Source organism: Schistocerca cancellata, chromosome 7 (genome assembly GCF_023864275.1).
Source record: "Schistocerca cancellata isolate TAMUIC-IGC-003103 chromosome 7, iqSchCanc2.1, whole genome shotgun sequence".
In the NCBI taxonomy this organism is placed as follows: domain Eukaryota; kingdom Metazoa; phylum Arthropoda; class Insecta; order Orthoptera; family Acrididae; genus Schistocerca; species Schistocerca cancellata.
Genome location: NC_064632.1, coordinates 525,143,659 through 525,215,747, shown reverse-complemented (window position 1 = coordinate 525,215,747; position 72,089 = coordinate 525,143,659). Strand labels below are relative to the sequence as shown.

Below are 72,089 nucleotides of genomic sequence, written 5' to 3'. Positions count from 1 at the left end.
TCTCTTTTGATCTATCTCCCACGCTCTCAATCTCATCCTCTCCGTTTGTCTGCCCTTCTCGTCCTCTAACTATGTCCTCGTACTCCTTACCCCTCACTGTTTCTCCATCTCCTCTTCCTTCACCCTTCTCTCCCCGTGAGCACTTCCCAAAATAGTAGGTGATTCCTAGGCCCACAATATTTTCTTTTCCAGATAATACATAAGTAACATGTGCTCCAATTTTGGTTGACATTGGATTTAGGAGCAGTTTTTACTTGCAGCTCGTGTCACATACATTTCAAATATACACTATTGGCCGTTAAAATTGCTACACCACGAAGATGACGTGCTACAGACGCGAAATTTAATCGACAGGAAGAATATGCAGTGATATGCAAATGATTAGCGTTTCAGAGCATTCACACAAGGTCGGCGCCGGTGGCGACACCTACAACGTGCTGACATGAGGGAAGTTTCCAACCGATTTCTCATACACAAACAGCAGTTGACCGGCGTTGCCTGGTGAAACGTTGTTGTGATGCTTCGTGTAAGGAGGAGAAATGCGTACCATCACGTTTCCGACTTTGATAAAGGTCGGATTGTAGCCTATCGCGATTGCGGTTTCTCGTATCGCGACATTGCTACTCGCGTTGGTCGAGATCAAATGACTGTTAAAAGAATATGGAAGCGGTGGGTTCAGGAGGGTAATCGGAACGCCGTGCTGGATCCCAACGGCCTCGTATCACTAGCAGTCGAGATGACAGGCATCTTATCCACATGGCTGTAACGGATCGGTCCGCCACGTCTCGATCCCTGAGTCAACAGATGGGGAAGTTTGCAAGACAACAACCATCTGCACGAACAGTTCGACGACGTTTGCAGCAGCATGGACTATCAGCTCGGAGACCATGGCTGCGGTTAGCCTTGGCGCTGCATCACAGACAGAAGCGCCGGCGATGGTGTACTCAACGACGAACCTGGGTGCACGAATGGCAAAACGTCATTTTTTGGGATGAATCCAGGTTCTGTTAACAGCATCATGATGGTCGCATCCGTGTTGGCTACATGGCGGTGAACGCACATTGGAAGCGTGTATTCGTCATCGCCATACTGGGGTATCACCTGGCGTGTTTCTATGGGGTGCCATTGCTTACACGTCTCAGTCACCTCTTGTTCGCATTGACGGCGCTTTGAACAGTGGACGTTACATCAGTGGACGTTACATTTCAGATGTGTTACCACCCGTGGCTCTACCAATCATTCGATCCCTGCGAAGCCCTACATTTCAGCAGGATAATGCACGACCACATGTTGCAGGTCCTGTACGTGCCTTTCTGGATACAGAAAATGTTCGACTGCTGCCCTGACCAGCACGTTCTCCAGATCTCTCACCAACTGAAAACGTCTGGTCGATGGTGGCCGAGCAACTGGCTCGTCACAATACGCCAGTCACTACACTTAATGAACTGTGGTATCGTGTTGAAGCTGCACGGGCTGCTGTACCTGTACACGCCATCCAAGCTCTGTTTGACTCAATTCCCAGGCGTATCAAGGCCGTCATTACGGCCAGAGCTGCTGATTTCTCAGGATCTATGCACCCAAATTGCGTGCAAATGTAATCACATGTCAGTTCTAGTATAATATATTTGTCCAATGAATACTCGTTTATCATCTGCATTTCTTCTTGGTGTAGCAATTTTAATGGTCAGTAGTATATTTAACATATTTCATACAAATTGGTACCCGTATTTGACTTGTACCCCTAGTGAATTTCACCCCGCAGTTTCCTTTTCACGATGTTCAATGTTTTGACGTCTTATCTTCTGAACAATGAGTCGTACTATGATGTAATGTTCCAGATTCATTCAACGGTATTTGTGCGTACTGCCCGCAAAGTGTGTTGAGAGTAGAGTTGGTTCTAGAGTAGCAATAAATTAAAACGTCATGCATACTGAGGCTGCTTTTCACGCACGTCAGTGTAAATGACGTCATATTTCCAGAAGTATGTGCCGTACATTGGTATATTTTGCAAGTGAAGTTGGTGGTATATGTGAATACTGTATGCGGTATGTGTCACGAATAGAGTTTCTGTCAAAAAAACCATAAATTGAAATGTAATTCCTGATGCAGCTGTTTCACTGCACTACATCAAAATGTAGTAAGGGATAAACATTGAAATTACATATAGAGTTTGTTCCAAGTGATTAAGTGCTCTCACTGTTAAATGTTGAATGAATAAATTCCAGATGTTTGTCAGTCGTGGGCTACGCTACTTTTTCACCTGCACCCCAACCTCTTTGATTGGTGGGCGGTTCTTACACACCACAGCGCTTCTTTCCAGACAGTGCAAAGTTTGATTCAAATCGATCCAGTGGTTTAATAGCGGATGTGGAATACAGGCAACGATACAATTATCCGTTTTTATAAAATATATGGATTAATTCGGCACACAAGGACAGGTTATTTCTTTCTGTACCAAGGAAATGTACGGTATGTGGTCATGGGTGCGCTGCTCGTCTAATTACATTGACAACTTAAAATTACGTGTGATTAAATTACTTAGCTTCACAGCAACTAGTGAATGACTACTGGACAGAAATTTTCATTAAATTACTGTCATATGGACAGCACACACACACACACACACACACACACACACAGACACACACACACACACACACACACACACACACACACATATGCATGCCCATAAGTGTGTGTACGTGTTTGTATGTGTGTCGGTTTCCTTGCACCGAAAAGTGTCTACTCTAAAATGCAAATGTCTAAACTTGACAACCAGCTCGGAACACTCAGAGTCACCTGGTGCCGAGTCATCAGATCGCCATGGAATACCGCAAGTGCTCACTCATTAACTACGATTTCATAATTTCCTCCTTTGCTCCGCACTCGGCACCAACAGTTTAGAGGAAACCCCACTTCGTCAAAGCGTAACCACATCTCCATTAAACCGTCTTTTTGCCACTCATCTTCGATCAAATTTGGCACGGTAGTTTAAATCATCAACTTTTCTCGTTGGGTCTTGAAGTAGCTGAGCGTTGTTGAGTGTACGTACATTCGTTCTTGCGCTGGCGCCACCCGGATGTCACGTCGAAGGAACTGATACCTTCTGAATCAGCCTAGTGTGGTTCACGCCATTTCATAGGGGTTGTTGGTGGATCTTGCAGCGCATCGTACGAGGGCTATCCACAAAGTACATGACGTTTCGGAATTAAAAATAAATAAAGTATTGGAATTTTTTTATTATATACAGATGAAAGCCACACTTAAATACTACTTTTCTACATAGTTGCAATTTCAATTAAGGCACTTATCGTAGCGATGGACGAGCTTGGAAATTCCTTCGTCGTAAAATTCGGCCGCCTGCGCCTTCAACCACGTGGTTACCTCTTCTTGAAGCTGTGCGTCGTCATCAAAACGCTGCATAGCCAACCACTTCATCATTGCTGGGAATAAGTGGAAGTCGCCCGGTGCCAGGTCGGGACTGTACGGCGGATGAGGAAACAACTCCCGCTTAAAAGATTCGAGAACTTCACGAGTGGCATTTGCCGTGTGGGCCCGGGCGTTGTCGTGAATCAACAAGATCTTTGAGTCCAACTTTCCGCTGCGCTTGTTTTGTATTGCACTTCTGAGGTTGTGCAGAGTTTGGCAATACCTTTGAGAGTTTATTGTAGTGCCTCTTCCCAGGAAATCCAAAAAAATCACACCTTTTCTGTCCCAAAAGACACTCGCCATCACCTTCCTTGACGACATTGTCTGCATGCATTTCTTGGGTTTTTGGGGGGAATTTGTGTGCCCCCACTGCATTGACTGCAATTTTGTCTCGCAGTTCACATGCTTAACCCATGTTTCGTCACCAGTCACGATGCGATCGAGTAATGAGCCGCCATCTTTCTCGTAAGCATCCAAAAACGTTAACGCTGCAGCCATTCGCTAATTTTTGTGAATCTCTGTCAAGATTTTTGGTATCCATCTTGCACAAAACTTGTGGTAGCCAAGCTTTTCGGTAATGATTTCGTGCAACAAACTTCGTGAAATTTGTGGAAAACTCATAGAGAGTTCCGTTATTGTGAAATTACGGTTTTCACGGACCGCGGCATCGACTTTTTCGACAAGTTCGGCAGTCACTATCCTGGGTCTTCCACTTCGCTCTTCGTCGTGAACGTTAGTTCGGCCATTTTTAAATTTTATGACGCATTGACGCACTCCACCTTCAGTGATTATGTTGTCCCCATACACTTCACAAAGCTGCCGATAGATTTCTATCGGTGTACAGTTTTTGCAGTCAGAAACCCTATTACAGCACGCACTTCACACTTCGCGGCATTTTCAATTAACGCGACATTTCAGACTGTCACAGTAACTCAACGGAGTACAGCACGAACCTCTCACTAGCACAGCAGGATGCCGACTGAGCGGCGGAATGCCATGACACCAAGATGGCCGCGCTAGCCCCGCCCCTAACGGACGCAAACGAAAACGTAATGTACTTTGTGGATAGCCCTCGTACATGTGAGAGCAAGTTTGCCTTAGCTGCTTTCCTCCTTAGATATTTCGGAGCATAGGACAGCTAATACGGAATGGAAGCAATAGGATTATGGAAACATGTGATAACTGATGAGTGAAGGAAACGGGAATAAAACCACTGGGAAAGCTATTCACACTGGTTAGGAGGCAGTTTTAGTTTCTCTTTATTTGACCCGTAACAGTTTACAAACAATGGGTAGACCGCCATTTGTATTTAGAAGGGAATACAGTGACATTATTTTTAGAGTTAGAGTAATTCAATTATCTGGCACAATTTCATATATTCCTAACTAACTAACCAGTTTAGGCCGACATCGGCCTCCAGTGATACTAAAATATAGGCAGAGCTTCCGTTCCACGACTGCGGAAACCATGCTGTCAGTGGTGGGACGTAACCATGAACTGTATTTTATGACCTGAGGATTGCAAATTTCAGCCGAAACAGGTTATTTTGTTAGATATAAATGTGATTGAGCAGATGAATTTATTATTCTAATTCTAAAAACAAGTCTAACGTGTATGGTAGACTGCATCCTGGTTCATATGAGCCGTCAATAAAGTGACTGAATTCATCACGTGTGAAAGAAACGTCGGAAGCAGACTGAAGTTTACGCGGAAAGTTTTAATAGTAATGTGTTCTCAACTTGCAAGAGCATCATGCGACCCCTTAGATTAAAACAGCATGTGGACTTGCCTAGATGTTCGTCCGGCCACCTCCTAAATTTCACCGCAAGAGTTAGAAAGCAGAAACTGTATATTTCAATCACTTTTCGGCCAAGGCCTGATTTGCCACCACACCAAAAACCCTGAAAATGTTTTATATAGCCCAGCCACAGGTCAGCTCAGAGAGAAATGTGTGAGTTCTGCCATTGATCGACACGTGCACACATCTCTGGTCATTTCATTGCTTATACGAACTCACGGTAAGAAAGGAGTCCCAATGAAAGCCAACTTTTCAGCAGTATTCAGTTCCTGCTAGATGGGCTTCTACACACTTCCAGCTCAACGTTTCTTCCGTCATTTACAGCATTACTTACTACCTGCCGTCTTTCTGCTAACTTCCACAAAGACATGATTGATCGCCTGTCCGCCATATGATGGCTGTCTAAACGGGAAGACACGAAGCACAAAGTGAATTTCCGGTATGCCAGCTATACCTCTCATAGTCATTTCCATATTCAGATGTCGTACATGAAGCTCACTCGAACATATTAAATTTCACACTCTTCTTTCATTGGAGACGAGCTGAGGACCATGTTTAGAACATTAAATTTGCGTTACGCTTTCTTTCTTGTCTCCTGCTCAGCATTTTCTTAAATGTCTTTTTCGAACAGTTTTGTCTTAGAAATCTTGCCAACTTTCAGTTTCGCGTGAGTATGGTGTGTATAGACGTTTGGATGGATTGCGTGGAAGAGGTGTATGGTGTACAAGCTGATAACATCGGATTGAATTTGGAAGATGAAGGGGAAGAAGATGAAGAAATACGAAGTCCTAACATATTGAAATGTGTATTGGAGGAAGTGAATCAGGAGCTCCGGGGGAAGAAACCATTGGGTTGTAGCAAAATACCATCTGAGACACTGAAAATCTTAGGTGTGAATTCGATAGCCAGATTGACTGTGGTAGTAAACAGAATTTATGACATCGGAATCTAGTATCAAGATTTACTTTAGACTAATCTACTACATTTACCTAAAAAGTACTATAAAAAAGAATACAAAGAATATAAGACAATTAGTTTTATCTGTCCAGTAACAAAGGCTATAACGAGAGTCATCCTACAGAGAATCGAAAGGAAAATTCAGGAAAATAATGGGGACAACCAGGTGAGGTTCAAAAAGGGTAAAAGAACAAGAGGTGCTATAGGTTGCATGAGGATGATAAGAGAAAGATTGACAGAAATGAACGAAGTGATGTATATTTGCTTTGTCGACTGGAAGGAGACTTTCGGTATTGTCAGCTGGAGTACACTGCTGATATTTTAAAAAGAAGTGGAAGGTGGAAGGATGGAAGGTTAATTCGGAGACGTGTACAGAGCGAAAAGTGATAGTGTAGGCAATCTGGTGTCGGAATCGATGTGCACTGAAAGAGTTGTAAGGCAAAGATGCTGTCACCGAAGCAATTCCACATTTGTGGAGAAAAACTGTTAGGTAGGGCCATAGAGGATACAAGAGGCGTTGTAAATAGAAGAGAAAGGAAAATGACTATAAAATAAGCGGATGGGGCAGCAGTGCTGGCGGAGTGGAAAGAGTAGCTACAGAAAATGTTGAAGAGTATTGCAGGAAGGAGCAAGGAGTATAGGATGAGGATAAATACTGGAAAGAGGAAGTGCTGTGAACCGGCATGAAGGAAGCTCCAGTAAACGTATTCCCAGAGAGAAAAAAGAGAGAACAAGTAAGAGTCTTTCTACACGTGAAAGTTTTTTTATCATGGAACTGAAGTTATACGGACGAAATGAGGAGGAAAATATCTATAGGAAAGAGAGCGTTTGTAAAAGTGAAGCAGGTAGTAACATCTAGAGGAATTCCAACACAGCTGAGGAAAGGATTTGCTCAATTTTGTGTCTGGATTGTAGTGTATACAGCAGTGAATCATGGATGCTTAAAAAGAAAGAAAAAATATTGGAAAGTTTCGAAATGTAGCTATGGAGAAGAATTCTGAAACCGACTTTAGAATGAGGAAGTTTTGAAGAAAATAGGTGATGAAAGAAAATGTATCGAATTAATCTGAAAAGAACGCATAGGAGTTGCCTGCAACAAAGAACTACATAGGGAAAAGTGGAAGGAATTAGAGGAAGAGGTAGGAAGAGGAACAGCAATGACAGATGACATTTGAAGATGACGGACGTAGAAACAGATGATGCGCAGAGCAGTACAGATTTGAAATCTGAAACATCACAGGTACTCTAAAGAAATCGAATAAGAAGCAGCACAGTAGCTTCCTGCACAAGAAGCTGATCCAGACTCTAATCGAATTCCCGCGGCAAAGTAACGACCTTGGGCTGGTACACAGATCAGCCTGACGGTGTGTTTTAGGTGGTTTCCACGCTGGTTTAGGCGAATGATATGCTGGTCCCCAAATTCCGAAACACATGACGTAACACATAAGCTGTTCAAATACGATAACATACAGAACAAAGTTTACGCGATTCACAGACGAATGTCGCACATTGCTTTCCTCCCTTATGTTACCGTGACAACTGTGGCATCAGGAAGAGCATTCGTCCAAAGAGTTAAATAATTTAAAAAAATTACTAAGTCGTCGAATAGGGGACTCCGTAATAGATGGCAATAAATGTTGGGGAAATAAAAGAAAGAAAGAAGCTAGCCGGCCGCGGTAGTCTAGCGGTTCTAGGCGCTCAGTCCGGAACCGTGCGACTGCTACGGTCGCAGGTTCGAATCCTGCCTCGGGCATGGATGTGTATGATGTCCTTAGGTTAGTTAGGTTTAAGTAGTTCTAAGTTCTAGGGGACTGATGACCACAGATGTTAAGTCCCATAGTGCTCAGAGCCATTTTTTGAAAGAAAGAAGCTGTTCAATTGTTCTTATAAACTTTCTTTCTGTACGCACCCACAGAACGTTAGTCTTCTTTTCCTAATTTAGTCCGTAATTATTTCGACATAATTGTATACTTTTGTATTACATGTTACTTTAAAAGTTTTTATTTTTTGTAACACTCTTTCTTACCATTTCCCTTATTTCTTTATTTTCCTTTATTGATTTTACCTCTGTGTTTCTGTTGCATATCGGCATTATGGCCAACCCAATATTTTGTAATGGGGAGTTTTTGAACATTTCCTTTCTAGACAATTTTTTGTTATGTACGAGCTTTGTTAAGTAGATTGCTAAGTCCATCTTCGTTAATCGTACTCTGGTAGCTTTCTTTCTCTTCCATTGGTCCAAATACCTTCTCCTATATATCAAAATTTCGTTGTTCTTCATGTACCCATACTTGGTGCTTAATTTTGATGATGCAATAGTGAATTTTATCATTTTATTTCTCAAAGACATTTGTAGACATTCATGCTGCTGATTTAATTACTCTTACTTATTTTAATGTCACCTCTACGTTCGTGGAGGTATGTATGATCTATGCAACTAAATGAAGGCAGTTTGTTTATTGCCATACGCGTTTCGCTCCTGTTGTTTGGGAAGCATCATCAGTGGCAGGAAATACATGTTTTTATACATACAATAAACGTGTTATGTGATGGATATAATATGCTGCTATATTACATTTTGTCGTGTTTTTCTCTTGCTTTTTAGGTTAGAAATATCTTTGTAGCAAAAGTTCCGTAATGTGAATGTATCGTTCGATGTTACTTACGATTTCCAGCTCTGTTAACACATGTGTGTGGTCCTGGAGATGTATTTATTAGTTTTCGTACTCCAGATGCCGATTTCTGGCGTTCCTTCACCCACATTTGTCACATCGCATATTTCACTTTCAATTTCCATTTGGTGATCAACATCTGTGCGGTTTTTGGTGTGTAGTGTAGCCAACTGTTATGTGTGTTGGTCTGTCTTTTGTTTGTGTTGTGTTTCATGTTTTCATTTGTTCTTTGTGTGTGTGTGTGTGTGTGTGTGTGTGTGTGTAAATGTAATTTTTTAAAAATAAATATGGGGTTACGTGTGTGTGTGTGTGTGTATTTTTCTGTGTGTACTGTAATTTTTTATAATAAATATGTGTGTGTGTGTGTGTGTGTGTGTGGTTTGCTGTGTGTAAATGTATTATTATTATTTTTAATAAATATGAGTTCATGTTTCTGTATGTGTGTGTGTGTGGGGGGGGAGTGAGGGGAAGGATATTCATTAATTATTTATCTTAGTTACATTTCGGTTTGTTATTGTGTTGGTGGCTAGTATGATCACGGAGTTATGGTTTATATGGATTTAGTCGTTGAATACCTTCTCTTCCATTACAATGTCTCATTGTATGTGATAGTTTTCTTGCAATGTCAGGGGCTTTCTGTTGTGATTATTCACTCTGTTAACTGTCATGTCACAGTCCATGTTGTGTAAATGTATTATTATTATTATTATTCTTAATAAATATGAGTTCATGTTTCTGTGTGTGTGTGTGTACGTGGGGGAGGGGGGGGGGTGGAGAGAGAGAGAGAGAGAGAGAGAGAGAGAGGTGAGGGAAGGATATTGATTATTATGTACCGTGGTTACATCTCTGTTTGTAATTGTTTTGGTGGCTAGCATGCTCAGAGAGTTATGGTTTATATGGACTTGGTCGCTAAGTACCTTCTCTTCCATTGGAATGGCTCATTGTATGCGATAGTTTTCTTGCAATGCCAGGAGCTTTCTGTTGTGGTTATTCACTCTGATAACTGTCATGTCACATTCCATGTTGGATGGTTGATGTCCATGTTTTATATGGTGTTTAGTGAAGGTAGAATGGCTATTTTCATGTTTCCAGCTACTTATGTGTTCTTTATATCTATCTTTGAAGTTCCTGCTTGTCATCCCCAGATATACTGATTTACATTCTTGGCACTGTAGCTATAGCTGGTATACAGCTGATCCTTGGTATTTATCTGGTTTTCTGTTGTTTGTAAATGTTACTGGAGTGTGTTTCTTGTTCTGTAAGCTCTTTGTAATCCCTATTTCCTTAGTATATTTGCCATCTTGTGTGTTGCTTTTCTGATTGTATGTAAGAGTGTACCATGGTTTTTGTTATTCATGTCATGGGTGTTATTGTTTTATGTTTCCGTGTGTGATATAGTGTACGTGGGTTTCTGTGCTCTCAGCATGTCTTGATTTCTTTTTAGCTGTGTTTTAATTTTTTGATTGCGTTATTGTATTATATGGGTGCTGTAATCATTGTTTATGGCTATGAGTTGTACTGTTTGTAATTTTGTTCATAGTTTTCTTTGCTGAGTGGGATGTTATTGGGTCTGTATGACATGTGTCGTAGGGCAGGTAATTTTTGATTTAGCGGGTTGTTGGATGAAGCAGGTATAATAATATCTGTGGCTGTTGGCTTTCTGAAGATGTCAAATGTGTGTTTATTATTCTCTCTCTTTATTGCTATATCCAAATACATCTAAAACAATAGTCTTTTGCTGCTACTCCTTGGTTGGCGATTGTGGATACGGATGGTATTTTTTGGCTGGTTGAACTTTGAAACTGATTCTTCAAAACTGTTGTATAAGCACATAATATTAATTTTAGTTTTTACTGCTTTATGCCATTTGTCTGCTGCTTGAGTTTATTCGGAACGCCACTTACCTCTCTCTTTGCGAACCTCTTCAGAGCAGAGGGGTACTTCCACCAAACGTCTTCAATTATCTGTCGTACATATTCCTTGCTCTGTCTTCCCCTACAGTTTTCAACCTCTATAGATCCATCTAGTGTCAAGAAAACTATTTCCTGATCTCTCAACACACGTTCTATCATTGCGTCTCTTCTTATGGCCTCTGCTTTCCACATATTCCTGTCCGGACGCCTTCTGCAGACAAACTCTTCACCCCAGAATGAAATTTTCACTTTGCAGCGGAGTGTGCGCTGATATGAAACTTGCTGGCAGATTAAAACAATGTGCCAGACCGAGATTCGAACTCGGGACCTTTGCCTTTCGCGGGAAGTGCTCTACCATCTTTTTTTTAATTATCAGTTTGACTTGGTATTTTCATGAAAATGAGACAAGCATAGTCTAATCATCATTTAATATCAACTGCAAAAAGAAAATCAACAAATTAGTTCAAGCACAAACAATTATTAAGTTCTAAAGGGGAAGACTAACCCATTATCCCACCCTTCTTGTCATTTTTTATACACATGTGGAAGAGAAAAGGTGGAAAACAAAGCTACAAGGGAGGGGACTCAAGCTCAGGGGAGAAACAGGGATCACATGTGAGCTTAACCAACACCCAGACGGTTAAGCACGAGAAAAAGCATATTCGCAAAAAGCAGTCGGAATCGTGGCAAATGCTGTTGTCAGATAATGGTGAAAAACGAGGGGATCTGGATCATTCCCACCTTCAACGACATAGTGAACATAGTAACCCAAGAGCCAGACAATCGTGCTTGTTTTCGTCTGAGGAAAAGGAAAAAAAGGATATGTCCGGATGTAGGAGAATGTCGTCTGGGAAAGCAGTTTCAGGCCCTCGAGTAAGGGAAAGCTGATTGACGGCGGACGCAGAGCCAGTGACCCCGTCCGCAAGCAACAATCCTGTGAAGTAAGGTGTCAGTCTGATGACATTCCTCGCACTGATCAGTCGGACGAAAGCCAATACCAAAAAGACGATCACCAGTAGGTGTCAGACTGCGAATGGCCTCATACCACGTTGAAGCCATCTCCATCGGAAATACAGGAAGACTAAGATGAGACCAGACCGTTTCCCAACACGTTGATGGGGAAGCAAGTTCAACAAAAGAAAGGGGAAATGGTGCACCCCAACGAGGAGACATAATGCTCGTATTAATATGCGTCATAGAAAGTATGTCAGCACCTAGAATACAGATAATTAGAAAATATTCACGGATGTCCGCAGTTTAGTATTAATCCGTCCAACATCAACAGGAGGGGTCAGACATACCGGCCGGAGGCGGGAAAGTAAACGAGCGGTAACCGAATGGAGAGCCCGCGTACGGGTTAAAACATTGCGGCAGGCAAATAAGATGGATGTCTTCATTTTGACATCGGAAAGAGCGAATCCTCCAAGCTTTCGAGGCCTGGCCACTACTTCGTACCGGACACGAAAGATATGGCGGCGCCACAGGAATCGACCAGACACCGATTTCAGTCTGCGGGCCATCATCGCGGGAAGCGGGAAGACCTGCGCAACCTAATATACTTTACTGAAGACACAGGTTTCTAAAACCCGTACCTTGTGAAGGAGGCTAAGCGAACGGCGTTCACGTTCAAGGATCGCCCCATGGACACGACTCGCAACCTCACGCCAATTTAGTGTCGCCATTTTGATCGGATTGCGATCCACTAAGATCCCTAAAGTCTTGGCGATTGACGACTGTTGCCTACGGCATGACGACATTATCGAAGCCTCTCAACGGTAGGAACGTACATTTACAATCATTAATGCGAGCACCATCAAGACGACAAAATGAAGCCAAGGTATCCTTAAGCCTCGGTACGTCCTCGAGATTTCGTACTAAAAGTTCCTCCAATATGGTCCAGCAACGTAATTGCATGTTGAGGCGGCGAAGTAAGGGCTCTAAGAACAAGACAAAAAGGGACATGAATAAGGGGCTTTCCTGGGGTAAAGTCCGTATGATCAATATCCGTGGGCGGGGGGGTAGGTTGACCGTTCACGATCACCGAGACACTGATACCGGTAAAAAGGCGAGTTAAGACCTGCCGTGGATCATTATTAAAGCCGACAGCGGTGAGCACTCTCTTTAGAAAATCATGGCTGACACGATTAAGCGCTTTTTGGAAATCAAGAAAAAGCAAAGCTCCTTGGATATTAGCGGCAGCAGCCACCGAAATTACATCGCGACATTCGATAACAGAAGTCAGTATCGTGCGTCAAGGCACACAGCTTTGGCGGGTGGCAATAATGGTATCGAGCAGCTTAGAGAGACGGATATTAATTGCTCGAGCGACGATTTTAAAATCGAAGTTAAGGAGAGTTATAGGACGGAGGGAATCGAAACCTGTGGTTTTCGGAGGAGGACCAGTTTACCTTCCTGAAAAGGAGCAGGAAGTGAGATTCCTGGTATCACTTCATTTACCATTGACGTTAAGATGTCACCAGTGAGTGGCCAAAATTAAACATGAAACTCCTTAGGAATACCGCCTAATCCAGGCGAATTGCGGGACTGAGATCCTGTAACAACATCATATATATCGTCCTTGTGAAAGAGACGCAGGAAGGCGTCATTTAATTGAGGAGTGACGACGCGATACATCAAGGATGTAAAGTCGTCGAGAGAGTTTTCAGCCGGGACATGGGTCTCGTACAGGTCAGTAAAATAGGTGTAAATAAAGTCGGAAATGTCACGGTGAGAGGTGAACATGCGGACGTCAGCGGTCGTGAGTGAGGCAAGGCACACACGTTTCTGGCGCGCCAGTAAACGCATCCGATGGTATAGTGGCGTCAATTCGTCTTGTAAAAGGGAGCGTGGTTGAGACGTCATCCGCAGTCCCACCATTTGAATGCGTTTGAGCTGCAGCGATTTGGCTTTGATGCACTGTATATCAGTAACCCGTAGGGGAGCATGCGTAGCACTATCGTACAGTTGACGTAAGACTGAGTAGTAAAATTCTTGCGTTCGTCGATCGTCTGCCACCTTCGCAGCTCCAAAACTCATGAGAGCCCTACGGATTTGTGGTTTAACAGGCGGTGTCCACCATGCCCCAATAGACGAGTATCGGTCCATAGTACAAAAACAACGAACCCATACGTCTTCCAGGACGACACCAAGAGAGGTATCGTGCAAATAGGCTATATTAAACAGCCAGGGAGGACGAAACAATTTAACCGGTTGCCGCTCGTAATTAAACGTGATGGCTACGGCTCAGTGATCAGTAAAACAGGCCGGTATCACAGTAACATCCATAAGTCGCCCACACAAGGAGTCTAAAAGATAAAAGCGATCGAGGCGACTGCTAGACGTGGGAGTAAACCCATCTGAGCTACCCAAGCATGACACGCGACCCGTCCTCACAGCTTTAATTCCGCCAGTAACTCGTCTCCTACCTTTCAGACTTCGGTCATACTTTGGTAGCTCAGATGGTAGAGCACTTGCCCGCGAAATGCAACGGTCCCGAGTTAGAGTCTCTGTCCGGCGCACAGGTTTAATCCGCCAGGAAGTTTCAACTCTTTATTACTTATCTCATCAGTCCAAGAAATTCTCAGCACCATTCTGTAACAGCACATGACAAAGGCTTCGATAATCATCTTATGCGGTTCCCCCACAATCCTTGATTACTTCCATGCAATGTTGTATGCCAGATACATACTCGAAGAAATTTCTTCATTAGTTGTTAAGGCCAATGAGCGATACTACTGGGCGTCTTTTGACCAGGAAGGCCTTCATTCTTCTAATTCATGACCCAATTTTTATTTTGAACTTATCGGTGTTCTCCTTTCTCCTACTCCTAATTGCTTTCTAATCTTTCTGGTTTACTCTGTAACTACTGTCTGTGCTCTTTAGACTATTGATTCCATTCAACATTTCTTGCAATTCTACCTAACTTTAAACGAGGGTAGCAATGTCATCAATAAATCCTCTCATTGATATCTTCCACTTTGAATTCAAATCCAACTCATGCATGTCTCTTGTACACCCCTGATTGTTTCTAAGACGTACAGGTTGAACCATAGGGTCCTGTCTAATTAGAGCTCTCCGATCTTGGTTTTCATTTCCTTCGTTCCATCTTGCTTCTTGTACATATTTTATATTATCTGTATTTTCTTACAGGCTACACACTTACTGTGAATTTTGAACCATTTTACATTGCCGAACACTTAGTTTGTTGTCTTTTGTCTTAATTTTCCATAAATCTTGATTCAGTTATCAATCACTATGTCAGGACCGCTTGCTCGTGTCCATCTACATCAAAGACAAATCCAGAAGCAGATCCAGATCATTCTCTCTCATTCTTCTGTGTCTTATTCTTATCACCAATGTGGATGCATCAGCTGTTAAGCTGATTGTGCGACAGTCCTGCATCATACTAGAGTAGCATTTGTTTCATATACGTATGTACTTCAGTCATGCATAATGAGTGGAACATTGTGGACCTCTTGGCTGTTTGCTTCTGTTGTGCCATAACAAGAGCCAGATTTGTTGGGTCGTTCAACTTTAAACCGGTCCGAACTTCAGCTCCAGAGCTTCGAAGATTGTATTTGATTCCAGTGACGGATAACCAATCTCGTGATCAAAGCACCTCATATCTTTTCGCCCATTTAACGGCATTCATTATTTTTATTCTTTGTGGTCAGTCTTTGCGACATATGATCATCACCTACACTACCTGTGGATAAATACAGATGTTTGAAAGCAAGTGTCATATATTCCAAACTGACGCAGTATTGTCCAAATCAGCAAGGAAATTTCCCATAGTCACACATGGAGCTGGACTCTATAAGTAGGGCGGCATGTGATTTTCTCGTATCATGACATCCTTCTATGTTAAGCACACTCTCTTTCAAATACACCTGCCTCTGTCCGGATTGCGTTAGATGCGTTGGTCACACGCTCCTGTTACGTTCGCACTTTGTCGATGGACTGGGCATACAACGATGACCTTAAATGCCTCCACAGCCAGAAATCCGGCACATTCGTCTCCGGTGAATGATGGGGACATGATACCGCACCTACTCGGCGAGGATATCGCCTAAGAAACGATGCGGTATGGTGCCCCGCTGTACACAGTTCTGCAATAGGACTGGTAATCGGTAATACAAAGCACTTGTTAACCTGTTTGGATAAGTGTCTCGCTCAATGAGTCTGTCACCTGCAACTACTGCGCATTAACTGATGCTGAAGCAATCACGACCCCACAAAGCTACGTTTGCAGCAGGAATGGCATCAGCCCACACGACCGTACCGCCGTAGTTTACTGTGCCATCACATGAGAATGCCGTCTTACTTGTAAATATAACGGAGACTGCGAACTGGGGATATTCAACCATCTATATCTCAGTATGTTCTTGTTTCGGAACACGTCATTATTTTCTTCTTCCAGTTTTGAATAATACTACATCCTGCAAGAATATTTGAAACTTTTTAAAATAGCATGCATACATAGTGAGAAAAATCCCGATGGTATATGATTACAGGTTGACTCAGCTTCCGAACTATCAGTTAAGTCGGTCAAGATCTCTGTCTGCAGAAGACTTTTACAGATTTTCTTTCTGCTGAAACGTCCATATGAGTGAGTATAAAACTTGTTCCACAGATCTACAACAGACGGACGTTGTCAGTAGCGCCGTATTATCATGTTAGTCTGCCTGGCGACTGCTCCTGAAAACTGGATTGACCTACGCTTCTTGTCTCATCGCTTGGTACCGTCAGTTGCTCCAGCTACCTTATTGCTCCAGCGACCTATAATAAAGTGGTAATCGAAGGGGTGCAACTTCTTTGAGTGACCTCTGTGGAATGTCCCAGCTTCTCATCCGTCCTTGATGCGTTTCCTCTGGCAAGGGATTTCAGTTGATTTCCTATATCCTGAATACTTGTCTCAAAACTAACACTTCCACGTTCATGCAATGACTGAAAGCAGCATCCGAATTACGATCTGTAGTGATTTTCGGAAAATCGAATTCAGCGATATGGTCCTCCTTTATCGTCTTGCATTTCTGTGCCAGTATGGCCAACGAAGTGACTGATAGATAATTCCCACTATTTAAGCTGATTTGCAATCAACTTACGCATCTTCAGTGGAGTACAACTTGCAGTGGTCACAGTATGAGCTCGTTGAGTTCCACCAAACAGCCAATGCGAGCAACGTATACTGTTTGTGCTAGTTCGTGTGAAACTGTTTCCACAAGTCCACAGTGCACATACGGTAATCGATAATGCACGTTGCTAAATTTGAACTCCATCTCATGTGTTCAAATGGCTCTGAGCACTATGGGACTTAACATCTGAGGTCATCAGTCCCCTAGAACTTAGAACTAGTTAAGCCTAACTAACCTAAGGACAACACACACATCCATGCCCGAGGCAGGATTCGAACCTGCGACCGTAGCGGTCGCGCGGTTCCATCTCATGTGTGTACACGTTTCTGCAAACAGCATTAAACATACATCCCAAGCAAATAAGTCAGTTAAATGTCTCATCCGGAACCCTCCCACCTAACGCCATCGTAGATAATTTCTTCGCTTTACGTTCTATCCAAATAGATCGCTTTTTTTTAAGGGTCAGAACTCACAGAATTATGTCCAGTAATTATGGAATCGTTTTCAACGTAAATTTAAAACTGCAATAGCAAAACGAGCACCCAAATTAAATAAACAGTTTTCTCTGGATGTACGAACCAACTTGCCTTATTACCGTCAGTGATTGGGTTCATTCCACAAGAAGGTTGAAGGGAATGCAAATACGTTGTCAGATGCATGTGAGAAGAATGCTAAGAATAAGTAAATAAAAAAAACACAGTTGTTGTATCATCATCACTATTCCTTGACAGTATCAGTAGTTTGTTTTCCACTACTTACGACCATACGTAGTGGGAGATTGAAGTGAAATAGTCCGTATTAAGAACGTTCGTACTGGCTGTGATTCTCGGCTTAGCATTATCATTAAAGTGAAGTATTTCCGAACGTGTTATAGTGGTTTACAGGTTCAGAAAAATATGTCACATATGTTTTTTTAGGCGTTGGAAGTCAAGACCTTGCAACATGTGTGGCCGAACTACATCGTCGTCGGCTCTATGTGATTATCCTCCCCCCTTTCATAGCATTTTATCACTGACACCCAAACCTCCAGGTGTGAAACAGTTAGATCAATACCAAACGTTGTGTGTCGATACAGTATCAACCAGCTATTCTCGGTGGTATTAATGAGAGAAAAGGAAAATAAATAAACTATGTTCGTTGCCCCCCCCCCCCCCTTACGCTTTCCTTGGTTCCTGGAGTGTAGTAACGGGATATGGTGGCCAGCAAAATTAACATTACTACAAACTCCGAAACGTCCTTTTACATGTCAGGAATATGTTATCCCTTATAACAATTTCACGCGTAAACTGTTTTAAAAAGTATTGCCATCAGTGGGCTTCGAACTCGGGACGTTTAATACGAGCAGCTAACGCCTTAGGCACTCACCTACCACAGCTCTCTGCGCCGTTTTATCACAGATACGCTTCTCCTATACTCGATTGTGCTTGTGTTACTATTAATTACGTTCATGAATGTTCTATTGGACGACCGCACCCAGCACGAACTAAATCGGAGATTTGGTTGGTACTCTATTGACAACACAACGTTTGGTACCGATCTGTGTGTCTGATATCTGGAGGTTTGGGTGTAAGTATGAGCAATAACGACACAATTTCGATTTTCTAACTTTTATTTGCGTGTTGCCGAGTTTACAATCTTCAGTGTTCTAATTTGGATGCAGTGATATATCAATAACACCAAAGGCGTAACTCAAATATAATTATGTAAACGTGCTTAAGTGTGATGTGCATATAAATTACAAGATCTATGACTACACAAAACGAGCTGAAAGACCACAGAATTTCCTCATTCTGCGACGGGAGCAAACTGAGAACTGGTGTAACACGGATGAGGACTTACAGTTAACGCAACTAGAACTTATTTTTCGAGTCTCAAATGTTTGATAACGATAGATTCATAATTGAATTATTCAGTGAAAGAAACTGATTAGGGTTACTGCTGCTAGGGTATGTCTAGTACCTCAGGGAGACAACATGAACTCAGGAAAGTTGGATGGATATCAATGATAACCTTGGCAGTTTTACCTTATGAGGCATTACCTTTATTCTTTACTTTTCAACTCAAAATAAAACAGGAAATGTTTTTAGTAGGCTGAAGGAAGGAATTAAGATGAGGCAAACTTGATTACTCTATATCCAAGCTATCGATTAAGGATCCAAAAAGTTGCTAGCTGACTAAAGGAATTTCTAGAACCGCGCTCAAACTTTATCCTACTTTGTGATGTACTAGATATGTAGAAACGAAAATTTGCTTTTGACGTCTCGTCGACGTTCGGATCGGACAAAGGTGTACCAATAAACGGATCATAACGTTTTCAGGTGAACCATTCCGGCAACTGCTTGAAGTGGACTGAGAAAATGAATAAAAATCAGGTGAAAACGTTGAATGAGGATCTCAGCAGCTCGTGATATATGAAACTCCAACGCGTTAACCACTTCACCAACACGGCCTTCTCTTCTTTCTCAGCCATAACTCAAAGAATACTTTGTATATCATTAAGACATCAGATGTGGGCTGCTAGTCATTAGATACATTTGATGCACCGGTTTCCTTTCCCTCTTGGGGTCGTTAATCTAACGACATTCTTATTAGTCCTCTCAAGTCGAGTGGGGAGCAGAGGAAGTAAAGAATTGAGATATATGAAGAAGGCGTAGGTAGGACAGCCAACACACACACACACACACACACACACACACAGAGAGAGAGAGAGAGAGAGAGAGAGAGAGAGAGAGAGAGAGAGCCTTTACTTTGTTGCATTTTTATTAATTTTATTATTACTACATTATTTCGCTTGGGTTTACTGAGCCAAACTGCAAACTGCGTGGTACAAATGTCGACTCATATATGCAGAGAAAACATAGTATAAATAATGTATACAATGGTTTAAATTAATTTGCTGTTTCACTTATATTCAATACTTAGAGCTAAGGAATCTTCACATATCAAATGTTGTCAGAAAACACCAAGTAGTATTCAAGAGAGAATGAAATGCATACACACAGAGATTAACAAGAGTATTCCCTTATAAATAACAAACCATATTCCGTACAATCACATTATTATTTCGTGTAAAGCATATAAGGGCTTTCTTGAATGACACCTCATGTTGGCTGCCGCATTATAAAATCAACTTCTTCAGTAATTCGGCGATCCAGCTGTTCGCCATCCTTATCAGAACCCTTGTTGCTGAGTCCTGTTGAAAACTGATGTCAAGGTTGCAGGTCTTCGTAATATACAGGCCTCTGAGGAGACTTTCGAATCTGATTACTCTGGGAAAGCCTAAAATTTCAAACAGGGGCTTTATTTATTCTCCTCGGTTCTGAGCTTGGGTTTTGAGAACGAAAATTTTGTATTGGTTGTCAATTAAATGTTCTGGGGCCGAATAAGACTGAAATAACAAATTTTTAAAAAAAATATTATGAATCATAAAAGTATTAGGGCAAGTGTACTCATATATGCTACATCATTCATAAAACTCGTTTTACATCCTAATAATGACATATTTTCACGGATTTTCTTTAGATATTTTATTTGTAATCTGACAACTGAAATATATAAACAGTTTTACGTAAGTACCGCAAAATGTTAGGTAATTATTATGTCATAAAATACTATCAGAAAATTGTTCACTCCAGCATCTTCAGAATGTACGTTGCACGTTGTTATGTCACGCCAAGTATATTATATTGATTGCTGCATTAAACTTCAAACAAACACAGATACATGACAATGTTTTGCAACACGGTCATAAAAGCTCTGTAAGCAAGACTCGAAATGTTTTAACAGTCGCTCACTTTCTCGACCATAGAAACCCGCTCCTGGTCACGCAGTCATTGTAGAACAGCTGTGTAAATGTCTTCATCGTCGGAAAATTTGTGACTGGTGTGAATCAGTTCCTCGATACCTTCACATTGTCGTCTATCGTAGACGTACAAGTCGATGGCCTCCATTGGCGATCAGCATGACCCTCATCTGTCCGGCTTTGGTCAAACTGTTGGCAGAATTTCACTATTGCTGAACGCGATATTGAATGTAGTCCATAGAGCGTCAGAATTCACGGCTAACCTGTGTGTCAGACGTTATGCCCACAATGATCGTACTGTCCCGCGTAATTCAAACTTGGAGTACGTGTCCAGCTGTCGCGTGATTTCACTCTCACTTGTTATCTGTATCACTGGAGAACTGTGTCTGCAAGATACCCGGAGCATGTACTGTCTTCTGACAACGCGTCACACTTGTTGCACAAGCATGGGCCGACATGTGTCAGTTACTTTTGCAAGTCCCTATGTATATGGTCCTTTATACTGTTTCTTCTATTTGCTGTATCTCTCTCTCTCTCTCTCTCTCTCTCTCTCTCTCTCTCTCTCTCTCTCTTCATCCGAACAGGCTATGAAGGCCGAATGCTACCGACCGGCCGCCGTGTCATTCTAAGACCACAGGCGTCACTGGATGTGGATATGGAGGGGCATGGGGTCAGCACACCGCTCTCCCGGCCGTGTGTCACTCTACAAGACCGGAGCCGCTATTTCTCAAACAAGTAGCTCTTCAGTTTGCCTCACAAGGGCTGAGTGCACCCCGCTTGCCAACAGCGCACGGCAGACCGCATGGTCGCCCATCCAAGTGCTAGCCAAGCCCGACAGCGCTTGACTTCGGTGATCTGACGGGAACCGGTGTCTTCACTGCGGCGAGGTCGTTGACTCTATTTGTTATGGAACTCAAAAAATAGTTTCTTCTTTCTCTTTCTCTGAAACTAAAAAGTATTTTGCATTTAGTGCACTACACAAATGTGATATGAAGAACATCATTACACAAGAGGTTAAAGCTCTCCAGCATGCAGATGATTTTGCCTTTTTCTACACTTAAAGGCCAAATCTCTATGCCTGACCTCGGACAGGTATCCTTAAAACCAGGCAACGCAATCAGAATCAACTATTACAAGTTTTATTCAACATCTCAGGTAGATGTACTATATGAAACATCCTTAATGTTCCGTTGGCATAGGCTTTGGTGTTCTGTTGCGTTACCTCATTGGAAATGCGTAATCTTTGTCATCATAATCCACCTTCTCTTCTTCGCTGTCTTCTACGTCTAGTATTCTCTGCTGTGAATGTGCAGAATGGAGACATAGCGCTACACCTATAAACAGCATCGCTGTGTTGTTTTGAGGAAGTAAATGATCTCTTTCTCTATAGCGAAGGGTATATTAACATTTTGAAGCATTTTCTATAGTCAATCCAGTCCAAAAGTACAGAAATTACCTCTATTTCTTAACACCATGCTAACGCTGCGACAAACACGTTTCTTCAGTCAACCTACTGGGAGCTTGCAGAAACGAAAGTACGTGATGAACAGAAAGAAAGCGGTGTGAAGTAAGGCCACAATCGAGGACAGCGAATTTACTTACTTTTCTGAGCTAGAAGAATATAAAATTATGATGTAGCGTAAACGCATCAGAAGGAGTGAGGAAGATATTTGAGGATCCCTATGATATAACAAAACATGAGCACTTGTTGGAATGGGATTCATCAGTTTCACAAGGTTTTGCATTAAAGAGTTTTGATGTAGTTCCAAGTACTTGTAGGTAAACAGATGGTTACTTGCGTCTCCTTCTTTCTTGTGTGTTCTGTCACTCGCAGAAACGGATATCCCTGACATCTACCAAATGTAAGTGGTTAGGATGAACTTATGGTTCATACGAATAAGTACCAAGATAGTTTTCAGCTTCCTGCTAGGCTGAAAGTCTCGAAGACAGAAGAACCTTCTAATTACTGGCTGGATCGCAGTGTCGCCCACAGCTGGAAATCTGAGGACGGTAGAACGACGTTCATCGCACATCCAGAACCATTGGAATTCTTCGCCAGCTTTGCAACTAAGTCTCCTAAGCCAGCCATACATGACCTGGGGCCCACTGGAATGAAATTTTCATGCCTTTTGTTTATTTCTCAATGCTTATCGTAAAATTTCAAATACCTGAATATTCATCTTACTGTTACACTCTAGTCTGAATAGAATGGAACACGCTTTCTGATTCCTAGACTTCAGCAGGTTCTGGAGCCCCGCATAAATACCTAATGCCAGAGCCTCTCGAATCGCTGCCGCTTCTGCAGTAAAATATGAACAAGGTGGCGGCAGACGAAGTTCTTAGGAATACTTCAGCTGCGGGGGAAGTAATACGCAACTTTCTGCTGCAGTTTCTTGAAATTAAAAGCAATCAATATAAAAGTGAACAAAGTGCGTCAGTAAAGTTTCAAGTAGGCAACGAAACTGGAACTCATTGTGCCAAAGCAATTTTTCATCGTACTGTAAATAGTGACTACCGAGATTTTACACCTGATACCGGAATGGATTTCTAAGTTGGTCTATGGATGTATCTGTTTGAACCTGACTGTAGATACTGTGCACTGAGCCTAATGCTTTCACTAGCAGAGGGCAGACACTCCTCATTTCCAACGCAGACCTTGTGTGTGGAAGACACCCTCATTTGTCGCAGGAGCGTGATTAGTCTGTATTGGGCTGCTGCCCTACTTGGCCACAAAAATATTTCTCGAAGTACTGACGTCGACATGCAGTAGAGCTTCAACAACTTCTCCCAGTAAGACATTCTTGTAAGTTGATCGCATTTCTCCAAGGCCCACAAGCCTGCACCCGAATTCTACTAACAAGGGGAGGCCGCCAATTGTGAAATTCAGATTCGATTCATACTGCGCATAATAAAAGCTCATGGCCCGAGGTGTAATGTGGCAAGGCACTTCTCAGCCTTTGTCGAGAAAATCGACAGTTAAAAGAACCTGTTGCGGTGAAATACTCACTACGATTAATAATTGTCTACAGCGTCGTGGCGCAGCGGTAAGCGCTCGGGTTCGTAAACCGAAGGTCGACGGATGTCGACGGATCGAATCTCGCGCCATGAAACATTTTTTTTTTAGTATTTGTTTTTTGTAATTCAAATGTATACACACACATACATACACACACACACACACACACACACACACACACATATATATATATATATATATATATATATATATATATATATATATATATATATATATATACTCCTGGAAATTGAAATAAGAACACCGTGAATTCATTGTCCCAGGAAGGGGAAACTTTATTGACACATTCCTGGGGTCAGATACATCACATGATCACACTGACAGAACCACAGGCACATAGAGACAGGCAACAGAGCATGCACAATGTCGGCACTAGTACAGTGTATATCCACCTTTCGCAGCAATGCAGGCTGCTATTCTCCCATGGAGACGATCGTAGAGATGCTGGATGTAGTCCTGTGGAACGGCTTGCCATGCCATTTCCACCTGGCGCCTCAGTTGGACCAGCGTTCGTGCTGGACGTGCAGACCGCGTGAGACGACGCTTCATCCAGTCCCAAACATGCTCAATGGGGGACAGATCCGGAGATCTTGCTGGCCAGGGTAGTTGACTTACACCTTCTAGAGCACGTTTGGTGGCACTGGATACATGCGGACGTGCATTGTCCTGTTGGAACAGCAAGTTCCCTTGCCGGTCTAGGAATGGTAGAACGATGGGTTCGATGACGGTTTGGATGTACCGTGCACTATTCAGTGTCCCCTCGACGATCACCGGTGGTGTACGGCCAGTGTAGGAGATCGCTCCCCACACCATGATGCCGGGTGTTGGCCCTGTGTGCCTCGGTCGTATGCAGTCCTGATTGTGGCGCTCACCTGCACGGCACCAAACACGCATACGACCATCATTGGCACCAAGGCAGAAGCGACTCTCATCGCTGAAGACGACACGTCTCCATTCGTCCCTCCATTCACGCCTGTCGCGACACCACCGGAGGCGGGCTGCACGATGTTGGGGCGTGAGCGGAAGACGGCCTAACGGTGTGCGGGACCGTAGCCCAGCTTCATGGAGACGGTTGCGAATGGTCATCGCCGATACCCCAGGAGCAACAGTGTCCCTAATTTGCTGGGAAGTGGCGGTGCGGTCCCCTACGGCACTGCGTAGGATCCTACGGTCTTGGCGTGCATCCGTGCGTCGCTGCGGTCCGGTCCCAGGTCGACGGGCACGTGCACCTTCCGCCGACCACTGGCGACAACATCGATGTACTGTGGAGACCTCACGCCCCACGTGTTGAGCGATTCGGCGGTACGTCCACCTGGCCTCCCGCATGCCCACTATAGGCCCTCGCTCAAAGTCCGTCAACTGCACATACGGTTCACGTCCACGCTGTCGCGGCATGCTACCAGTGTTAAAGACTGCGATGGAGCTCCGTATGCCACGGCAAACTGGCTGACACTGACGGCGGCGGTGCACAAATGCTGCGCAGCTAGCGCCATTCGACGGCCAACACCGCGGTTCCTGGTGTGTCCGCTGTGCCGTGCGTGTGATCATTGCTTGTACAGCCCTCTCGCAGTGCCCGGAGCAAGTATGGTGGGTCTGACACACCGGTGTCAATGTGTTCTTTTTTCCATTTCCAGGAGTATATATATATATATATATATATATATATATATATATATATATATATATATAATATTACAAATAATATTCAAGTGGATACAATTTATTGAAAAGTTCGGTATACACTCGCACATAATTAACAATTAGTGACCAGAAGTAGCTGGAGTATCGCACGAACCACAGTGACAGTTATCATAGAAACATGGAAAGCAGAAAACAGCACGACATCAAGCACATCTGATAAATGATGCGTTCTTACAAGAACTATTATTTTTTAAATTATCTGTTGGGAAACACACCTGATTGACATTCTGAAAAATTGTTCTATCGTTCGTCTGGTTTGATACATACCACACGTATCGTATCATATCGGCAAATATCGGAGAAGACAATTGGTGGTGGACGATGGATTGGATTTTTATACAATCGTCTCTGGAGTTGATGTCACGGTTTCGCTCGATTAAAAAAGCACAATTTTGAAGGCGCTTGATCAAATTTTTTATTTGCCGGTAAAAATACACGTCACACGGTTGGACGAGAGGAGTGCACCTTGGAGGAATGACTGTGTGTGTGTGTGTGTGTGTGTGTGTGTGTGTGTGTGTGTGTGTGTGTGTAAATTTGAATTACAAAAAACAAATAATAAAAAAAGTTGCATAGCGCGAGATTCGATCCGGCGACCTTAGGACTACGAACCCGAGCGCTTACCGCTGCGCCACGACGCTGTAGAAAATTATTAATCGTAGAGAGCACTTCGCCGCAACGGTTTGTTTTAACTGTCGATTTTCCCGACAACGGCTGAGAAGTGCATCTTGGTACTTTGCCACATTACACCTCGGGCCATGAGCTTTTATTATGCGCAGCATGAATCGAATCTGAATTTCACAATTGGTGGCCTCCCCTTGTAAGTCAAACTGATGAAGTGCCCATTTCGCAATGGTATGGTATAACGATCATTCTAATCGAGGATGCAGCGGACAAAGACAGAGTTACAGTGGTCACACCGTCAAGTTCCAGCTGCAGGTCTCATTGCGTTAATGCTGTTTCTTTTCGTGGTTACAGAGTGGGCTGATGACAACTGTAGAAAATTGCTTAGTCAAACTGTTAGGTCGTTGGCAGTCATATAGTCATTGAAGGTGTAAATGGCTCTGCCTGACATTAGGCATAGAGATTTGGTCTTCAAGTGTAGAAGAAAAGCGATAAATCATTTGAATACTAGAGAGATTTAACCTCTGGTGTAATGATGTTCTTCATGTCTCGTGTGTACATTAAAAACAGAGCAGTGCGCTGATCTGAGCGTTTAGGGAGTCCTCTTGAGTTTGTATGAGTAATTTTTTTTATTCATACTCACTTGGTCCTCCGCTTTGGAAAGATATGAACACAAAACAAAGTAAGTCTTTCAAGAGCTCTTTTAGTAAACGCCGACAAGCTGACAACGGGATAGGTATGTAGGAAGTTGGACTTCCAGGCACCGATTTAGATTAGGGAACTGGAACCATTATTTGAACTGTTCAGGGAGGAAGCAGACTCTGATTCAGATGTCGACAAGGTTCGTAGAAAAGTCGTGAAGGGACGATTTGTCGCGAGAGAGAGCACAGGACAGTGCACATAATCCACTCCAAGGACTGAATTCGTAGAGGACTTCCGTATATAATTTATCTCTTTCATCTGAGACGGGGGTCTTAGGAAATGATCAATGCGATGACTGCTGGGGGGAATTTCTCCAGTTAAGAGGTTTTCACAATTTTTAAAACATGTTAGTTCGAGCATTTACATCCCAGTTTCACGGGTGATCTTCCACAGATGAGAAGATTTTACTCTTCTTACGTTCTAGACGACGTTCAGCAGTCACTGGTGAGTATTCCGTACTCCACCGTACCACGGAGTTCTTAACATGTAACTAAGTCAAATGTCGCTTTTGATACTAGATGTCTTTCGCATTTAATACTCTAAAGAATGTGTAGTAAGATACTTACACTGAGCCGGTCTCTGGTAAACTTACTTCAGCAACTGTATTATTACTTTTTGAAAGAGTGCCAGTTTTTGTTATCTATGTTCCAGTGACTTTTAGGAAAGAATTCCACGTCTTTTGCTGTCGCTTCCATCGCCAAAATAACAGGAAAAGTTACCTTATCCTGAGTTTTGATGCAATATGCAATATTGACCGAGTACAAATATTCATTTTTGGTGGCAACTATTACGTGAGCCACTATTGCGGCGAGAGACTCCAGGACAGGAGAGCCGTCGTTGAGGACTATGTGGTGACTGTCTTCCATTACATTAGGTGAGCTCTGTCCTGGGTCTCTTGTAGACGAATGTCCCTAAACAGAGGTGTGAGCGCTGCAATTCCCGCAGAGCACCGTCGGTTGCTCAAGTTGGAGCAACAGTACTTTCCACTCTTACTTCACCTCTCTCACTTCTCGGGTATTAAAAACCGGCTAACGGGGTGCATAATACAGAACGTAATTTAATTCGTGCTACCGATATCTGCAGTCCTGCAGTAGGGAAACTAATGTGTATATCCGAGAAAGTAATTCCTGCCGTAGCAGTACAGCGGCACGCCCTTTAGAGTCGAGTCTGCCTGACCTAATAACAAAGTACCTTCTACAGGTGACACGCCTATCTAGTTAGGATCACGTTTCGGAAATCGAAGCAGCACACACATTTTTTTAGATGGATTTCTTGTAGCACGCTGTCTCTGTTGTCTACGGCTGACCGAATATGCCACTGAAGGACCATGAAAATTATGATTGGAAATAATGCTGAGAGTTAAAATTCTTACGTCTCTCCTGTCTAACTCTGCTCGGATAAGGAAATGTACCTCACTTGTTAATATGACACTCCAGATATTATCTCGGAGTTAACTGCAGCTGCCATTCGTCGTGGACGTCCTGAACACTGACACTGTGCTACGGCTTGGTAATGTGGAATTCCAGTTCGCCTGGGATAAATGAAGCAGGAGGATACTGAGTGAGCCTCCATTGTATCTCATAACTCCTCACTTGATGTAACATAAAATCAATTCGGAAACTTATACATACCCGCACTGTTCGATATTGCACTTCACCACAGTCCCACTGAACGTGAAGCATTGATCGAAGTATACAATTCATTTTTTCTCAACGTTTGGAATAAATACGTCTGTTAACGCAGATTCTCCAGTTTCAAGAGATTATTCCAACAAACTGAGGCTAGGGTCAAATCCTTGTCAGAGCCAGTCCACAAAAAAAAAAACCTCAACTTTCTGATTGCTATGTAGTCCACGTTTGAGGCGGCGTCATCGTTGTCTTAATGTATAGGCACTGGTTTACGCGTATAGTGATTTTGTTTTGGCTTCTCAGGTGCTACGGAGCATCTTGTGCTGTTCGTGTATTCCCTGCAGGAAGAAAACGAAGAAAACGCAGAAAACGAAGGAAGCGACAGCTTATGTGGAGCGCTACACAAGTAGAAAAGAATGGAAGAAAGACCTTGATGCTGGAATAATGGATCTGAACATGGTGAGCAACTCCAAGACGTATCAAAAACGGCACAGCGATGTTAAAGCATTACTGAAATTAGTAACAATGCTTACTCTAGTAGCAAAATCTGTTTTTTTAACTTCTCAGTTTTTTTCAATATTCCAACTATTTGTTTTAGTTTTCTGGTTTATCATCATCATCATTATCATCATCATCATCAGCCAATTCAATCATTAGATGATGTGGCCTCTTCGAGTCGTGGATTGAGGATTCAGGTAGGCTTTCAGAAGTCTTCTCCAAGTGGGACGGTCTTGGGCAGTTCTCTGCCAGGTGTTACCAGCGATCTCCTTGATGTCTTTGTCCCATCTGTCTGGTGGTCTTCCTCTAGGCCTCCGGTGCTCTCTCGGACTCCACTCCAGTACTAGCTTCGTCCATCTGTTGTCTTTTCTTCTTGCAACGTGGCCAGACCACTGCCATTTCAAGGAACCTACTCTCTCTAAGATGTCATTAACCTTCGTCACAGACCGGATGTCATCTGCCCTTTTCCTGTCCTTTCTTGTATAGCCCAGCATTGATCTCTCCATGGCTCTCTGTGCTGTCCTAAGTTTCCCTTTTGTGAATGAGTTCAGTGTCCATGTTTCGCAGCCATACGTCATCACAGGAAGAATGCATTGATCAAATACTGCTTTCTTCAGATTTACTGGCATTTTTGATCTGAATACTTTTGAATTCTTCCCAAATGCTTTCCAGCCAAGCTTGATGCCTCGATGGATTGCTGTCCTTATGTCTCCCTTCATATTTATAATCTGGCCAAGGTAGACATATTCACTGACCTCTTCTAGTAGACTGTCCTTGACTTTCACATCTCCAGCTGGGACCCATTTGTTAGATATTACTTTTGTTTCGGAAAGGTTCATGTTCAAGCCAACCAGCTGACATTCCGATGCAAGATCTGTAACTAAGTTTTGGAGCTCTGCGAAGTCTTTGTCCAGTAAGGCAATATCATCAGCAAATCTCAAGTTGGTAAGCCTTCTTCCATTAATTCTAATCCCCTTACCTTCCCAGCTCAGCTTTGACATAGCCATTTCCAATACAGCAGATAACAGTTTTGGGGAGATGGGATCGCCTTGCTTGACACCCCTCATGATGCGGAATTCTTGAGTTGATTCGCCGATGTTTACATAAGCTGAAGAATTCTCGTAGATTTTCCTGAGCACTTCAATGTATGCTGCTCCCACTCCTTGCTCACTCAAAGCTTGGAGGACAGCTACATGGCTAACGGAGTCAAATGCCTTTTCAAAGTCAACAAAGGCAATGCAGAGAGGCAGTTGGTATTCATTCGCTCTGCTTATCACTTCACTAACGGTCAGAATGTGGTCAAAAGTGCTAAAATTGCTTCGGAATCCAGCTTGTTCTATAGGTTGGGCTGAGTCTAGGGTGGAACTAATTCGGTTTAACAAGATCTTTGTGAAAATTTTGTACAAAATTGAGAGCCAGCTGATAGGACGGTAGTTTTTAATATTGTGAATACTTCCTTTCTTGTGTATCAGAATAATCTTAGCCTTGTTCCACGATAGTGGGATTGAAGCATAGTGCAGGCAGGAAGTAAATACTTTTTCCAAGTGATTTATTGTTACCTCTCCTGCCAGTTTGAGGATGTCAACGCTGAGCTCATCATCACCCGGCACTGTCCCCTTCTTCATGCTATCTAGAGCACACTTGACTTCCGATGGGAGTATATCTGGAACACTATTACGTCTTTATGAAGCAACGATATTTTCATAGCCCACGAACATATATTTAAATGAAGAGCGCAATATTATATAGTCTAAATATCTGTCTTATAACAGGACAAATACTAACAATTAAATAAATCCGTATAAATCAAGTAGTGGGTGTATTATTAATAATTCCAAATCATATAAAGTCTGTTCGCTTTCATTATTTATTTCTACAGCAGTATTATCATAAACATACGTTTTAAACGGATTTTGTTTTGAATATATTTGGCTTCAGTTGCCCATGAACTTTGCTACATACAGGCTTTACACATACACTGATCAGACAGAACATGTGACGACCTACCTAATAGCCGGTATGCCTACCTTTGGCACGGATGACAGCGCTGTCACGTCGTGGCAAGGAACCAGTGACACCTTGGCAGGTCGCCGGAGGGAGTTGGCACCACACCTGCACGCACAAGTCACCCAGTTCCCGTAAATTCCGGGAAGGGGAGCCATGAGCACTGAAGCCACGTTCGATCACATCCCACGTGTATTCGGTAGAGTACAGATCTGGCGGGTTGTTTCTCAAACCACTCCACCACACTCCTGGTCTTGTGACATGGTGCAATATCTTGCTGAAAATCCCACCGCTGTCAGGAGACGTAATCGTCATAATGGGACGTACTTGGTCTGCAAACAGTGTACTCCCAGCCGTTAGGGTGCCTTGCACAAGCTAAACTGGACCCACGGATGCTCACGTGAATGTTCTCCAGAGCGTAATGGAGCCGTCGCCATCTTGTCTCCATCCCGAAGTACAGGTGTCAAGGCGCTGTTAACCTGGAGGACGATGGATTGGCGCCATCACATCGGCATTATGAAGAAGGTATTGGGATTCATCGGACCGTGAAACGCTTTGCCACTGGGCCAACTCCTGTGTCGACGGTCACGTGCCCATTACAGTAGTAGTGGACGATGCCAGGTGCTAACATTGGCACACCCGTGCGTCGGCAGTTGTGGAGGCGATTCGTCAGGAGTGTTCGGTGCTCTGTGTACTGAGATACACTTGTACTCTGCGCAGCCATAAAGTCTGATCTTAGTTACGTCACAGTTCACCACCTGTCCTGGTTGTGCAGTCTGACTTTTGTAATAAGGTGTTGCCGTCCAACCTCACGACGGAAGGACTTGGTTTTACCTTGGTTTCGCTGCCTCTTGAAGTCATTCAGCACAGCACTTCTCGAAAACTCGGTGAGTCGCGCAGTTCCCGGCACGGTCATGCCGGGCCTCTGGGCCATCACAATCTGAACTCAGCCCAACGTAGATAGATCGCGCGCCTTCCCTATTCTACAAACGAACAACATTGTCACTGATAGTACATGCACAAGCGCGTGTCAGACTAGCAGTCATTCCTTGCCGTGTGACGCCGCTATTGCCTGGACGTGTTTATATGTATAGTAGGTCTGTGGTCATAATGTTCTGTCTGATCAGTGTATGTGACTTCTGCTTTGGAAATCGAAAGTGTTACGGAATGATGGCCCCTGGGTCCGATCTAATGGCTAATTGTTCATCTGGTTTGCATTAGAACGCTCCTTGCATTTATTAGTAGGGAAAGCATTGGCTGTTACGAATACTTGTTTGTTTTTCCATTTGATAACACTGTTACATTATCCGATGAAGAAATACTTCCTTTGTTGCATCAAAGTGGAGGTTCTGGAACTACAAACATACAAGAACAATTGCCAATGAAACTTAGATGTTACCAAAAAAAACTGGAAACCATTTAGGCCATTGAAAGATATTGTGTAACGGTAGATCAAGTATGTTTACTTAGGGAGGTACCTAAACGAAACAATTGCCCTATAATAAAACAATAATTAAAAAGAATAACGATGTACACAGGGAATAATATTATGGGTGTGAATTATTAAAGAAAAATAGATATAGTAACTTTAGAGCAACTATACAATTTCAGAAACTATTACACCGTGCGTTGAATCTGAATTATTATATGTGGCTAAATTTATCCCATCTAATAATTTATCAGGACGCCTAATTTATATGATATTAACAAGGTATTACATTAATTAATTTAATTCAGCAGATGATGTAGGGTAGTATTATTAGCATAACATTATTTTTTCGTTTCCAAGTTTCATGTTTATATTTGCATGCAAAATTTACTATGTACTTAGTGTTCACATCTATGCTCACACGTGTACTGCTGTAATTAGTAAACAAAACATCATCATAGACGTTATACACAACCTGGGCCAAAGTTAATCTATTATGGTTGTGGAACATGAGTCTCTTGACTGGTTTCTTTCTTCTTCATGGGCTACTTATTTTTATATCAGTACGTTTACCACACTGCATTGGCAAAATCTGCTTAATATCTTCTACAGTTAGCACCTACACAAAAGTTTTGGTTTCAGGTGGCCGTTAACTAGTTAGGATTTTCTAGCAGCAGTTCCATTAACCTGCGGCCAGTCCTGTTGAGCATGTTCCATTAAAGGCTTACCTCACCTTTTCACTCTTGTACCTCTCATTTCTCTACTTTATTTGATTTCTTAATTTATAACCCCTTCCTATAACACTATGTAACACACTCTTCAGGTTTTACACTTACGAACTGCCTATGTTATACAAAATCCATTAAAGTGCGGTAAGTCGAATCTCTAGAGTATTGCTATGTGTTACATATATGCAATACTACATGAGTCAGTAATAGCAAAAACAAAACACCCACAGTTTATGGAGTACGGGCGCTTCAGAGAGAGAAGGGAGCCAGAATATCCGTCCATCTTCGAGATCTTTCCCTGTCAACCGACTCCAGGACCTGCTCCTCGCATCAAGAATGAAGAGAATAGTAAGAACGATACTCGGAAGGACGGCCGTGCAGAGGTAAGCAAACATCAGTACTACCGGGTATACATCGCAGAATGAGTCACTCTCCCAGACAGCTCTCTCATTTTTACACGTGGGACTGGGTAAGGAACTCACTTTGTTGTAATCCATTAATACAAAATAGCAGTGGTTGCAATATCCTAAAATAAATGTAACATACAACGGAATAATATTGCTGTGGAAAGTAAACTTCCGTTGTAAAATTACAAGGATACGAAATATACCACTTGTTTGAAACACAAGCTAAAAACGCATGTTAACAGTCGATTCAGTCTTACATGGTTTCCCATGTGCATTCGACACGCTACCTCAAGTGTCCAGTACACCATGTGCGATCATACGGAATGTTAGCTTCAATACCTGTTCATGAAACTTAAGTGCTGCTATGAACTGCAGTGGGCATATGCTGTCGGTAATAAGAGGCACAAATCCGACTTCAACTTCTATTCAGTAGCTGCAGGAGAAACAGACACGATACCAATGCGACGTAATATGGTTTACGGTTCCAGTGCTTGTGACCCCCATTAATCCGTCATGCAGAATAAGGTTTTGAAACATGAAGAACAGTTAATAAGAACATAAGTAACCAGACAAAACCACACGAACATATAACATAGAGTTGTATTGAACGAGATTTTCACTCTGCAGCGGAGTATGCGCTGATATGAAACTTCCTGGTAGATTAAAACTGTGTGCCGGACCGAGACTCGAACTCGGGACCTTTGCCTTTCGCGGGCAAGTGCTCTACCAAGGTGGAAGGTAGGAGGCGAGGTACTGGCAGAAGTAAAGCTGTGAGGACGGGGCGTGAGTCGTGCTTGGGTAGCTCAGTTAGTAGAGCACTTGCCCGCGAAAGGCAAAGGTCCCGAGTTCGAGTCTCGGTCCGGCACACAGTTTTAATCTGCCAGGAAGTTTCAGAGAGTTGTATAGTGTGAGGGGCTCTTAAACAAAAGGTAACGATGTTGTCGTAATCTCTTTGTGTAGTCTTCCAGAATGTGAACTCGGGAAAGACTAGGCGGCGTCATAGAGCTTTACACGTATATGCACGTGACGATCAGAGGATCAAGTGAGAGAAATTAAGGTGGTAACAGAGAGTATTATAAAAATAAATGTAGGTTCTCGCTAGCAAATTTTCTTGTTTACAATTGCCTGCGTATTTTACTGTGTTCTTGCTGTAAGTATACTTCTGCTACACTGTCGCAATCAGTGACCAAAGATGCTTTACAAACGTTATACACAAAACGGATCACAGACAATGTCTATGTTTTTCGAGTCATATATCTATTGACTTGTTTCAGCCTTCTTCATGTGTTGTGTACTACACAGTGCGCGGACAACAATCTGGTGTTTATACACTTTGCACACCTTCACATTCTTCCCCTTTCAGGTGCGGGGTTCATTATTCCTAGATGCCTTATCATTATTCGTGTCAACCAACCTTTATTTTGTTAAGTGTGCCCCGTTAAAACATTCTGTACCCTTTTCATTCGGGTGCCTCTCAGTTCCCTATCTCTATTTGATATATTAATTTTTGACAAACGCCTATAGCATCACATTTCACATTAGTTATTAGACACAATTATGGTCTGCTAACTTAATATACCATCTGTTTAACAAAGCTAAGTAAGTTGTCTAAAGTTTTCTTCTGTTAGACATACGGCATCCTAGCTGAATAAGCAATAGTAAAACCAAACCATCTACAGGGCCATGCTGTTGGGCGCGTCAAGAAGAGAAAGGCAGCCGAAGAAATACCACCGTCTGATGACCGCGAGCGCAAACACAATGAACAGCGTCGCCGTCGCCGCAAGAGACGCGATAATAAACTGGTCGAAGCACCGCAGGAGGGCCCTGCTGGGGTAAGTCAGCGTCATCACTGCCGAGGAGGGCAAGCAGGGAGAGGCGGACAGACAGGTTGAGAGCTGAGAAACAACAGGTACTTCTTAAACTGCACTCATTGCAGAATCAGCCACTCTGCCAGATCATGTCTATCGAGAATTTCTGATGCTCCAGACATGCCTCCTCGACTATCAATTCCAGAAAGAGAATTTAAGGGATTCACTGTATTACAATCAAATGATAGATTGGTTACAAGATAATGATGTAAATCTTGGGTCGTACGGATAGTTATTATTGTGGGACAGTAAGACCCGGTGTAAAATGTCCACGGGTTACGATTATAACGTGTGTGTGAAACACAGCAGCTTCATGAGCACAAATCATACATCTGCAGATGTGCGAGTCACAACTGGCCAATGACTACTGCCTGTCGGAGACACATCCGTCCGTCAGTGCCGCAGATTTGAGGTAATGGCGTAAGACTAGCGAACGGCACCCAGTGTCGACGAATTCATTATAGATGTAGTTCGGAGTGTGGAATGACGGGGAATGAAACCGTTTGACTCATTTTAAACGTAAGTATGCCGATAACCGTTTTATGTGATTTATGAAAAACACGGAGAACCGCAATCCGATTGGCCGACTTGAATATAGCTGAGTACAAATACTCTGCACCAGGACCTATCACATCAAAGAGAAAACTGCCATGTACGTAAAGATATAGGTATAAATGATATTAGCCCAGACTGTTAACGGAAGTGAAAACTTCAGTAGGATACCCTCGTACGAAACCACAAGCTTAATATCAATGACGCCCCATATACCATCAGTGGCACTTAAGAGACAGTAGGGAACCAATAAATCACTCGGAATAAGTTACAACATTTTTTCGGCGATTAATGCCTGCAAGAAAGTGATGACGCATCTAACGTACATGGTGGAAGCAAATTAACTACCTTACCATAGCAGAAAACTTGGTAAGAATTAGTCGAAGTTAATCAGACTTCGAATACATTCCAACTGTATTAATGAAATCATCTGTGACTGACACGAATGGCGTACCGAGAACAACTTAGATTTCTTAAAACAGACCTGACACATTGAAGAGCATCAGTGCACTCTTTTCTGGTTTATTATAATTCCATCAAGAATTGTTCACGTGATGAGATAAGCGTGAGTTTGCATCTACTTAACGTAGCCAGACTATTTGTGTGAAATAGTAGTAATAACAGTCGGTGGAGCACACACGACGTTAATGGCACAACTCGCAAAAATGTGTTACTGCCTCTCACTGGAGCGAATCAGAGATGGCCCAGGAGGCTTGGGGCAGGTTATGATAGGATTACTCCGAAGACGAAACCAGATGTCATCCCATCTGTATGTCCACTTCGTCTGCGATCAGCTTAATAACTGAAATTTTAGCGCATAAAGATACTAATTAAGATCAAGGACAATGTACACAGATATAAAGGGCTCTAATATGACAGGTGTGAAATGATAAAATTGTGCTGCGTTAATAATCTTACAGCAAATATACGGGCTCTGATACTAGACAGGAACAGCGCGAAAATCTGATACGTATCACTAAATACTTTCAGTATAACGAGTAATGTTTTATCAGGGCAACTGACATATAGGTAATTAATAACTCCTCGTGATTCACTTTTAATTGAAAGCAACACTTTTCTTTGACACAAGATTCTGCATAATAATGTAAAAATAAATTACATTTTAGTTAGGAAGCTCCCTTTGTGAGGTTACGACGAAGACATCGACATACCTCTGGGGAAGTCACAAGTATCTGTACCGTGGGACCTTACCGATTAACAAATCGCTTCCTATAGGATCACAGGAGTTTAGTTAAAGGTATTGGGAAAGGCCAAAATAAATAAATTGAATTTATTTAACAAATTTTGGTACTAGCGGCGTTATAAGAATATAAATAGGGGGTTTATGATACTACTGAATGCAACAATGGTCACTGTAGGGCTGTATATATAACACTTCGCTACAGACGTCATGTTAAACATAAGCGCACACGAACAGAAAACTATTATGTTCATTAAGTACACTATTGGCCATTAAAATTGCTACACCACGAAGATGAGTGCTACAGACGCGAAATTTAACCGACAGGAAGAAGATGCTGTGATATGTAAATGATTAGCTTTTCAAAGCATTCACACAAGGTTGGTGCCGGTGGCGACTCCTACAACGTGCTAACATGAGGAAATTTTCCCACCGATTTCTCATACACAAACAGCAGTTGACCGGCGTTGCCTGGTGAAACGTTGTTGTAATGCCTCGTGTAAGGAGAAGAAATGCGTACCATCACGTTTCCGACTTGGATAAAGGTCGGCTTGTAGCGTATCGCGATTGCGGTTTATCGTATCGCGACACTGCTGCTCGCGTTGGTCGAGATCCAATGACTGTAAGCAGAATATGGAATCTGCGGGTTCAAGAGGGTAATACGGAACGCCGTGCTGGATCCCAACGGCCTCGTATCACTAGCAGTCGAGAAGACAGGCATCTTATCCGCATGGCTGTAACGGATCGTGCAGCCACGTCTCGATGCCTGAGGCAACAGATGGGGACGTTTGCAAGACAACAACCATCTGCACGAACAGTTCGACAACGTTTACAGCAGCATGGACTATCAGCTCGGAGACCATGGCTGCGGTTAGCCTTAACGCTGCATCACAAACAGGAGCGCATGGGATGGTGTAGTCAACGACGAACCTGGGTGCACGAATGGCAAAACGTCATTTTTTCGGAGAACCCAGGTTCTGTTTACAGCATCATGATGGTCGCATCCGTATTTGGCGATATCGCGGTGAACGCAAATTGGAAGCGTGTATTTGTCATCGCCATACTGGCGTATCACCGGGCGTGATGATATAGGGTACCATTCGTTACACATCTCAGTCACCTCTTGTTCGCATTAACGGCACTTTGAACAGTAGACGTTACATTTCAGATGTGTTACGACCCGTGGCTCTACCCTTTATTCGATCCCTGCGAAACCCTACATTTCAGCAGGATGATGCACGACCGCATGTTGCAGGTCCTGTATGGGCCTTTCTGGATACAGAAAATGTTGGACTGCTGCCCTGGCCAGAACATTCTCCAGATCTGTCACCAATTGAAAATGTCTGGTCAATGGTGACCGAGCAACTGGCTCGTAACAATACGCCAGTCACTACTCTTGATGAACTGTGGTATCGTGTTGAAGCTGCATTGGCAGCTGTACTGTACACGCCATCCAAGCTCTGTTTGATTGAATGCCCAGGCGTTTCAAGGCCGTTATTACGGCCGGAGGTGGTTGTTCTGAGTACTGATTTCTCAGGATCTATGCACCCAAATCGCGTGCAAATGCAATCACATGTCAGTTCTAGTATAATATATTTGTCCAATGAATACCCGTTTATCACCTGCATTTCTTCTCGGTGTAGCAATTTTAATGGCCATTAGTGTATTAACTTTATACTGTAACTAAAATACTCATACCTTGGCAAAGATTCGTTAATTAGTTTGGGAAAACAACCACGCTCACAACAGCTCCACAGTGCTTCCCGAATATTAATCATATATGAAAGAAATACAGAAATACTCGTGCCTGCACCCATTGTCTTGACTGACTACATGTTATGTTCGAGATTACCAGTAAACTCAACTGAACGGTGGAAGTCGTGATGTCAGTCGGAAATCTTTACATACACCCTGTAGCTTAGTTAGCGAACGCCGCTGTCGCTCACCATACTTAGCGTTACCTGTGGCCGCGGGCGGCTGCCTTAGTGGCTGCAGCACTCTCAGTCATCTGACCCGTACTGAAGACTGCTCTCCCTGAGGGCCGAAAATCTATGTACCTCTCTCAACTGGTGTGTCCGCTGGTGAGTCTCTGATGGACGTTTGCTCTACAGAGCGCTCCCAATAAGTATCAGAAATTTTATTTAGTTTTTGGAGTGTGCGTGGTGTCGGATAATCAATGACTTATTCTCCTGAGCACGAGCCAGTCAGATCCCTTGTAACATTGCAAAAATCTCCCTTCCCTATTTAGTTTAACATAATATACCAGTCGTAGGTTCACTGTGCTGGAGCTGTGAAACAGGCAACTTCTGACTCCCACCATCTGTCCTATGTCACGTTCAGCGAATCAGGCGTTCTCCATGTAGACACATGTGAGTTCTGTTCTTCCACTCCAGAATTTATTTGCATTATCCTATGTCAGTGCTCGCACGTTTCTTAGCAGAGTCAACAAAATTTCAGTTAGCTTCGCAGCAGCCTGTCTTCTTAGGGAAGCACTCGGTGTGCTTGCCGGGGGGTCTCGTCCGTAATGTGGAGGAGGCCCTTCCGGCAGCTATTGAACGCACTGGGTGTGACCGGCTGCAGATAGTAGCACATGTCGGAACGAATGACGCCTGCCGCTTGGGTTCTGAGGCCATCCTTGGTTCCTTCCGGCGGCTGGCTGATTTGGTGAAGACAACCAGCATCGCACGCGGAGTGCAAGCTGAGCTTAATATCTGCAGCATAGTGCCCAGAGTCGATCGCGGTCCTCTGGTTTGGGGCCGTGTGGAGGGTCTAAACCAGAGGCTCAGACGACTCTGCGACTATAATGGTTGCAAATTCATCGACCTCCGTTATTGGGTGGAGAACTGTAGGGCCCCCCTAGACAGGTCAGGCGTGCACTACACACCGGAAGCAGCTACTAGGGTAGCAGAGTACGTGTGGCGTGCACACGGGGGTTCTTTAGGTTAGAGGGACCCCCCCTTGGGCGAAACGATAAAATACCTGACGGCTTACCAGAGAGGACATTATCATCGTTGATAAAGAACGTCCGTCCTCAGATACCAAAAACAGGAAAAGTTAACGTAATATTGGTAAACTGCAGGAGTATCCAGGGCAAGGTTCCTGAATTAGTATCTCTTATTGAAGGAAATAGTGCGCATATAGTATTAGGAACGGAAAGTTGGTTAAAACCGGAAGTGAACAGTAACGAAATCCTAGACACAGAATGGAATATATACCGCAAGGATAGGATAAACGCCAATGGTGGAGGAGTATTTATAGCAGTAAAGAATTCAATAATATCCAGTGAAGTTATTAGCGAATGCGAATGTGAAATAATCTGGGTTAAGCTAAGTATCAAAGGTGGGTCAGATATGATAGTCGGATGCTTCTATAGACCACCTGCATCAGCAACCGTAGTAGTTGAGCGCCTCAGAGAGAACCTGCAGAACGTCGTGAAGAAGTTTCGTGATCATACTATTGTAATACGGGGAGACTTCAATCTACCAGGTATAGAATGGGATAGTCACACAATCAGAAATGGAGCCAGGGACAGAGACTCTTGTGACATTATCCTGACTGCCTTGTCCGAGAATTACTTCGAGCAGATAGTTAGAGAACCAACTCGTGAAGCTAATGTTTTAGACCTCATAGCAGCAAATAGACCGGAACTTTTCGACTCCGTGAATGTAGAAGAGGGTATCAGTGATCATAAGTCAGTGGTTGCATCAATGACTACAAGTGTAATAAGAAATGCCAAGAAAGGAAGGAAAATATATTTGCTTAACAAGAGTGATAGGGCACAAATCGCAGAATATCTGAGTGACCATCATCAAACGTTCATTTCTGAGGAAGAGGATGTGGAACAAAAATGGAAAAAATTCAGAAACATAGTCCAGTACGCCTTAGATAAGTTCGTACCGACTAAGGTCCAAAGCGAGGGGAAAGATCCACTGTGGTATAACAATCATGTACGAAAGGTACTACGGAAACAAAGAAAGCTTCATCATAGGTTTAAGAGTAGTCGAATCATAGCTGATAAGGAAAAGCTGAACGAAGCGAAAAAGAGCGTAAAGAGAGCAATGAGAGAAGCATTCAACGAATTCGAACATAAAATATTGGCATCCAATCTAAACAACAACCTTAAAAAGTTTTGGTCATATGTAAAATCGGTTAGCGGATCTAAATCCCCTATTCAGTCACTCGTTGACCACGATGGCACCGAAACAGAGGACGACCGAAGAAAGGCAGAAATACTGAATTCAGTGTTCCGAAACTGTTTCACTGCGGAAAATCGTAACACGGTCCCTGACTTCAGCCGTCGCACGGACGCCAAAATGGAAAATATTGAAATAAACGATATCGGAATTGAAAAACAACTGCTATCACTTAGTAGCGGAAAAGCATCCGGACCAGACGAGATACCCTTAAGATTCTACAGTGATTATGCTAAAGAACTTGCCCCCTTTCTATCAGCAATTTATAGTAGATCGCTGGAAGAACGTAAAGTACCTAGCGACTGGAAGAAAGCGCAGGTCGTTCCCATTTTCAAGAAGGGTCATAAATCAGATGTGAATAATTATAGGCCTATTTCTCTTACGTCAATCTGTTGTAGAATAATGGAACATGTTTTGTGTTCTCGTATTATGACGTTCTTAGATAATACAAATCTCCTTCATCATAACCAACATGGATTCCGCAAACAGAGATCATGTGAAACTCAGCTCGCCCTATTTGCCCAAGAAATTCACAGTGCCGTAGACACTGGCGAGCAGATTGATGCCGTATTCCTGGACTTCAGAAGGCATTTGATACGGTTCCGCACTTACGTCTAGTGAAAAAAATACGAGCTTACGGAATATCGGACCAGGTTTGTGATTGGATTCAGGATTTCCTAGAAGAAAGAACACAACATGTCATTCTTAACGGTTCAAAATCTGCAGATGTAGAGGTAATTTCGGGAGTACCGCAAGGAAGCGTGATAGGACCTTTATTGTTTACAATATACATAAATGACTTAGTTGACAACATCGGTAGCTCCGTGAGGCTATTTGCAGATGACACGGTTGTCTACAAGAAAGTAGCAACATCAGAAGACTCGTACGTACTCCAGGAAGACCTGCAAAGGATTAATGCATGGTGCGACAGCTGGCAGCTTTCCCTAAACGTAGATAAATGTAATATAATGCGCATACATAGGGGCAGAAATCCATTCCAGTACGATTATGCCATAGGTGGTAAATCATTGGAAGCGGTAACGACCGTAAAATACTTAGGAGTTACTATCCGGAGCGATCTGAAGTGGAATGATCACATAAAACAAATAGTGGGAAAAGCAGGCGCCAGGTTGAGATTCATAGGAAGAATTCTAAGAAAATGTGACTCATCGACGAAAGAAGTAGCTTACAAAACGCTTGTTCGTCCGATTCTTGAGTATTGCTCATCAGTATGGGACCCTTACCAGGTTGGATTAATAGAAGAGATAGACATGATCCAGCGAAAAGCAGCGCGATTCGTCATGGGGACATTTAGTCAGCGCGAGAGCGTTACGGAGATGCTGAACAAGCTCCAGTGGCGGACACTTCAAGAAAGGCGTTACGCAATACGGAGAGGTTTATTATCGAAATTACGAGAGAGCACATTCCGGGAAGAGATAGGCAACATATTACTACCGCCCACATATATCTCGCGTAATGATCACAACGAAAAGATCCGAGAAATTAGAGCAAATACGGAGACTTACAAGCAGTCGTTCTTCCCACGCACAATTCGTGAATGGAACAGGGAAGGGGGGATCAGATAGTGGTACAATAAGTACCCTCCGCCACACACCGTAAGGTGGCTCGCGGAGTATAGATGTAGATGTATATGTAAGATCCAGATGGTCTTTCGTCCCACTCCAGCCTTACCTTTTCACCGTTGTGGACCTAGCAGTTCCCATAACATGGGAACACAACCTGTAGCTGCTAACTCACGATATGCTCCCTCTGCGCCAGTGGACACGCCAAGTTAAAACGTACAGATCAGCTCTCCATCGTTTAGGATGCAGACACGGATAGTGCCTCTGCCGTGGAGCTCACGCCTCATGCTCTATACCAGGGGCGGGCAGGAATCCTGCACATGTGCGGTGCACTTGCACGCGTGCAGTTAAGAGGTGTTCCGCGTGCACACAGGGGCAAGCTGGCCACCCGCTTATCTCCCATCCCCACCATACCTTCTGTCCGCTCCTTCCTCTGTAATGCGTTTTGTTTCCTAGCTTGCTTTATTGAGTGAATGAATAAGGTTAGTAGGAGTGCTCGAAAGAAATCATGGTTTGAAAGAGTACCTATTACCTACGATACGCTTTACTTAATTTCACAGGTGGAGTTTACAATACGTTTAATATCTGGAACAAAATTTCTACATACAGACAAACACAAACAGTTACGTAAATTTTCATCACTGATGTTTGCTCTTAACCGAGACTTATTAATTCAGCAAACGGTTTTCCAGCTCTCGCTATATTAAGCGCAGTCTTATAACTTGCACATACCGCTGGGCTATTATTGTTGTCGTCCTGAAAACTTGAAAACAGTGCTCCATAAAATGTTAAATCAGTTAGATGAGAGACATGACGAGAGAAAGTCGCAGATCTCTCGTGACAACAGCAACTACGACAAATTCAAATGGCTCTGAGCACTATGGGACTTAACTGCTGTGGTCATCAGTCCCCTAGAACTTAGAACTACTTAAACCTAACTAACCTAAGGGCATAACTCATATCCATGCCCGAGGCAGGATTCGAACCTGCGACCATAGCGGTCTCGCGGTTCCAGACTGTAGTGCCTAGAACCGCTCGGCCACTCCGGCCGGCCAACTACAACAGATTCATCTGGTATCGTCAGATCGCTCTTCTTAAGCTCAGTCAATTCCCCATCCGCTCAGAATCCGACAATAAATTGTACTCGTCCTTGTGAAATTTATTATAATGGCCTTCAATACTAAACTTCCGTTGACCAGCGAGAATGCTGCCACATATTAAACATTTCGAATTTTCTCGTTTTTGCACAAAGAAAAAAATGATTCTCCCATTACTTTTTAAAAGATAGCAAATCTCCACTTCTCCGTTTCTTGAAATACAACGTTCACTGCATAGTGCTCGCTTCGCATCAACGTCCACAGCTTAGCCTGGCACTACACTGCCGCAACCTGCCGACTGTCTCCACAGCCCCGGTCGACGCCTGCACGCGAGCAGCACACATGCAGCGCTGTGCGCTCATGAGCCGCGTGCAACGTTTGCCCGCCCCTGCTCTATACTGTGGCCTGACGCCGACACACGCTCCCTTCTTCTGCTGGTCTGCGTTCAACATGCAGTCTGTAGGATTAACAATCGCCCAGATTCAGGAAGTAATATGGAAATCTAGTGTTAGATACGAAATCGCTGACGTCAGTTTCAACAAAAACTCTTATTTCTTGCTGGGAATTGATTTAGATTCGTTGGATTAGTGAAGTTAACGGAGTTTGACTATGGCACCAGACAGGGTTTACGGAAACGTTTGCACAACACCCTGGTTTGAGATACGTGCATACTTTACTGTGTATTTGGCATACATACGTTATTGCTGTATTGTGGTAAGTAGTAAAGAAAAAACCTTCACAAGCGTTACCTACAAAACAGGCCACGAAAAATGTCTCATGTGGTTAGATCTATCACTTAAGAAGCTGCTTTCATTCTTCTGTGTGAGCTAAACTCATTATGTCAAATGGTTCAAATGGCTCTGAGCACTATGAGACTTATCATCTGAGGTCATCAGTCCCCTAGAACGTAGAACTACTTAAACCTAACTAACCTAAGGACATCACATCATCCATGCCCGAGGAAGGATTCGAGCCTGCGACCGTAGCGGTCGCGCGGTTCCAGACTGAAGCGCCTACAACCGCTCGACCACGGCGGCCTGATCTTTTATGTCTTCTCGCACATTATGCACTGCTTCGGTAGTAAATTGTTTCTTATATTCGAATCTAGGCACATCGTTTCAGCTTTTTCTATCAAGTGCCTGCGTAACTACTCATGGATGGATAGTCGTGTCAACCTACCACTAATCATCGACCTTTCATTCTTGTATCGCACAGTTCTCTACCTTATTTAATAACTTTGTTTTTAACTGACGTCTTCTTATAGCCTACATTTAAGGGCTGGTAATTTAATATATAATCTGTTTAAGAATGCTAAGTGAAGTATCTAAAGCTTTATCTATGATTTATATATGCCATCCTAGCTGAGTAAGTGACTATAAGATCAAACCACCCACAGGTCCACGTTATTGGGCGCTTCAAAGTGAATAAGATCATAGAAGATAATCCTCCGTTGAAGGATCAAGACAGCGACCTGACTACAGAAAGAGAGATTTTCCCCAAGGAACGAGATGTAATACTGGTCGATGCGGCGCAGGAGGGCCCCACTGAGGTAAGTCGACATCGTTACTAACATTAAGAGTAAGCGTGTGAGAGCGATGAGGAAACAGCTGTGTCTCTGATTGTACACACTGCAGAATTAGCCACTTAGACAGATTATATCAATCGAGATAATCTCATGATTTGTACACATCTCCATGACAGTAAAATGCAGTTCTCCCTCATCTTTACATGAAGTATTAACAGACTGAAACTTCCTGGCAGATTAAAACTGTGTGCCCGACCGAGACTCGAACTCGGGACCTTTACCTTTCGCGGGCAAGTGCTCTACCAACTGAGCTACCGAACCACGACTCACGCCCGGTACTCACAGCTTTACTTCTGCCAGTACCTCGTCTCCTACCTTCCTGCAGAGTGAAAATCTCATTCTATTAACAGACTGATTCACGATATTAGAATCCAATAATATAGCAACCGTTGGTTCGAAGACCCAAACGTAAATGTAAAGTACTATCAGGGTATGTAAGATTCCTTTGTAAAACTGTCAGGGGTTCGGCAAATATTACTCGTGTTACAGATGCTATCCTACAACGATTGTGAGTCTGCCAACTGTAGAACTCCGTCATGACGGGTCTCAACGATCTGAAGGCTGCTACCAGTCGGAGACACATCCGTTTAGGAGTACTGCACGTACCAGGCAATGCTGTAAGATCAGCAGCTGAATTTCAGCTTGCGACAAAGTCGTAATCGAGTCAGTGCAACTTATGGAATTTTCTGTGGAATACCATTTATGATTGGCTTGTCTCTTACAGAGATGTAAGACTTCGAAAAATATCCTGCTGAATCATAGCTGAAAAATTATACGGTTCCTAGTGAGGGTACTAACGTCTGGCTACAGTGCGATTGCTGCCGTTGTCATTTGCTGTCAAGGATAGCGAAAGTTCTTTAGATGCTGCTGTGTAATGCAAATCTCGACCACAGTAGCATACACTCGTCTGGTCAGTCACACCTACAAGAGTCACATTAGTGCCAAGAAATATCACAATGAAAAGCAAAACTTCGTATGTACTTATATACAAAGAAGTGCAAATATGCAATCATCTTAGTGGAGCAGAGTACTTCTGTGTGCTACGCAAGAGTCAGTGGATGTGAAACCAGCAGCTGGGAATAACTGACGCCAGGAATACCACCAAAGAACATGTGAAACGGTAGAGGACGGATAACGCAGTCGTAACAGTTACAACACTTCCACGACTGTTGCCTACAAGAAGGTTATTGTGTCCCATCTAACACGGATGTTTGAAATGGTATAATTACTACATCTAGTGCGTTGATAACGGTACTTTGGTATGATCATTTGAAACAATTGAGTAGGATATATTCGGCCTCATAAACAGTCCATCTGTGTAAATAAATGATCGTCTCACCTAAAGAACATAGTCATCTCTCTTCCAACACTGCTCACACAATGAGAGCACAGTTCGATATAATTTCGTGGGGTTTGCTCGGTTACGATACTTCTTCGAACATTGAATCAAACGTGATCTTCTAAAAGGATTGTCAGTCCATACTATCAATTTAACTTGATAAGAAGTACATTTGCTCGGTTACGATACTTCTTCGAACATTGAATCAAACGTGATCTTCTAAAAGGATTGTCAGTCCATACTATCAATTTAACTTGATAAGAAGTGCAATGGCCCAGGTTATGAGAAAGTATTACTGTCTCTCATTGAGGCGAATAATAGGTTTCCCACGTGTCTCCATGCATGTTCTGCTAGAGATCTATGTCCACATTAGTTTTCAACACCATAATACTTAGGGTTTGGAACCAAAAAGATAATTAACAAGATATTACCACATCCTTAGTGGATGTTAGTCTATAAAGTGTAATTACTTTGTTTTCTACAGATATAGGCTGCTTTAGAATTAAGCTGATTAAGTTACAGCTAGAACAATAATGAGGATTACATTCTGTTCCAGACTAAGCAGCAAGTTTCAGGTAAAGCGTACAAATTATGATTTGATGTATTAAAAAAAAATTTCTTTGACACAGCTGTCGCGGTCTGACAAAAAATTTACTCATAGTAGGAGGTCCCCCGTCCGTCGGCCTTCGTAATTAAATATATTATTATAATGTTGACTGTTGCCGACCTACGTGGTGGGCCTAAATGAAACTGATATTTCATTTAATTCTGATTTACAATTAAATGCTTTTGTGAAGTTCTCCTTTTTTAACAATTTAATCTTCAGTATAAATTATTTTTTACGTTAATGGACGTTAGACTCACTGAATCTTAAAGCATGAACATATAAGTTGAACAATGGAATAAACTTTTCATATTAATTTCTTCGGCTAGTCAGTTCACTTTAAAGCAAAAAATCTTTAGTTATTAATTACAATTGCGGCCCACATACGCGCGAGAGTATTTCTCCTTACCTCCGTTAACCATTGCATTGTAGTCGGAGTCCTGGCACAACAAGGAGTGCAAGCCCTCTCCATGAAAAAAACGACCACACCCTGTCACCTCCGCTTCCGAATTTTACGCTGGCAGATGACGTTCACCGGGCATTCGTCGTACCCACACCCTGCCATCAGATGGCCACATTGAGTACCGAGATTCGTCACTCCACACAACCTTTTTCCATTGTCAAATCGTCCAGTGTTTGCTCTTCTTACACCAAGCGAGGCGTAGTTTAGCATTTACCGGCGTGATGTGTGGCTTATGAGCAGCCACTCGACCATGAAATCCATGTTTTCTCACCTCCCGCCTGTCATATTAATGGCAGTGGATCCTGATGCAGTTTGGAATTCCTGTGTGATGGTGTGGACAGTGTCAGCCTATTACACATTACGACCCTCTTCAACTGTCGGCAGTCTCTGTCAAACAGTCGAGGCCAACCTGTACCCTTTTGTGCTTTCACTGGGGACGCTACAGAAGTTAACAGAGCAGCGTGTGCGAGATACACAATGTGATCAGAAGTATCTCAACATCTGGCTGAAAATGACTTACAAGTCATGGCGCCCTCCATCGGCAATGCTGCAATTCAATGTGGTGTTGGCCCACCCTTAGCCTTGATGACAGCTTCCACTCTCGCAGGCATATTTTCAGTCAGGTGCTGGAAGGTTTCTTGGGGAATGGCAGCCCAGTCTCAACAGAATGTTGCAGTGAGGAGAGGTATTTGATGTCGTTGGGTGAGGGCTGACACGAAGTCGGCGTTCCAAAACGTCCCGAAGGTGTCCTATGGGATTCAGGTTAGGACTCTGTGCAGGCCAGTCCATTACAGGGATCTTATTGTCGTGTAACCACACCGCGATAGGCCGTGCACTATGAACAGGTGCTTGATCCTGTTGAAAGATGCAATCGCCATCCTCGAATTGCTCTTCAACAGTGGGAAGCAAGAAGGTGCTTAAAACATAAAAGTAGGCCTGTGCTGTGATAGTGCCACGCAAAACAACAAGGAGTGCAAGCCCTCTCCATGAAAAAACCGACCACACCCTGTCACCTCCCCCTCCGAATTTTACGCTGGCAGATGACGTTCACCGGGCATTCGTCATACCCACACCCTGCCATCGGATGGCCACATTGAGTACCGAGATTCGTCACTCCACACAACCTTTTTCAATTGTCAAATCGTCCAATGTTTGCTCTTCTTACACCAAGCGAGGCGTAGTTTAGCATTTACCGGCGTGATGTGTGGCTTATGAGCAGCCACTCGACCATGAAATCCATGTTTTCTCACCTCCCGCCTGTCATATTAATGGCAGTGGAACCTGATGCAGTTTGGAATTCCTGTGTGATGGTGTGGACAGTGTCAGCCTATTACACATTACGACCCTCTTCAACTGTCGGCGGTCTCTGTCAAACAGACGAGGCCAGCCTGTGCCCTTTTGTGCTGTACGTGTCCCTTCACGTTTTCACTTCCCTGTCGCACCGAAAACAGTAGACCTAGGAATGCTTAGGAGTGTGGAAATGTCTCGTACAGTCGTATGACACAAGTGACACCCAATCACCTGACCATGTTCGAACTCCGCGTGTTCTGCGGAGCGCCCCATTCTACTCTCTCACGATCTCTAATGACTGCTGAGCTCGCTGACATGGAGTGCCTGGCAGTAGGTGCCAGCACAATGCACCTAATATGGAAAACGTATGTTTTTGGGGGTGTCTGCCTGCTTCTGATCACACAATGTAGGGGAATTTCTCTCCTCACATGTAGCACAGGCTAATAACTCAAATATGTACCCATTTCCGAACATTTAAAGCGTCTTGCCATTAATTGTTTCACTTTCAAAACTTACCATGACTTCCTTCTTCTCCTTTGGTCTTTAACTATCAGGTTGGCTATCAGCAGCTTGCCAAGCATTTCTGTCTCCAGCCTTTTTCTTGAGTGCAGAATAGGTGGTGGAAATTGTGTCGTCCATGATGCGGTTTATGTATACTAGACTAGGTTTGTCTCTTGTGTTCTTCCTTTCTGCTGTCCTTTCAGCAACACTTTTAATGACACCATAATATCTCGGCATATGGCTGACACATCTGGAGTTCAATAAGCTTTAGGAGCCATTGTTGTTGTTCTTGTTGTTGTCTTCAGTCCTGAGACTGGTTTGATGCAGCTCTCCATGCTACTCTATCCTGTGCAAGCTTCTTCGTCTCCCAGTACTTACTGCAACGTACATCCTTCTGAATCTGCTTAGTGTATTCAACTCTTGGTCTCCCTCTACGATTTTTACCCTCCACGCTGCCCTCCAATGCTAAATTTGTGATCCCTTGATGCCTCAGAACATGTCCTACCAACCGATCCCTTCTTCTTGTCAAGTTCTGCGACAAACTCCTCTTCTCCCCAATTCTACTCAGTACCTCCTCATTAGTTATGTGATCTACCCATCTAATCTTCAGCATTCTTCTGTAGCACCACATTTCGAAAGCTTCTATTCTCTTCTTGTCTAAACTATTTATCGCCCACGTTTCACTTCCATACATGGCTACACTCCATACAATTACTTTCAGAAACGACTTCCTGACACTTAAATCTATACTCGATGTTAACAAATTTCTCTTCTTCAGAAACGCTTTCCTTGCCATTGCCAGTCTACATTTTATATCCTCTCTACTTCGACCACCATCAGTTATTTTGCTCCCCAAGTAGCAAAACTCCTTTACTACTTTAAGTGTCTCATTTCCTAATCTAATTCCCTCAGCATCACCCGACTTTATTCGACTACATTCCATTATCCTAGTCTTGCTTTTGTTGATGTTCATCTTATACCCTCCTTTCAAGACACTGTCCATTCCGTTCAACTGCTCTTACAAGTCCTTTGCTGTCTCTGACAGAATTTCAATGTCATCGGCGAACCTCAAAGTTTTTATTACTTCTCCATGGACTTTAATACCTACTTCGAATTTTTATTTTATTTCCTTTACTGCTTGCTCAATATACAGATTGAATAACATCGGGGAGAGGCTACGACCCTGTCTCCCTCCCTCCCCAACCGCTGCTTCCCTTTCATGCCCCTCGACTCTTATAACTGCCATCTGGTTTCTGTACAAATTGTAAATAGCCTTTCGCTCCCTGTATTTTACCCCTGACACCTTTAGAATTTGAAAGAGAGTATTACAGTCAACATTGTCAAAAGCTTTCTCTAAGTCTACAAATGCTAGAATTGTAGGTTTGCCTTTCCTCAATCTATTTTCTAGGATAAGTCGTAGGATCAGTATTGCCTCACGTGTTCCAATATTTCTGCGGAATCCAAACTGATCTTCGCCGAGGTCGGCTTCTACCAGTTTTTCCATTCGTCTGTAAAGAATTCGCGTTAGCATTTTGCAGCTGTGACTTATTAAACTGATAGTTCCGTAATTTCCACATCTGTCAACACCTGCTTTCTTTGGGATTGGAATTATTATATTCTTCTTGAAGTCTGAGGGTATTTCGCATGTCTCATACATCTTGCTCACCAGGTGGTAGAGTTTTGTCAGGACTGGCTCTCCGAAGGCCGTCAGTAGTTCCAATGGAATGTTGCCTACTCACGGGGCCTTGTTTCGACTTAGGTCTTTCAGTGCCCTGTCAAACTCTTCACACAGTATCATATCTCCCATTTCATCTTCATCTACATCCTCTTCCATTTCCATAATATTGTCCTCAAGTACATCGCCCTTGTATAGACCCTCTATATACTCCTTCCACCTTTCTGCTTTACCTTCTTTGCTTAGAACTGGGTTTCCATCAACGCTCTTGATATTCATACAAGTGGCTCTCTTTTCTCCAAAGGTCTCTTTAATTTTCCTGTAGGCAGTATCTATCTTACCCCCAGTGAGATAAGCCTCTACATCCTTACATTTATCCTCTAGCCACCCCTGGTTAGCCATTTTGCACTTCCTGTCGATTTCATTTTTGAGACGTTTGTATTTCTTTTTGCATGCTTCATTTACTTCGTTTTTATATTTTCTCCTTTCATCAATTAAATTCAATATCTCTTCTGTTACCCAAGGATTTCTACTATCCCTCGTCTTTTTACCTACTTGATCCTCTGCTGCCTTCACTACTTCATCCCTCAGAACTACCGATTCCTCTTCTACTGTATTTCTTTCCCCCATTCCTGTCAATTGTTGCCTTATGTTCTCCCTGAAACTCTGTACATCCTTTGGTTTAGTCAGTTTATCCAGGTCCCATCTCCTTAAATTCCCACCTTTTGCAGTTTCTTCAGTTTTAATCTATAGTTAATAACCAATAGATTGTGATCAGAGTCCACATCTGCCCCTGGAAATGTCTTACAATTTAAAACCTGGTTCCTAAATCTCTGTCTTACCATTATATAATCTATCTCATACCTTCTAGTATCTTCAGGATTCTTCCATGTATACAACCTTCTTTTATGATTCTTGAACCAATCTTCTATGATTAAGTTATGCTCTGTGCAAAATTCTACCAGACGGCTTCCTCTTTCATTTCTCTCCCCCAATCCATATTCACCCACTATGTTTCCTTCTCTCCTTTTTCCTACTCTCGAATTCCAGTCGCCCATGACTATTAAATTTTCGTCTCCCTTCACTACCTGAATAATTTCTTTTATCTCATCATACATTTCATCAATTTCTTCATCATCTGCAGAGCTAGTTGGCATATAAACTTGTGCTACTGTAGTAGGCATGGGCTTCGTGTCTATCTTAGCCACAATAATGCGTTCACTATGCTGTTGGTAGTAGCTTACCCGCACTCCTATTTTTTTATTCATTATTAAACCTACTCCTGCGTTACCCCTATTTGATTTTGTATTTATAACCCTCTATTCACCTGACCAAAAGTCTTGTTCCTCCTACCACCGAACTTCACTAATTCCCACTATATCTAACTTCAACCTATCCATTTCCCTTTTTAAATTTTCTAACCTACCTAAGGGATCTGACAGTCCACGCTCCGATGCGTAGAACACCAGTTTTCTTTCTCCTGATAACGACGTCCTCTTGAGTAGTTCCCGCCCGGAGATCCGAATGGGGGACTATTTTGCCTCCGGAATATTTTAGCCAAGAGGACGCCATCATCATTTAACCATACAGTAAAGCTGCATGCCCTCGGGAAAAATTACGGCTGTAGTTTCCCCTTGCTTTGAGCCGTTCGCAGTACCAGCACAGCAAGTCCGTTTTGGTCAGTGTTGCAAGGCCAGATCAGTCAATCATCCAGACTGCTTCCCCTGCAACTACTGAAAAGGCTGCTGCCCCTCTTCAGGAACCACACGTTTGTCTGGTCTCTCAACAGATACCCCTCCGTTGTGGTTGCACCTACGGTACGGCCATCTGTATCGCTAAGGCACGCAAGCCTCCCCACCAACACCAAGGTCCATGGTTCATGGGGGCAGGTAAGGAGCCATAGCTGCACATTATCTACCCTGCAGTGCTTCAGTTCGCTTAATACGTTCTTTTCACAGAAAATCTTGAGACTGCTGCGATAGAACCACATCTCGAAGGCTATCAGCTTTTTTTTTTTTTCCGCCTCCTCGATTGTCCGTATTTCACATCTGTACAGCGGCACACTCCACACAAAATCTTCATGAGGTCTTTCCTCAGGTATTGGGCTATGAAACGAGATGTGTAAGGTTCCTGCTCTTGTTAAAAGCAGCTGTTTCCTGTTTTATTTGGCTTTCAATATCCTTCCTTCATCCGTCTGAGGATGGTTTTACTCCACAGGAAGCAAAAGGATTCTACTGTCTCCAGACCCTCATTGTTAAGTGAGCACTGGGCAACGGTATTTTGTCTACTCATCAAGATTTTTGTCTTAACTTTATTAATTTGCATGTTAGGAAGAAATGTGGCTTTCATCTACATCTCGCTTCTGTAGTTCCGCACATTCACTGTAGTATCATCAGGAAATCTCAACATGTCTGTTATCTTACCTTCAATTTTAATTCCTACTACAAGTCCTAGTGTGTCCCTAAATTCATCAAGCGTCCTTTGAATGTATCCGCTGAATAAGATAGCAGAAAGTGAACAGTCCGGTCGTACACCTTATTTAACAGTGGCTTGCTCTTGATGTCATCCGCTTCTTATCACAGCCACCTTTTCTCTGTAAAGTTACTGCAGTACTCCTCTGTTCTGATACATTACGGCATTCCCTCTCTCAGCATCTCAAAAACCTGTCATTAGAGTACACCGTCTAATACTTTCTATTTGTCGACGTAGGCAATATACAGTGTCCTGTGAGGTATTCAGAGATGCGACAGGAATGGTCATTCGAAGCAAAAGAGACTAGTAAACATGAACTTAAGATCTGTAAGCACATGTTTTGTGGAAGATATGTGTTTCACGACAGTGAAGCTACACAAGTGCCCAAAGTCTGAAGGTGAGCACTTTACAGCCCATATTTACAGGAAATTTTTTTCGTGATTTGGGCCATACTTACGCCCCTCAAAATACAGACTGCCAAGATGAGATTTTCTTACACTATAGAAGAAGAAGTGCTCATTGCTGCATTTTAGAACCCATGTTTAGTAGTCGGGTAAGCTTCGAATGATCGTTCCTGTTCTACACCTGAATACTGACCATTCCTCCTACGCCACTCTGCTGTTTTCTTCGCTCTTGCTTAGTCTTGTCTCAGGTCTTAGCCGTAACCCGAGAACTGCTTCCCGTGTGCCTACAGCTCCTCTAAAGCCAAATTGATCTTCCGTACCCTGTACACCTATCCTTTCTTCAGTTCACGTTACAATGATAGAGGTCAAGATCTGGGTGGCGTGTGTTATTAAATTGAGGGTGCAAAATTGTTCACATTTGTTTGCAGATATTTTCCTTTGTGTTGGCGCTGTAACTATTCTTCGAAGTCTGTTCGGTGTTACCTGGTTTCGTACGTAATTTGTGTGAAATGGAACAGTTCTTCATGTAGTTGTTATCTAGCACCCTTGACGAGTTCTGTTGGTTTATCACCATCTTCAGCGGCTTTCCCATGTTTTAGCTGCTTGACTACGAGATAAAATTGATCACGCGCGGAGCAAACTCCCTCCTCTTCCGGATTGCTTGCCTCAGCGTTCTCCAGTTCCTTATCTTCACTATTTCTTGCATACGGCTTTTCAAGGCATTAGTTCCACCATTCTAGTACATCTTTATGATCATAGAACAAGAACCAGATGAGGGCGTAGCAGGTAGCTTGAAATATATTGAAGGGTTACGAAAATATAATCCACTTATTGAAACAGAACACGTTCACGTAGTGGCAGAGTGAAAATATCGCGATGTTGCGCCAAACATCGTGCGCAACATAAAACAAAAAATTACAATAGACGTATTATCAAATGCCATGACAATAATAGTCTAAAACAGTCAATTACAGAAGATTAGGAAAAGAAAGTGTGCTGAATGTTAGAAGGGTAATGAAGCTATTAAATGTGGAGTTATAGCAACTGCTGTTTTATTACGTACAGTGAGTTAATCACTGCTACCAGAATGCATCACGACAGAATTTTTTTCGCGTGAGGGTATATCCATGGAGTCTAGGCCCCTCTTCTTCAGTGAATAACATCAATACGGCCATTTCTCCTTGGTAAGTAAGGGCCAAGCAGCTGTTATAAAATTTTCACGTGGTGGTGGTGTTGTTGATGATGCGGTCTCCCGTTTGAAGTATGATGAGATGCAGGTTCCCATGGTAGTCTATCCTGTGAGAGGATCTCCATAAGTGCAGCAGCCGACATTCATTTCAATCTGCTTACTGTGCTCAAGTCTTCCTCTACCTGTACAAATCTTACAACCCTTCCACCTCCTCTCCCCACTTACCCTCTCGCATCACCCTGTTAACAACAATCCGCACGATGCATACTAGAAACTGATCCCAGCTATCAGCGAATTGTGTGATGAAGGGCTTTTTCCGCCATTTCGATTCATTTCCTCCTCGCAAGTTACACGCTGTACCCAGTTTATCTTCAGTACTCTCCTGGAGAAATATATCAAAACTATATATTCCATTCTTTCTTAACTGTCTATCTTTATGCGTTCCACTCATGTACACGGCTACACTATAGACAAATACCTCGAGAAGACTACCTAGAACTGAAATTTATATTATAGGTTAACTAGTTTCTGCTTTTCAGAAACGTCTTTCTTGCTATTTACGTCCTGATGTTTACATGTCCTCTACTTTGCTAATAATCTGTTACTTTTGCCCAAACAACAGAGCTCAGTTTACTTCTCTCAGTGTCATTTGTTAATATTTTTCCACCTTCAACTCCCAAGTCAATTCTACCGCATTTTAGTATCCTACTTTTACTTTTTCTAGTATTCGTTGATAATTTCTTTTCAAGACATTATTCATTTTGTTCAACTGATAATCAAAGGAAATTGGCGTATCTTATAGAACTGTAATGCCATGAACTCAACTTAAAGTTTCATTTTTTCTCCAGTTTACTTCTCTCAGTGTCATTTGTTAATATTTTTCCACCTTCAACTCCCAAGTCAATTCTACCGCATTTTAGTATCCTACTTTTACTTTTTCTAGTATTCGTTGATAATTTCTTTTCAAGACATTATTCATTTTGTTCAACTGATAATCAAAGGAAATTGGCGTATCTTATAGAACTGTAATGCCATGAACTCAACTTAAAGTTTCATTTTTTCTCCCTGAGCTTCAATCCCCATACGTAGTTTTTGTCTACTTTCCGTACTGCTTGCTGAATTGCTAGGTTGCAAACGTATCTCACTCCCGTCCTAGCTGCAGTATGCCTGCGAGATCCTGAAACCTCTATGACTGCACTTTGTTTTATGCATAAGTTTTGGACCACATCACTCCCTGTATTTTATCCCTGTGACCCTCAGAAATGGAATTCCTGCAGATTTACTTTTGCCTTCCAGCAGTCTGTCTTCAGAGTCCTAAGGTCGGAAATGACTTACTCGTCCCCATACTTCCGCGAAACCTCCGCTACCAATGCCTTCATTAATTCGTATTAGATTTTTCCTGACTATTCCGTTAACTTTGAAACTTGTGAGCATTTGGTCTGGCTGGGTATGGGATTATTACATTTTTTGAAAGTATGAGTATACTTCGCCTGCTTAGGATGTTTTACATATCACGTGGAACACCTTTTTCAGGTTGCCTACCAGTGATCTGAACAATTTTGAAACACTGTAGTGTATTCCAAGAGTCTTTCTTCGAATTGGTTCTTTACTGCTGTGTGAAACTCTTTTTAGTATACCATATTTCACTTCGAATCTTCATCCATTTCCCTTTTTAAGTTGGTTTACTTTTTAGGACCCATTCATACGTTAAATCCAGCTGTCAGACCTCCGTTCGCTTGCCAGGTAAGCGTTTGATATTTATGCATCTGAATCTCTCTCCTCTAACGGTTTCCATAATTTTCCCATAAATGGTAACTAATTTCCCGATTGTTACACACGCTTCTATTGTTTCACATTTCTTCTGCATCCGTCCTTGTTTTCCCGTTTTCAGATTACTGCAAAACTTATTTTTACTTGTGTGTATTCACGTTTCATTTCTTGTTTTTCTTTTTTAATTTTCTTCTTTAAACAGTTAAAAGCAGCAGCTGGTGAATTAGGCAAGAATTCTATTGGAAATAATATTTTTGCCCATTTGATTCTCTACTGCCCTCTCTATTTCATGTGTTCAAGTTTTCCATTCGTCTTGTAATGCAATGCTTCCCATTTCTCAGTGGGTTATGGACTTACCTCGGACCATTTTTCCAGATTTCAATCTTTCTGCAGCTTCTTCAATTTCAATTAGCCTTTTATATCCAACAAAGTTTGGATATAGGCCATAACTGCTCCTGGAAAGAAAAACGAGTTTAAAATCTGGTTTTCAAATCTCTATCTTGTTAATGCACAATCTGAGAGGCTTTGAAAAGATAGGGAGTATGAGCAGATGGGGAATTCTGCATCATTTGCGAATCCCCAAACCACATTACGCTTGTAACTGAGACAGTTCTTCGTCGGGTGTTAGTATCATTTTCTGAGTCTATACTAGCACTGCTGAAGGCGAAAAGACCGACATACGTAAAATGTGTATCCCGTACTTCAGTTGATGTATACAAGTCAACTGAGGTACCGGATACTGGTGCTAGTTAGACGAAAACAGCGAAATGTGCAACATTGAGGTGAATTACCCATATTGGTCAGCTGAAGTACAGAATACACATGTTATAATTGTCGTTATTTCCCATTCGCTAATACTAATTAGTATCATTTCTTCAGTTGACCTATATAGCTTAACTGAAGTATGGGATACAATTTTGACTGCTATTGGTTTTCTTGACGTCGATAGCAAAACTGTGATAGATTTCAGTCGATACTATTAGTATCGAAACCAAAAAAGAATTGTATCCCATACTTCATTTGATCTACATCGGTCAACAGGTAGCCAATTTTACGCACGTAGATTTCCTCGTTTTCATTAGCAGTAGTATGGGATGCAAGTATCATGTATTAGATCTTTCCGCCTTCGATAGTAATACTATCTACCTAAGAACAGAATGTTAGTAGTAGCGGAGACGAAAGAAACAACACCTTTAAAATTTGTATCCCGTACTTCACTTGACCTATAAGTTCAACTGAAGAATAGGATACCAATGCTAACGAAGACGAAGAAATCGACGTACGTTAAATTCGTATCCCATACTGCAATTAACCTATACATATCGACTGAATTTCGAGATACAACTGATATATATGTCAACTGAGGTATTCTATGCTACCACTACTTCTATCCTTTTTTTCCATTATTTTTTACAGAAGTACCAGGACTCAAGCAAGCATTATCCTTAACATTATGGTCCAAATATTACTGGACGTTATACATGTCTACCACCTGTTTCTCTCTCTTGCATTCCTTAGTTTATGAACACTTGTCTCAGCTGTTAAATCTGTGTAGTATATCATCTTTGGAAAATTCTGACGTCATTGGTCAGAGCGGACGGGTTGCATCCCGTTCTTCAGTTGGCCTGAGACGTTTTAGTTACAGACATGCTGCCAGTATGAGAACCTTAGCGCTACATTATTGTGAAGTCGGTGATAATGGAAGACCCTCTTTCCCATACCATACATAAGTCATCAACTTCTAATGCCTGTGCAGTAATAATATTCCAATATCTTACTTACTACCTGTTAAACATTATCACTACTATTCAAATTCTGAATTTCTTTTGACTCTGAAGTAAATCAGTGATGCTCCATATGAACCTCTTGTTCACCGCAATGTCTGAAAACTCTTACCAATTATTATTATTTCACAATGTAAGTTCTAGTGTACAATGTTGTTTCTAGTTTAACCAAGCACCTAACACTATCTTGGTTGCCTAGGTGGACGGTGCCAAGATGGACCAAGAGGAAGAGAGAATAGCTGAGTCTCTCGTGGATGCTGTCAAGATAGAACAAGAGGAGGAGGAAGTAGCTGAGTCTCTCGTGGATGCTGTCAAGATAGAACAAGAGGAGGAGAGAGTAGCTGAGTCTCTCGTGGATGCTGTCAAGATAGAACAAGAGGAGGTGAGAGTAGCTGAGTCTCTCGTGGATGCTGTCAAGATAGAACAAGAGGAGGAGAGAGTAGCTGAGTCTCTCGTGGATGCTGTCAAGATAGAACAAGAGGAGGAGAGAGTAGCTGAGTCTCTCGTGGATGCTGTCAAGATAGAACAAGAGGAGGAGAGAGTAGCTGAGTCTCTCGTGGATGCTGTCAAGATAGAACAAGAGGAGGAGAGAGTAGCTGAGTCTCTCGTGGATGCTGTCAAGATAGAACAAGAGGAGGAGAGAGTAGCTGAGTCTCTCGTGGATGCTGTCAAGATAGAACAAGAGGAGGAGAGAGTAGCTGAGTCTCTCGTGGATGCTGTCAAGATAGAACAAGAGGAGGAGAGAGTAGCTGAGTCTCTCGTGGATGCTGTCAAGATAGAACAAGAGGAGGAGAGAGTAGCTGAGTCTCTCGTGGATGCTGTCAAGATAGAACAAGCCTGTCAAGAGCTGGAGGAGGAGGAACACGAGAGTCTCCTGGGTGCTGCCCAGATGGGTGAAGCATGTGGAGAGATTGAGGAAGGGGCAGATGATGGTCTCGTGGATGCTGCTGAGACTGACCCAGTGTGTGGAGATGAGGAGGAAGGGGCAGCTGACAGGGTAGTGAATGATGCCAGGATGGAAGAAGCCCATCAAGATTTAGAGGAGGAGGCGGCTGAGAGTCTCATGGGTGCTGCCAAAATGGGTGAAGCTTGTGCAGAGATTGAAGAAGGGGAAGATGAGGGTCTCGTGTATGCTGCTGAGATCGGCGTAGCATGTGGAGATGAGGACGAAGAGGCAGCTAAGGGCCTCGTGAATGCAGCCATGAAGGAACAAGCCAGTAACGATTTAGAGGAGGAGGCAGCCGAGGGTGTCATGGGTGCTATCAAGATGTGTGAAGCGTTTGGAGAGACTGAGGAAGGGGCAAATGAGGGTGTCGTGGACGTTTCTGATATTGACCCAGCATTTGGAGATGAGGAGGAAGGGGCAGCTGAGCGTGTAGTGAATGCTGAAAGGATGGAAGAAGCCCATCAAGATTTAGAGGAGGAGGCAGCTGAATGTCTCATGGGTGCTGCTAAGATGTGTGAAGCGTCTGGAGAGACTGAGGAAGGGGCAAATGAGGGTGACGTGGACGTTTCTGATATTGACGCAGCATGTGGAGATGAAGAGGAAGGGGCAACTGAGAGTGTAGTGAATGCTGAAAGGATGGAAGAAGCCCGTCAAGATTTAGAGGAAGAGGTAACTGAAAGTCTCTTGGGTGCTGCCAAGATGTGTGAAGCGTTTGGAGAGACTGAGGAAAGGGCAAATGAGGGTGTCGTGGACGTTTCTGATATTGGCCCAGCATGTGGAGATGAGGAGGAAGGGGCAGCTGAGACTGTAGTAAATGCTGAAAGGATGGAAGAAGCCCATCACGATTTAGAGGAAGAGGTAACTGAAAGTCTCTTGGGTGCTGTCAAGATGTGTGAAGCGTTTGGAGAGACTAAGGAAGAGGCAAATGAGGGTGTCGTGGATGTTTCTGATATTGACCCAGGATCTGGAGATGAGGAGGAAGGGGCAGCTAAGGGCCTCCTGAATGCTGTCATGATGGAACAAGCCTATAAAGATTTAGGAAAGGAGGCAGCCGAGAGTCTTATGGGTGTTGCCAAGATGGAGGAAGTCCATGTAGAGGTGGTGGAACGGGCAGCTGAGAGACCCTGTAGCCAACCCTCGGGTGCCGCTTGCAACCACTGAAAAAAATGTTCGTTTGTTCCTAAAGTTCATGTTTGTGTTCCAGTTTTGTTCTGTTTGTTTGTCGTTCTGAGTTTCGTTTTTTTGCTGTGTTCATTTAATGTTGTTTGTGTTTATTCATTTTTCAATTTTCATTACCAATCCTTGGTTTGTTTAAGCAAAAAAAATAAATTTTACGTATTTCACCAACTGTTCTCTTGTTTTTTAGTGTACATCTGCAACAGTAGTAGTTGCCGAATTGAAAGTACGTTTCATTTTCAATTTATTCTATAGGTCACTCACTCTCCCTGTCGTTACAATGAAATGAACAATAGAGTAAACCCAGGGCTCAGGCTAAGGCATTTATGAAGCTCATTTCAGTGACACTGAAAGGTCTGTGATATATACACGATAATAGTCGTCAGTAAGTTCTACATTCGCTTCTGTATTGCAAACATCACATAATGCCGATTTACGTAGTATGATTTTATAGTTGTTAGAGAGGGATTAGGTAAACAGCCGTAATATCGTTGGTCCGATATCTCTAATGACTCTGGGTAGGATCACGGCCTGGACAATTGTCCGCACTTGTGACCAATCTCTGTGAGTGTATATCATGGCTGCAACACGTGTGGGAGTGCGCTGGATGAAAAATGCCGAAAGAATACTGCAGAGATTGCTGTAATCTGTTCTCCCCTATGTAGCTAACTTGTTTTTCGTAGAAGCGTACATCCTTCAATCTGAGAGTTGACAGATTTGCAACATTTTGTTTGTGATCCTACCTGCTTCTCCACTGAGTTTCTTTGTAGCTTGTTGAAAAATTCTGTCATGACATGCCGGAATATACAAACTGTAGTCGAGCTGCCATAGTCTCATTATTTTCTGGTATGGTTCTGCGCTAATCATACATGCGCAATAAATTGGGTTGTTTCAGTTTTCCTCTCGTTTTAACTCGGAAAAATCCCTAGAGAGGAGAAACAGAGTAGGAGTGGTGGTGTGGGGAGAAGTCCAAACTAGAGCACGTGTCCTTCTCTGACCAGCTTCTCATCTGCGTAGCACGGTAATATCATCCGCTATAACGTGAAAGAAATGTATCGTATGCCACTCAGCTTAATTATGCCACTCATTCCTATCCTCAATGAATATTCTTGCACTATGTGCTAATCGGTAGTATGTCAAAGGACCCAGTTATTTACGGTTAATGGGCTACGACAGTACGTGCGTGAGCAACAGAGATTTTTTCCGTATGCTACACCTACGTGTATTATCTGAAAGCAAGTTTGTGGTGGGAAAACAAAGCATACAACTTTGTAAGTACATACAGTAGGTGCAGGGCGTGGTGTACCATCTCAGTATGCTAAATGGTCTCATTATTATTTAATTTAGTGCAATGGATATGGAATGGAAGTGCCCGCAGTAACTAATGGTCGGGTTTATAGCTGGGCCGTAATACAATCACTTTAAAAGTCTTAAGAAATCATATGGGGCACCATACGCCTACCAGAAATTGTCGGCAATCAGAACGGAGACTGAATATTTAAAAACGGTACACAGAGAGAGCACACCTACCCACTGATTGTAGAAGTTAAGCATGTAAGCGTAATAACAAAAAGAAGGTGACCTCAGCGATATATCAGCGTAACAGAATGCACAACATCGCACAGGCCAAGAAAGAAGAAACCTCATCATCTGTGTAGTTGTGACCACGTGCGAGCGTAGCATAGATATTTGATATACCTTACTCACAGCTACATCGTCCACGCATCGACTACAACGCTCACAAAAGATTTATATCAAATTCACATTAACACACGCACACTGCCTGACCTGAAAGCTATGCACAAGGAGCGATTGCCAATTGTCTGTACAGTCATGCGCACATGGCTTTTTTAAGACGATGGTATACACATTACGCACCAGTTAATAGATCTTGATTCCGATAAAATTCACACAGTAATGTTCTTTCTCAATATATGTTTTCACACACATGCTGCCTTAAATGAGAGACATTGATGAACGATGAGAGCTCATTTTATGTTTATTTATTTATTTATTTATGCATTTATTTTACCTGGCAAGATTAGGGCCTTCAGGCCCTCTCTTACACCTAACCAGGCATACTCAGATTCAACAAATTTCAGTTTCTACAGAACATTAAGTACATATAACATGTTATACAGTATTAATGTTAAAGAAAAAAATAGAGATTATAAAAGTAGTACAATGATAATTATAACAATCAAAAAAAATAGTTATAACAATCAAGAATAATAATAATAATAATAATAATAATAATAATAATAATGACTATGTATATGAAAGTAAACATATTTTTCTTTTATGAATGTCAGTCCTATTGCTAGTTGGGAATTTTCTTGTTATATTCTTGCAGCTTGTGAGTTATTCTCATCAAGCAGAGACATAAGACGATAGAATGGGGTGAAAGAGATATAGAAGAGGTAGATAGGTTAGAGGAAGAGAGATAGAATGGTAAAATTCGAAGCTATGATGGAGAGGACAAAGAAAAAGATGAGAGGGGCGCAACAATGGTGGCTATACCGTCCCTAATATGTAAGTCTTGAGTTCCCTCTTGAATGTTGAGTGGTTCTGGATAAGACGCAGATCACTAGGGAGCGCGTTCCATAGTCGTATGGCTGAGATGGAGAATGACACGGAGAAAGATTTTGTGTTAGCCATGGCCACGTGGTACATGGAGAACAGTGGCATACAGTTTACTGACGGTGAGATAATTCTTCATTGGAAGAACGTTCACACGATAATACTTTTATACAGTGCACACGAAAACACGCAACTTATTCGGTATGAAATGCCAGAGTTAAAGTGAAAGCTAATTGCCCATGGAAGGCAATGGCTGATAGTTTCACACAAAGAAATCATCAGTTGATCCTATACAAATTGCTGGAAAAATAAGAAATGAGCACCTGTAATTAAATAATGATAACATCAGCAAAGCTAAAGGCTAAAGGCTAAAGGCTGATGATTCAATGATTGCACGATCGAAATTCCATCAGACTTTGCTCTCCATATTGAATTTAACATAAATATAAAAATTAATGTGCATTATAACACTTCGCTACTATTAATAGACTTACAAGAAAAGTGTTTAATCAGTTACTTTTGTAAATAACTCATTCTCGTACCTTAGGCAGCAACCTGAAGGTGACGCTCTGATGGAGCGACCGTTCACTTAACGCTCAGACCAATTTGAATCGTGCGCCAAAAACACGTCAGCCAATCAGAGACTGTGCTCGACATCTATTGAGCATCCCAGAGAGCATCTCAGAGTACCCCTGAGAGCATCCCAGAGTGCCCCAGGGAGCTACAACACTAAGAAGAATCGCTTCTCGGCTTTTGGCAAGATCAATGCGTAGTATTTGTGGCCCTTAAAAGGGCCGTTTGTTGAGAACTACTACTTTCAATGATTATATAAAGTACAATCACCCACAATGCGACAATCTTCCAAAGAAGAAGGACCACTTGCCTTCACCCACAAGTGAACGCTACAGTCAGAATTTATCTTACAACGTCTACGACAAGACAAAGACAAACTCCCGTAAGGAAAAAGGTAAGAACCCTCACTAGCAATGATAATCTCAGAAACAGGTATAGTACGGTAAGCTAAGATTTCTCTAGTTTCAAAGGATTCCAAACCTGCTCTACCTGCATTATTACAAGCAACGAAAGCTACAGTGAGCCATTCGTTACCCAAACCAGAGGAAGAAGAAACTTTCATTAAAGAAAAATCTAACCTCGCACCACAAAATAAAGTAGGTCCATTAATAAGAACAAATTGAGTAGTTTTACCAACTCCTCTCGTTTCATTCTTTTTACCCTTCCCAGAAGATGTCGAGGCACCTAGAGTGCCGTCCACATTGATAAGGGATTTGTAAATAAGCATTCGCCGATTCCCATCGTGGCATACAGATGAGGCAGCATCGACTTTCTGTTCCACAGTAGAATAAATTGAATCATTTCCGTGACCAACCATGGCACAACACATTTCACACTACTATATATCTCCGTCATACCTATTTTGTTTGCATTCTTTCCCAGAAACATAGGTAGTTAACAACTTGACATTACACAAGCATTTATGGATGCATCAGCAAACATTCATGCTCTGGACTCACTCCACGCTATCTATATGGTAATAAAATGCGGACACATAATGGAAAAGGGGGGTATGTGCACAAATTAATAACTAAACCTGTTATCCACTATCTTCCTCAAGAGTCTACTGGTACTCTGGATAGGCAAAGTTATTAAAAATATAGTACTACTGATGCAATTAAAAATGAAGTAGCACTTGTATAATACAAGTAATACCAAAAGCCGCAGTAATGTCATGGTACATATGGTAGCCTGCCAGCATTAATGTAATATTGTACCTATCATCTTATACAGACCTCAAATGACTGGGTTAATTAATGTTTTGATTAAATGTACCTCCTCCTTCCATGATCATGGCCAAATGCTGATTTTTATCCACTGTATACGAACTCACTATTACCGAGATATAGAATTGAGTCGGAGTTCGATACAGACTGATGTATCGAGATATTATGGTTTTGCTAGATCTTATTTATTCGTTGAGTATACCAACTGTGCTGATCTCACCTTGCCAGTCGTTTAAAATCAGAGTGAGATTGCCTGCGTACGCCTAACCTGCACTCTTCATCAGTAGGAATGAAAGGGGTTTAAGGGTCAAGTGTACACTCCATTCCTTCCTCTGAAGATGGTAGGTAGAGACTCCGACTGTGGCAGGTGCAGGTCATGTCCCTGCCTAAGCCGTGCCTATTTCTGTCATTTCATAATGTCTCAGCGCTCCAGTCTCACGCAAGTAATTTACCAGCCATGAAAACTGAAACAGCCAGTCAGGGTACAGTATTAAACTTCCCTTTAAAACGAAACTGCCAGTCGCTCTCCTTGTTCTCTGTATCTTCTAATAGCCAACAATTCTCCAAATTAAGTATTACCTGTATTTTTAATGGACTGTGTTAAGATATTGATAATATTGGTGTACCTTACAGTACTTCAGTGTCTAAAATATATTTATTATCTATCGGAATGCACATTTCACTATAGCTGATTAAATAGCAAAATTGGTTATTGTACACATCTCCTAAGTGTCTATGGTAATTAACATATTACGATAGGATATTGGCATTGCTATTTTAGATTTACTTGAGCCAATGAACTCTCTGTACAAAGATCGAATGTTCATCACCTGACATATTGTCAAGCACTCTTATAGAGGAGGAGGGGATGGAAGTTTAACGCTTAAATGTAATCGATGTTACTGAACGCTAATACTGTTTGTATTACTTTAGAACTTTAACATACATGCGGTAGCGTGTTTAACCATCAATGTTATATTTTTATGGTCCTTACGTACAGACGCTACAACAGGAATGATACTTTGTGACGAGATATCTAATGCCTTGTATCACTTGCACTACATATTATCTTAATATACAAAGGAAGTTTTATCATGTTCCCAATACAATATGCAAACACCCAACATGTCCAAAGGATAAGATCGTGTAACTCCCACCTGAGGCCTAAAACCCTAAACGCGTATTCTCAAATTAACTGAAACAGTAATAATACACCTACATCTATAACTGTGATATATCACGTGATGTACTAAAATAAATTGCTAAGCTCGCAGCTCATAGCTTTTGTTAGCTATACAAGAGACTGTGGACAAAAATCAAGCTGATCAAGCATCATTTTAGGGGAGAAGATTACCGTCTCATGACAAGACCTTTAATGCAGTTTATCGCTAAAACTACGTATTTGAGTAGTACCAAAGTGTAGCTTTGCACTTCACTATTATGACGTGTAAAGAAGCGAAATTATAAAAGAAAATGGTGATGTACGTTACGGATAAATACAATTTTTAACGTGAACATTTTGATCACTGAAGCACTTTTGCAAGGCACAATGGGTCCTAAAATTCGATATTTCCACCTGTATTTGTCTGTATTATTCTTCACATTACTTTTGGCTGATATGTTGGCATCATTGATATAACAAGCATGTTTATCAACGATTTCATGCCTACTTTTGTACCACAGATTAAAGAAAGCAAGAGTTGTATATATTATTTTTCAAACTACGTAGAACTGTTTTCTAGAAGAATACAAAGCACATATGGCACATGATCTGACTCAGAGCTTAAAGTGCACTTGTCAGTGGGAATATGCTGGTGTTTCTATGCTAGTAAACATTTTATTCCCACAGCTAAATCGTGTTCATTACTTACCAAAACTTATCAACTAAAACCAATATCAAAGTCAACTAAATGTGTTAATAAGCCCCAAACAAAGGAATCAACTGTATCTCCCAATGGACAATTATAACAAATTGCCTCATGTATTACTACGTTTCAGCAAATTTGTAATAGATTACCCCATGTTACAGCAAAACTGTAAGAAATTGCCCCTTACATCGCCTTATTTACAGCAAAGTTGTTACAAAGTGCTCCAAAAATTATGTCATTACAGCAAATTGTAAGATGTTACCACAAAATCCGTTCTGCCACAGTAAAATTGTAAGAAAATTATGCTATAATTGCCCAATGTATAAGAAAATACCTTACACTTCAACGTGTTATAATAAATCCTAACCATTTACACCAAATTGTAACTAACTGCTCTACAAATACACATTCTCCACCTAAATTATAATAACTTGTGGCATAGTTAAATGTGCTACTCAAAAACTATCGTAAAATACCCTAACATCCCCATGTTGCATTAAATTGTCAGAAGCTTTTGATATTTATTGTACCACGAAGTCAACACCATTTACGATAGGTATCTGTAAAATGACGAAGTATGGTGTGAGAAATGTCTTGTAGTCTCCACTGTGCGATGACATGTCAGCATTATCAGCAAAGGATGGCAAATGTTTTGTACTGCAAGATAATGTTGACTCCCCATCTTGGTGGCCACTATATCGCTTGGATGACCTTTGAATTGAGATGAGACAAAGACCAGTTGTGACAAATAAAGAGTTTTGAAGTGAGAATAACTTTGTTTAGTTTAGTGCAAAAATCAAGAAGAGTGTAGTACACTAGTGCACTCCAACAGTAACTTAGATCAGTAGTTGTGTCATGTGTGTTTATGATGCAATAGAACAATTTTCTACATACTTCGACAAATAATACAAACACTCCTTGACTTCTTCAATACATGGTACAAGGATCGAACTAAGATCATTCGTTAACATGTAACTTATATTAGCAGTGCCAAATGCAAGTCATGTATACGCCACAGCTGCCAGAAGCTATACGACTTGGTTGGCCCCTTCTCTGTATAGCTTCAGACACTGCTGACCCACCCACATACGCGCAGTGCCCTGCCAGCCCAGCAGTCAGTAGGTTCACTCCTGGGGACTATGACGGAGAGTGCTGTGGTCGAGCACTTCTAGGTGCTACAGTTTGGAGCCGCGCGATCACTACTGTCGCAGGTTCGAATCCTGCCTCAGGCATTGATGTGTGTGATGTCCTTAGGTTACTTAGGTTTAAGTAGTCCTAAGTTCTAGGGGACTGATGACCTCAGAAGTTAAGTGGCATAGTGCTCAGAGCCATTTGAACAATTTTTGAACCAAAGACAAGTTACGACCTTTCCTTACACTGAAACCCAAGACAAGAAACATAATTAGTAAAGGTCGGCATCTACCTCCTTAAAGTGCCAAAGGCTGTTTGAATACAGCCAACGGTAAATGGACACGGGTCCTTGAAAGATGTTAGAGGAACATGAAGATGTCAGGTACTAGTCCCTTCAAATATTAAACGAATTTCAATTAAAGGAGATAAAACTGGCGCTATCCACTTTTAATGACTAAAAACAATTAATACAGAAAAATCACTAAATAGATGCCGGGATCCAGCCCTTTCAAATATTAATGTAATTTCAACATTCGGAATGTAAAGTAGCAACTAGACTTTTCAGTGACAAAAAGAGTCTAATCAAGAAAAACCAGCAAGATTGTGTAGGGCGCTAGACCTGGCAAATATTAAACAGCTTACACTGCAGGAGAGATAAATTGGTCGCTAGCCGTCATTTGATCTGACGTGATTTTAAAACAATTAACTGGTCTATAAAGTAACACTCTTAATAAAACAGCCAGAGAGCCATCAGAAACTTATATCAGCTCACCTTACCAACACAGTGCCACACGTTCCGGAATTACTGAGCGAGTTAACAGTCGTCCAAAACACTCAGGTGGTGCCTGGCATTGAAACGGTCGCTACTGCCCACAGCAAAATGACACAGAGACGAAGAGCCCACAGGAAAACAGGCTAAGACACATTTGGTAAATTTCTCAGGATAGCAATTTAAACATTCAAGATTACTATAAAATACACAATTATAATGTCAAATTTAATAATGGTAGACGATGTACAGTCGTGCTCAAAAGTATCCGAATGACCTGAATTACATTTCGCCTGATTCGCATGCAACCCGCATAACGAAGCTGTCTAACAGAAAATGATATTAAATATTTAAGTTATTTACGAGCAGCTAGTTGGGCATATGTATGAACTTCAAATGACCCGACGGACCGTCTAGTTCTGCATATGCATTCAAACCCAGGTCATGCAGACTAAGCAAAGATTTCATGACTGACGGAAACTAACAGTCATTCCTGAATGGGCACAAAGAGAGTGATATACATCGATTTTCGATAATATCAGTTAGCAAATGTCAACTTTAAATTATAAAACGTAATCATTTTTAACGTACGCGAATTCCACCCAGCAACTGTTGTCGTTGTTAACGAATTACGAGAGATGTTAAATATTGCTTCTTCACAAGTGACTTACTTGAAATGCCGTGAGGTAAAGCTTTGTGTTGGACAGGGATTCGAACCCAGAACCTATTCGGATTGTTATCGAAGCAGAATCAACTGTGACATATCGGATTTTCTCGGCAGTAGCTAGATGTTTTAACTGAAATGACGAGATCAAACATTAATTTTTTCCTTCCCAGGACACTAGCCCGGCACTTATCGCTGTCATATTCTAGAGAAAACGAAAGTTAAATACGGGTTTGTTACACCAGCAATGACATGTGAGCATGTTTGAACTAGAAATAATATGACGAAGAGTTCAGTGCTTACTGGTAATCGAACCCACACATATCGTTGTTAGCTTCACACAAAGACACGTAGCTACCGAATTTTTCTCCACCAGCAGCTCGGAATCACATCCTTGAACTTACAGTGATCTCGCATATAGTTCTGTGTCTCACTGGGAGCCAAAAAAATCAGATACCGTTAGTGTTGACAACGAATGAAAATATATTAAAAATCAAAATTATTATCCACCAGCAGATAGGTGTTCTCATTTGAGAGTTTGATAATACATCATGAAAACTTTAGTGCCGGGCCAGGGTTCGAACCCATTCACGCGCAATGTGTGGAGATGCGTTCTGAACAAACAACAAATTGTAGTCGAGCTGTATTGTCACGAAGAGGTCAAATTCCGCGTTAAGGGCGGTCTGAGTTGCTTTCCCAGTTCAGAACCAATTTTATCGACGTACAGAAGCTGAAATAAAAGATGGAATAAGCGTCCTGTGATCCTACATAGCGTTTCTATCGTCACTAGAAACAAATAACTAATATAAGAAATGTTATTGGTGATAAGAGTTTCTACATGTCGCCACTCCTGACTTTATTGTGGTTCAACCTAACGTCTACTTGGTAGAGAAGGAATATCATGTTTAATGTGAATTTCAGACCACAATGCCATTATACGTTCTTCACTTGGCGTAGCCAGAAGAGAATAGAATCTGTTTCCCCCTATCAAAAATCATCGGCAGGAGTTGGAATTTTAAGGAACCATTTGCACTCGAGCACAGACGATATTTGATTTAGTGAACTTAGAGTATATGTATCGATTTTTTAAGACAAGGTAAATCAAAATAAAGGAATTAACACCGCACTCTTGCCGCAGCCTGTAGGAATCTATACTCTTATGTCATGCGTTGTCCTAGAAGGACGTAATATTTTGTGTTGCTCCACAGTTAGCCATTTCGTACTTATTTGCAGAAAAGAGGTGCAGAATTAATAAGTCGCTCTCATCTGTGAATTATCTGCAATTATTTACCTATAATTTTACGTAAGTGACATTTATATCGTAATGTATACGTTAAAATGAATATATGTTTTATTTAATCATATGCTTTTCTCTGTTTTAGTAGTTTTAGTCACCCCATTGTCATGATTGAAGCAAACGTCAGATATCAGACTTTGTCTACAAAAAATATATAATGAGCCCCGGCTACGTTCCGTGCATCTTCGGACGTACGAAGCTCGATAAATTCACGGCGTAAATTTTAATCTCTCAATTAATTATCGAAACAAACAACAATAATTATTATTATTACTATTCATTATTATTATTACAAATTATTATATTATTATTTTATTTTTTGTTTGGTTGTTAAACTGGCAATTGTGTGCCAGGACTCATTGTATCTGTACAACCACTAATTGTTCTTTTTCATGTACATCCTGACAGACAACAACCGATGTGACGAGAATATTGAAGAAAACGAATAAAATCTGGAGGCAATTTGGACTGGAAATGCAATCTTCGCATCAAGACGACATGTACGGTAAGACGCAGCACTCGCGCATCCACAATTGATTCCAAGCACATTTTTCATTCAAAATTATTTTTCTCACCATTTAATTCAATATTCAGTTTCCATTCAGTAATTTTTCCAATTTTCGCGAAATCTCATTATTCAGACGATTACATTCCGATCCAACAATACGCAATTTACATTGCACAATATGGCCGACATTGTACAAGATTCAAGCAACATGGCTAGTCACCATTAACACGTATTCTACTTTCGATCTTTAAAGTCATCTCTCAATCATTCTCAGTCGTTTAAACACACACATAGGCAGTACATTTTCATACTACGCCTTTA

General features: G+C 42.2%; 1 protein-coding gene across 1 annotated transcript; it reads left to right on the top strand.

Moving 5' to 3' along the window:
* Positions 1–33,286: 33,286 nt before the first annotated feature.
* On the top strand, positions 33,287–61,137 carry LOC126092876 (enolase-phosphatase E1-like). The gene is made up of 4 exons (XM_049908607.1): positions 33,287–33,436; positions 35,140–35,292; positions 45,351–45,503; positions 59,230–61,137. Exons 1-4 carry the CDS (start codon positions 33,287–33,289, stop codon positions 61,135–61,137), a joined length of 2,364 nt encoding a protein of 787 aa, XP_049764564.1.
* The last annotated feature ends 10,952 nt before the right edge of the window (positions 61,138–72,089 follow it).

Coding starts and splice junctions, on each gene's coding strand:
- LOC126092876 (XM_049908607.1), top strand. CDS start 33,287: ATGGAGTACGGGCGCTTCAGAGAGAGAAGGGAGCCAGAATATCCGTCC. Junction 33,437..35,139: donor GGAAGGACGGCCGTGCAGAG/GTAAGCAAACAT, acceptor AACCATCTACAG/GGCCATGCTGTTGGGCGCGT. Junction 35,293..45,350: donor CGCAGGAGGGCCCTGCTGGG/GTAAGTCAGCGT, acceptor AACCACCCACAG/GTCCACGTTATTGGGCGCTT.